Below are 72,089 nucleotides of genomic sequence, written 5' to 3'. Positions count from 1 at the left end.
GACCAGTCTGAATGGAGGTGCCCTGTTGTGTCCAGCATTAACCTTTTCATTAACAGATTATGGTGAGCTTGGGTAGAAGTCCCACGAGAGGGACAATGGGAGGTACTCAGAGAACTCAGGGCAGCACGTATTTACCAACTGTTCCAGGCATAACCAGTACTTGATCAACCAGGTCGTCCATAACGGAGTGTGCAAGTGAATATCAGCCATGCATCCAGACACCATCATCTTTAGGGCGGAGCAAGAGAAGAGGGAGGTCAACTGAGAAACTGAGCATGTTCTCAATGGGGATATTGAAATTATTGAGTTGGGTCAAGATTTAAATCAGTTTCTCCTCCTACTAACCAATGGAGAGCCAGATTGATTATGGACAAACCAGAGAAGTTACATTTTATCGATACATAAAATATTACAATGTGAGTTGAATTTACCACCCATCTGTTTCCCTTTTGTTGGCTTCACTCTCAGACAGCTGTTAGCAATCCTGAAGGTCAAAGCATGCCTTTCACAGTAGCAACAGCAAAAACCCCAGGTCAGGTTCTTATTGGCCCAGCTTTACTCATATACCCATCTCTGAACCAATCCTTGATAGGCTAAGCCTGGGTCACATGATTATTTCTAATTTCACAAACTGAGAGTGAAGAGGTGTATGCCTTCCCAAAGGAAAATAGGGCTGCTGTTAGTAGAAAATGGGGTACCAATTGTTGGTCAGGCAAGCACAACAGAGGCACATCACTGTTGCCTTTTGGAGTTTAACTTTCTAAATTCTCAGGGATGAGTGCAGTGTCTCCATAGCATAAAGTAACTTGGCACCTGAGCCCTTATCCATAAGTTGATCAGTATAGATAACTAACATTAAAAATCATAGGGCCGGCCAAGTGGCGTGTTGTCTAAGAGCTGGCTTGGGACGCCAGAGGGCCCGGGTTCAGATCCCACATGTGAGGGCCAGTGACACTGTGCCCTCTACAGCTAAGATGGTGAACAACAGCTCAACCTGGAGCTGGGCTACCGTGAGTCGCCAGCGACTGCACAGGCTGCAGCCCTTGCTGCAGTGGGTTGCCATAAGCTACCGTGCATAGCCAGCAGCCAGCGTGAGCAGCCAGCAGCTGCCGTGAGTGGCCGTCCAGAAGCCGGCGACTGATCTGCCTTGCCCAGGCAGATCAACTTGGGCTAGTGAAGCAACGTCCTCCACAACTAGACTGAAGAACAAAAGGACAGCAACTTGTCTGTTCCCCTTCCCCCAATTCCCCAGTGCTGTTCCCATCCCCCAATTCCCCAATAAAATCTTAAAAAAAAAAATCATAAATGAGGGCTGGCTGAGTGGCGCGTTGGTTAAGAGTTGGCTTGGGACACCAGCTCTGAGCAGCAGGACGTTGGTTCTGATCCCACATGCGGGCCAGTGATGCTGCGCCCTCTACAGCTAAGATGGTGAACAACAGCTCGACCTGGAGCTGGGTTGCCATGAGTCGCCGTTCACGGTGTAGGCTGCAGTGGGGCTGGCCGGCAGCAGGTGTGAGCTTTCATAAGCTGCCATGAGCCACCTGAGCGGCCGTCCAATGGTCAGTGAGCGACTGCCTCATCCGGGAAGAGTACAATAACACCAACATGGACCAGTGAAGCGACGTCCTCCACAATTAGACTGAAGAACAAAAAAAATCATAAATGAAAGCAGATTTTTTTCTCCTCTTAAATTTTCTTATCACACTGATTAATTTTTAATATTTGATTTGAGAAATAAAATCAACTAAATGTCCAGCCTGGTTTAAAGCCTAGTGCAATCTGTAAATATTTCTGTTTAGAAAATGCTCAGTCTCTCCTCTTGTGGATGTGAAGACTTTTTTCTTGTGGATGTTTTACTTTTTCTCTCTATGTTATTTCCTCTTCTTAAAGTAAATCACCCTCTCCTCAATCCAAGAGAAACTGGATAATCAGTTTTTGCCTGTGGAAAAAAAAAAAGCTTTTTGTAATAAATAAAAAGTTTATTTATTCCAGGAGAGAGTAAAAGCAGCATCAGCTTTTCTTCACAGACTTTTATTTTCAATATCATAGGATATTCCACATAATTATAAAAAAAAAGAAAGAAATCAGCCCTAAGTATACAGAGATAATCAAGGTCTAGGGAAAGGAAACATGATCATTAATTTTACTCTCAAAGTTATGCTGTGTCTTTTTGGAAATAGTATTATTCCATAAGGGATATCTTAAAATTTACAATATATAAAACTTAAATGTCAGAGTTGAAAAACTCTTTGGGAAAAAAAAAGTCATTTATCACAATATAAAGAGAAATCAACTCATCATGTCCTTTGAGTCACACAATTAACTCAGAAAGGGCTGGTTTTCTCTGTATGTGGAATCCAGGCATTCATTCATCAAATATTTATCACACCCTTTGTAGCTTTTCCATGCAGTGCTGGGCACCTGGGCTGTGGAGATGAGTAAGAGAGGCTCATGTCTGGGAAGGAAGGAGACAGGCCATGTAGCACAGAGGTCCCCTGAGATGTGCAGGCATGCTGAGGGCTTGCAGTTGGGAACAGTCCATTTTGCAGCGGGGTGGATGGTTCAAAGGCGAGCCAGAATGATAAGCTGCCTGAAGGCTTGGCATGTGTCACAGTGCCCAGAGCTGTGCTGGGGAAGTACTTGTAGACATTTTATTGCCCTGGCTAAGATGGAGGAGGTTTGGAAATCCTCTTTGGCAGCCCCGAGGCAGCTGGGCTCTGTGACAGTTGAGAAACGAGAACGCCTGGTTTTCCCAACATCTCAGTATGTGTGATCTGGCACTGCCTGCCAAGGCCGTGGGCATTCCAGTCATTCATTGAACAGATAGTTATTGAGCACCAACCATGAGCCAGACACTGTTCAGGCAAAGCAGACTAAACTCTCAGGGAGTGGATCAGTCTATCAAAATGGTAGTAAGTGCTATGGAGAAAAAGAAAGCAAAAATGCAAGGACAGGGAATGTGGAGTGGGAGTTATATGGTATAAAATAGGGTCTTTAAGAAATCCAGCCTGAAGTCTCAGTTCTCCCAGTTACCAGAGCACCCGAGAACCCCAGCTGGTTATGCGTTAGGAGCCTGCCTGCCAAAGAAAGTGGCGAGGCAACCAACCGCAGAATTCCTAGGAAGTAGCCAGCTCAGACCAAAACAGGCTGGTGTACCTGCCCCCTCCCCAGAGAGTTTTCTCATCTGCTGAAGGGAGCTGGTACAATCAGAGTCTGGGAGCTCAATCCTGGAGAGGAAATGGGGTGATTTATTCTGGAGGTGAGGGGAAGGTTTGTGTAGATGTAGGCAGGTCCCCTAGCAGCATTTGGGCGAGAAGGGCATCTAGCTCCCCAAGGAGAGCTTGGCAAGGCCAAGATAGAAGGTCAAGGCCCTGGCCAGAGGCCTGGGGCCAGGACAGGGTTCAGGCCGCCTCTGGAAATTGGAGTGTCAATCAGGAAGGGGGTAGATGCCAGGTCATTGGAATAGGTTAGGAGGGACAGCTGTGTTTGTGGGGGGCAGGGACACAGACCCCACTCCACTGGGTGCCATGCTACAGGTGGGGGCAGAATAAAAACTCTGGGTCAGGACCTTTAGGCTGGAGCAGAGGGTTGGTGTAAGGTGGCCAGGTTGCAGGGGTTTGGGGAACCAAATGTAGGAATTTATGTTTTTCTCAGATCTCCTAACACTGTCTAAGGTGGCTCTTGACTTTTTGCCATAGCTGAGACTCGCTTATTGTGTCATCTGTATAAGCACCATGGTGCTTTTAACCGTGAGCCATAACACTGAAATGAATTGTAGGTCTACTGGGGGGAGGGGGGCAGCTAGGGATTGTAAGCAAGGTGAAATGACAAGGAATCCCCAATTTTTTATGACTAAAGCATAATCCCCAACAGAAACAAAGCAGAAAATGAGGTCAGCCCCTGGGGATAAAAGTATATATATATGGTAAACAGTGACCGGCACAGTGTGCTCTCCTGTATGGACATCAGGGTCAGAACAACATGTCACGTTGCCACTTTGACCATGGGATTTGGATCAGAAAGAGCCTGGAATTTGGACTTCGCTCTGGATTTGGCTCTGATCTCTGCCACCTGTTGGCTTCGTGACCTTGGATACGTTTCTTGACCCTCCGAGCCTTCATTTTTTCATCTGTGTAGTGGGAGGGTGCAGACAGGATCCTGCTCCAGAATTCAGCCATGTCTGGTGAGCGAGTGGGAGAACCCCCCCGGGGGCCGGGAAGCCTGCCTCTCTAAGCCGAGCAGAGAGCCAAGCACAGTGAGCTCACCAAATGGCAAAGTGTCTCTGCCGGAGAAAGGAGCTGTTTTGAGCACACTGTGCTAACAGTGGCTAATCTCTCCTTGGCCCTCCTCCATGTTGGATCCATTCCTGAGCAGAGCTCTCACTCAAAGTTAACAGGGTTATTTGCTAAATACTCTGAAAGACACGTTAGTAGAGGGTCACTGTGATGGGATCCCTGTAAACGAATATGACAGGAGAGAAAGGCACCTTCTCCACAGGCAGCTTTGCCAGAGCCAGAGAGCAGAGCAGGGAGCGGGGCAGTGCTTGGGGCTGGGCAGTGATTTGGGTGAATATATGTAAGACAATCTATCCCGGGGGCCCCCAAAAAGTGCAGGGGAGGAGGAGCCGTTTTGCTGGGATTAATTTCTACATGAAAGATGGTGGTACCAAACTACCATTTGGATTATCTGTCTAGACATGGCTTCATTTGCCCCACACAACTGAGGGAACCTTGCACGCTTCCTGTGTGCTGGTAAGGTATACATGCTAAGAGGGATGTGAATGACTTTTTCCCCCTCAGGACTTCAGCGTTTACAAAATACTTTAATATGCATTTTAGTCACCTTGGTCTTCACAACTAACAAACTATGAAGGGTCCCTATTTACAGACGGGAAGATTGGGTTTCAAAGTAGTTAAGTAATTTCTCCATCCTATGCCAACCAATAAGGGTACAGCTGGACTCAAACCTGTTCTCTTTCTTTTGGGGGGAAACTGAAACCACGCAGATGAAACAACAAGGGGGAAGTCCAGCAAATACTAAAGCCTGAGGTTCTGACTAGAAGAGGCCAGACCTTTGTGGTTGAACATCTGGCAGACATTATTAGATGGATCTAAGCAGAGGGTGGGGAGGCTGGGGACAGGGTATAGGAAAGGAGGACGGGCCCCCCGGGGGGGCCTTGCCTGTTCCCTGGAGCTGCCCAGGCTTGTCACATTTCCCAGAGACTATTCACAGACGTTTCAAAAGGAAACTGCAACTCAGTCACCCCACGACTCCGAAAGTCACAGCAGAGGCTTTGCGCCTTGGCTGTCTGTGTCATCAAAATCACCTCTCATGACTTAGGCGACCGCTGGTCTCAGGGCCTGTATCCCTTCATTTCTAATTCTCCTTAGAGACTGTCTTATTTATGACATTCTAAAAGTATGCAAAGCCTCACACTGAACTGTGCCAATATTACAACGTTAGTTAGCCGGAAATGATGATGCTCATTTCAAATTGCAGGGGGGAAAAAAACCAACCACTCTCTCAGAAGACACAGGAAAAGAAATGAGCTTCTATGGGCCAGAGTCTGTTGCGGCACCTTTCACATTCATGATCTCTTTTAACATACACCACAATGTAATATGGAAGATGATATCAGCTCCACTTTGGCAGCTGAGGAAACAGACGTTCAGGGAGGTAAAGTAACTTGGACACAGTCACACAGCTAATAAGTGGCTAACCTAGGATTTCAATCCAGGTCTGACTTCAGAGTATTTTTCAATATTCCACAATTTATAGCCTATGGAATTCAGGTGGAATTCAGAGAGGACCATTAAAACACAGTCTAATTGACAGTAAAATTCTTGATCCTAGTTTTTATTAATTCCAGTTTACAAGCCATGCAGTTTCCAAATTACTAGCTTCAGAGTTCTTAAATCATCTCAGTACTCAGGAGTCATGATTCCAACAATGAGAACTGGACATCGACTGAGATGTCACCAGCAGACATGGCGTGGAGCTGAGTGGTTCTCCGTAAGAACTTTCTCGTCTTTGATGGTGCCCGATCAAAAAGGGGGCCCACCGTCACCGGGTAGAGGATAAGGAAGAGATTCTCAAACTCTGTTTAATACAAGCACCAAAGTTTGACACATCCTAACTGCTTTACTTTCTTTGGCAACTCCAATTTTGACAAGAGAGCAAGAAAAACGTCTTCCCCCTGACAGGAACAATGTGTGACATGAAAGACCTCAGGTGCTGTGCTGGGTTTTGACAGTTCTTCAGAAGAAAGCACCTCTTGCCTGTTCCATTCCATCCCAGTCCAGGTGAGTCACTGCATTTTCAGCCAAGAAAGTATTTTAAGACACGAGAAATCTAAGCCAAAACAGACAGAGAAAGGTGAAGGATGGAGTATCGCTATTAGCTTTGATGGTGTCTTGTTGTCATGGTGCTGGAAAAGTCGTTTTCAGTTAGAGCCTCACTTGCCTGTGTTTTGCAGGGATTTTTTGACATGGGAGGCTGGTGACCACCCTGGGGCAAGCGTGGCACATGGGTGTGTGTGTGTGCAGTCACGTACACCCGCAGCAGACACCCACTCTGGAGGGCTCACATTGGTATTTGGGTTGTGGTTAAGACTGTAACTTATGTGGATGGCAAATCTGTTCCCTCTAGATCAGCTTGCGGGGGAGCCATCGTGACCCTGCCAGCCACCTCCTCCCGTGACATCACCGGAAGCATTGGAGCAGAGTCAGGGGCTGCCTGAACCACCTCAACCTCTGCTCCCTGCTTCAGCATTTGAAAATGCCACCACCGCCATTCCCTTAAACATGATTACAAGGCTCAGGTCTCACGCCATTCTCAGAGGCGGGGGAGCTTCGAGGTCTGCCAGGAGCTGGGGAGGGAGGCCCAGGGGAAAGACTGGAGCCCATTGTTCCAGGCTGCATTCCACAGCCTGGCATGGCCTGGCAGGATGGCCTCCCCTGCTGGCATCTGTACTGCAAAACTCTGCGTATATGCACGGAAGAGAGACGCTCCTCAGTACCAGGAGGCTAGCTCTGAGCAGGAGGGTAGGTTCTATCATCACCCTCCAGAGGAAACCGCCCTGCAGGAGCCATGGGGTGAACTGTGCTCCCCGCTCAGACTCCCCACGGGGCCACCTCCCTCTCCCCTGCTCCTCTTTCACTTGTCCTTACCTGGATGCCTGCGGTGGCTGTGGGGAGTGAGTTGAGGGTGGAGGGGGACTACTGTCCCGTCTGCCTTTTTCTGAATCACCTTAATTAAATTCAACCTTCAAGTAAATGTAAAAAACAAGCAAGTTCCGTACCTGGGCCCTGTAGTCCCCTCCCCTAGATTCTGACTCAGGGGCTTGGGCAGGCTTATTTTTATTGAAGTCCCAAGAGAATCCATTGCAGGCAATCCTGGACCACACTTTGGAAAACACTGGGGCAGAAATAAGCCACCAAATGGATGGGATACACCTGGTATGAGTGGTAACTCATCTAGTTTTAACATAGTGTTAGGGGCAAAATTATGTTCCAACCCCTAAATTCATATGTTGAAATCCTAACCACCAGCATCTCAGAATGTGATGGTATTTGGAGACAGGGCCTTTATAGATGTAATTAAGTTAAAATGAGGCATTAAAGGTGGGCCCTAATCCTATATGACTGGGGTCCTTATAAGAAGAGCAGATTAGGACACAGACCTGCACAGAAGGAAGACCCTGTGAGGACGCAGTGAGAAGACGGCCCGTCTGCAAGCCAAGGAGAGAGGCCACAGAAAGAAAACTGCCAGCACCTTGATCTGGGACTTCCAGCCCCAGAAGCATGAGAAAATAAATTTTGGTGTTTAAGCTACCCACTCTGCAGTACATTATTATCACAGCCCTAGCATATTAATAAAAATAGGAACCTGATTTCACTCGACAGTCATCTCAGAAGGTAGAGCCTGCTTCAATGTATTGTATAAACAAGGTTGGTTTATGGAGCAAAGGACATGAACCCCAGCCCTGGAAGCACAGGGGTGGCTCGGCCTACTCAGCGAGTACAGCTTCCCGTGTCAGACATTCCTGCACGCAAAGACCAGAACCTTCTGTCCCGGCTTATCACCTTGATGACTTTAGACAATGATTATTGTTATTATTTTATTTAGTAAATATATACATGGTGCTTACTATGCACCCGGTAGTATTTTGAGCTCTGTACAAATACTACCTCATTTTATCCTCATTACAGCCCTGTGATATGTACATGTACACTGCAGGTCCACAATCCCTTCTTAGGTCCAGCAGTGTTGGGCGTGTCAGCATTTGGGGATTTGGGAAAGGCAATACAGTGTATGCACTGTAAACTCATGACATCCTGCAGTATCTGCGACAGTGGTCTGTAATCAAACATACTAATATTTTTGTAGTGATATGTATATGTTGCATAAATAAAGACTATAAGTAACCTTTTGTCAACTAAAGACAAGTTTTTGTAACAAATGAATTTATTTCAGGTCAGGCTGTGCTGCCAAATGAGTTATAATTTTCAGTATGTGGGGTTTTAAGGTTTTGAAATTGTGGACCTGTATTACAAATGAAGAAACTGGAGTCACAGGGAGGTTAAACAACTTGCCCACATTCGTTAACTCATGGAAGGGGGTGCGGGCTACCCCAGGCAGCCTGGCTCTGGCATCCATGCCCTTCACATCCCCTGGCTCTGCCCCTCTGTACTGCCCACCTCGTGGGACCTGACTCCTTGGTAGAATGTGCATTATGCCAAGCTTGCAGCCCTGCTGTGAGGAACAGATACAATGTCAGCAGAGTTCTGTTATGGATTGAATTGTGTCTCCCCAAAATTCATATGTTGAAGTGCCCAATACCTCACAATATAACCATATATGGAAATAGTGTCATTACAGATACAATTAGTTAAATTAAGATGAGTTCATTAGGATGGGCCCTAATTCAATATGACTGGTGTCCTTATTTACAAAAGAGATTTGGATACAGAGGGAGACATGTATGCAGGGAGAACGCGACAGAAAGATGAAGGCAGAGATCAGGGTGCTGTTTCTACCAGCCAAGGAACACTCAAGATTGCCAGCAAAGCACCAGAAAGTAGGACAGTCATGGAACTGTTTTTCTCGTCTAGCCTTCAGAAGGAACTAACCCTGACAACACCTTTATCTCCAACTTCTAGCCCCCAGAACTGTGAGACAAATTTCTGTTGTTCAAGCCACCAAGTTCATGGCACCCTGTTACAGCCACCCTAACAAACTAATACCAGTTCCTTCCACAAGTGCCGCAGTGGAAGACTCAGAGGGGTAGCAAATCATCACCATCTTTATCATGGAGGCATCAGGCTCTTCACGGAAAAAGAAAGTCAGTGAATTAGATGATTTCTAAGCCTCTGCCAATTTCCAGGTCTAATTTTTCTGTGTTTATAATATGAGGGTAATTCAACTCCACTTCTCACTTGCACCAATGGTCTGGCTCTTCAAACGTATCTTTGCTGTTCTAAAGATGAGCTAATGCAAAGGTGGTCTTAATCAACAAAACAAAATAAAGCCAGTAACTTCTTTTCCTGTGTTGTGGGTTACATCCCTGTACAATAAAACTGAAACCATGTGGGCCTTAATTTGCCTACTGATGTTTCTGTTTGTATCACGACTTCACTCAGCCGTGGGTTTTTCTGAATCCCTTTCACTTAGGTCTTTAGGTTTGCTGAGTTTAACCCACAGTCTGTGTTGGGGCTACAAAATCTGCAGAGAAAAGCAGAAATCTAAGTTAGAGGTTGTGTGCTGTGAGTTAAAGAGTGTATTCTGGAACCTTATTTACGCCTGGAAAGCCTGGGTTCTTTATGTGAAAATGTGTCCCCTCGCATTCATTTCACTGAGTAATAAAAGCTGCTTTAAGAGAGTCTAAAACACCATCGACTATGTTTTATGTTTATAGAACAAGGCACTGTTAGGCCGGTGTAGGGAAAGAGGTAAAATGCTAAAATGTTTTCCTCAGGCTTTAGTCATGAACTCCCACCCACCCCACCTACCCCCGCCATCGTCAAGCAGGTTTGGACCTTTAGGCCTCTGGCTTTAAGATTCTACTCATCAATTCAGAAAATGATTTGCTGTAGATGGGGTGTGGCCTCTAAGTCCCCAGCTGTGGAAACAGGAACTTAATGGCTGTATTTATTCAAAGAAAGAGCTTCAGGTTTCCCTCCAACATCCATTTGCACCTGCTGTTCTCGAGGCTGCCTCTTCAATGCCGTCAGCCCCTAGCCTTTGTGCAGGAGGCTGCCCTCAGCTGCTCTTCTGGAAGCACTGCCTCACCAAGCCAAGGGGCCTCTCTCATCTCCCTGCAGCCCAGGCCGGGCCCCAGGGTCAAGGGTGGCTTTAACATTTGCTTCAGGCTTTTTACCTTTGCTCCTGGTTATCCTCCCACCAATTTTAGGAGAAGTATGACTTTTCCTATCATAGATGCAGCCTGGTGGAATTCTGTTGGGGTACAAAAACGATGGCAGGGTAGGGGGTGTCAATTTGGGGATCTCGTGGTTGGTGATTTCTATCCAGCGTCACCATGGGAAGTTTAATTAAGCATGAGTAAGTGCCTAACAGGTGAAACTGTTCAGGAATTGAAATCACATCTCTCATTTTTGAATTCTCGGGGCCTAGCCCAGAGCTTGGCAAATAGTATGTGTTCAATAAAATTATTTGTTGAACGAATGAATCTTGGTTTTCTTTCTTCTTCAGAAAGGTGTCTGATATGTAAATCCAAGAATTATGGCCACAAACAAGGTTGGAAAATCCTTCTGCTTCGTAATAGCTCTGATAAGTCATGTCCAACAAAAAAGTTCAGAGGCCAGAAGGCAAAGGATAGGGGTTCAGGTCTGGCTCAGCCTCTGCCCAAGACACCCCAGGATCCTCAGCCCCACTGCATGTCAGCGTCTTCTACTGCAACACGGAGGTCATAATATCAGCTCCGCCTGCCTCACTGGATGGGAATGAGAACATGGCAGCAAGAGAATGAATGTGAAAGGTCTCTGAAAATTTCAAAGATCCTGCTGAAGGGATCGTTTTTATCATTTTTATTATTACAGATATTTGTAGAATTGAGCTGTTCATCATTATGTTTGACTTCCTCTATCTCTTTTCTTCTACAGGCTCACTTTCCAGGACCAAAGCCAGGTTTACCTCCTACCCTCGCTAAAAAAATATCCATCCTGGTAGACCTGCCAAGCGCCGGCCGCCTTGGAGCTCAATAGTCTGCTTGGTCTGCAAACATTTCCGCATCATGGGTGGTGAGTGACAAGTTAAGTCACAGGAGGCTGACTGGAAAATAGTTGCTCCCCGAAGCCACTGAGAAAGGAAACAGTAGGACTTCTCCCCAGAGGACTGTGTTCCTCTAGAGCAGCGGTTCTCAACCTTCCTAATGCCGTGACCCCTTAATACAGTTCCTCATGTTGTGGTGACCCCCAACCATAAAATTATTTTCGCTACTGTTATGAATCGTAATGTAAATACCTTTTTGTTTTCCGATGGTCTTAGGCGACCCCTGTGAAAGGGTCGTCGACCTCCAAAGGGGTCGCGACCCACAGGTTGAGAACCGCTGCTAGGGCATCCTTGAGTCATCCATAGAGCTCTCAGTCCCCATTCTGTCTAGAACAGGTACAGGGAGGAGACAACTTGTGGAGAGCAGCCAACCACTGGCCAGCAGAGCCTGCTGACTTCCAGGCCAGTGCTCCCTCCACTTCCCAGACCTCTCAATAGCTTGAGGCCGTGGTAGGTGGTGCTTTGCCTCCTCTTGTTTCTGTTGCTAAGGTAACCGGGTGAGCAGAAACAGAAAACAGTGCATGTGGTCTTGCTGCCTCCACCCACATGGCCAGACAACCCCCATCTCAGCCAGAAAGCTGATCGATTTGGGCTGAGCATGTGTTTTGGGGTTGGGGCCCCCCTGAGGAGAAATGCCTGAGCTGTGTGGCAGTCGATATTCTTTGAACAATCTTCCTGGGCAGATAAGATGTTGAAGCCAGGTTTGGATGGAGGACAGAGGACAAGAGATTGAAATTACTTGAGTGTGCCAGTTGTCAGTATGTGACAAGGCTGAAATTGTCCAAGGCCTGGATTCTAGCTGCCTTGTTTACTCAGGGCATCTATAGAATGAGAGGGCTGGGGGTGCGTGGGGGGCCTCTAACCCTCACCTCTGCAATCTGTGCGTCTAGCTTTCCCGCTTCCTTCCAAGATGAGCACTTCTAAGCTTTCAGGCAAGGATCTTTCTTAAGGAGCAACATGATACCGTGGGAATGAGGGCAAGGTCCTCTGATAACCAGGTTTACAGGCCGAAGAGAGGGGAGGTAGAGGAAAGGAGAGGCGTGCTGGGCAGACCATCCCACGGGCTTCACTGCCAGCTCTCCCTCCAACTTCTAAGACACACTCAACCATGACCTTCTCCAACGATGGCAGAAAATAACATTTTCTTCCTCTCTACTCTCCCAGTATTTTCATCTGTACCTCCCTTGTGCATGTAGAACCAGTGTACCATGTATTCACCTTTTGAATAACTTTTATTACACAAATACTAATATATGCCCGTTGAAGGGAAACTTAGAAACACAAACACCCACAAAGAAGAAAATGAAAACCACTCTTCAATCTGCCACCTGGAGATAATCACTGTTGGCATTTGGGGGTGTTATCACTGTCTAGGTTCATGTCTTTTGTCACCGCCCACATTCAGCTCTTCAAACACCAAGTGCGAATCTCACCTCCTCTGTGTGTACACCCACAGCCACCACAAAGCTCCCCATTGCACCAGAACTCCGTTCCTGCATTTTCAATAAGTAGGTGAATACACAAAGGCATAAACACGTGGATAAATAGACAGAGAGGAGGAAGAAAAAAAGCCTCCTACCCAAAACTTGCCCCAACAGAGGAGCCATGAAGAAAAGAGAAAGCTTCAGCCTGCAGAAGGCACGTGCAGGCAGCATACCTCCGCCTCCCTGCACAGCCCTCTCGGCTCCCATCAGAGCAGAATCAATGCCAGGGAGTGAATGGGGCACAGGGAACGGGCCAGACCTGGACAATGACCATTCGTGGAGAGACAGAGACCGAAGCCGGATCCCTGCCGTGTGACTTGGAAATGTCGGTCATGGCTTAAGGGAAAAGAGGATGCATGGAAACAGCCGAGTCAAGGTCACCACATGTGTGCAGTATTTTAGGCCCAGCAAGCAATCTGGCAAATTCAAAGCCTCTTGTAAATGGGTTCCAAGAAATCTGATTTTAGCAGCGCCGTTGACACAGGAGCGCGTCCCCATGACTTGCCCCTCACTGGGTTGAAGATTATCATTGATTTATCTGGAGCAGAAACAGCAGGACTCCACATCACGTCTTGGAAGGCAGCCGGGGCAAAGGCAGAGAATTAACAGATCTTTATTATTAATTCCAATACCACAACTCCCCATGGGTCCTGCAGCAAATCACGGGCTCTCTTAACAGGAGTTTAAGTGGAGCTAATGCTCTTTTTTTTTAATGGGGTATGGCCTCATTCTTAACTATAAAGACAACATCAAAATCACAAGTATTCATTAATCACATGCACGTCCAGAACATGCTAGGTGCTACAGGAGATGCAAAATAAGTAGAGCAATCCTTCTAATTCATTCATTAGAACATCAGACATTTATTGAGGCGCTTTTTTTGTGCCAAACACTGTGCAAAGCACTGGGTTTTATAGCACATTACAGTTATTATACCATTTTAAAAGTGAAGAGATGAGCCTCAGGGAGGCTATACAACTTACCCAAATTGCCCACAGCCACACAGTTTGTAAGTGGGTTGGGATTACAATGAAGGGGAAAAACCTGACAGTTGATTATTTTTACTATCATTTTAGTGCCATTTAAGTAACCTTAGAAATACTCAGCCAGCATTTGTGTGAGCCTCCCTCTCACTAACCCAGAACAAGCCACAGTTCATGCCAGGGGAATAGGAAGGAGATTTGCACTTATTTACTCTCCCATCAGTGAGCTTCTGGGGGGAGGCTGGTATGTGCAAAATCAAATGTCAGCTGTCCCCCACTCCATGCTTACTGGCGGGGGTCTTTTGATGCCTGACCTCCGCCTGATGCCCAGAGGTGGTCCTGGAGCAGGGGCCGATCACAGACCCACAATAGAGGAGAGGAAATTTTGTTCCTTGGCAGTGTTTTCCTTCTGACCTCAGTGTTTTTTCCCACTCAACCTCATAGCAGTATTTGGGTGCGGAGGGAAAGGAGCCAGGACTCTGGAGTCCTACAGACCAGGTTCAAGCCCCCGCCCAACCCCTTGCAAGTTGTGTGAGCTTGGGCAAGCCTCTCCGAGGCTTCATTCCCCCCACCACACACACACACACACACACACACACACACACACACACACACACACACACACACACACACTAAACAGAGGCAATACCTACCCTGCAGAGAGGTTCCACTGGTTAATGGGAGTACGGTGAGGCTCCCTCAATAGTAGCCATTTATTATTATCCAAACTAAATTCCTCCCAAGCTGCGGAGTCGTGATTTTTAAACCATGAACTAACACGTATTTATTCAAAACCTATTTTTAAGCAGGAAAATTGAGGGAAACCTTTTCCACCCTCTCCGGGCGTGAGGGACTTAGGCAGGGAGTAAATAGAACCCATGGCATTGTGCAACTCTCCAACAGCTCAAGCATCCAAGATACAGGAAGGAAGAGATAAAATGCTCCTGGATGTCTGCAGCTTTGGAGATAAAGGCCGTGAGTGTGGGCAGATGGAGGCCCCGAGGACACCCCTGGCCGAGACCCCAAGGCCACATCACAGGTCCCCTTCCATGCCCTGTTCCTTTCTCCCCTTTCTTCTGCATTTGCTTTTTACTCGGGCAGGTATTTGCCTTCCAGAGAGCCAACAAGGACCCAGAGCATCCTCAGGTTATCTGTCCCTGGACCTGGCCACCTCCTCACCAGACTCTGACCTCACCTTGGCGTCAGTCTTATCAGGTGTGGACAGAATCATCTTCCTGCTCTGGGAGCTCCGAGCCCAGGATTCTCCCCACACCAGGGTGGAGGAGGGCCAGGCACCTCTGGGACTGAGCAGGGCAGCCACCTGCCAAATCTGGAGTGACCACAGGGGCCTGCAAGTGCAGCCATGAGGCCCAGAATTGGGGAGGAAGCAGGAGGTGTACGTCAGTGTTTTAACAAGGAACAGAGCAGATGCTGAGCTCTGCCAAGCAGGAGAGAGAGAGAGGAGGGTGCCAGAGAAAGACAGTAAATTCCCAGCTTGGGTCCTCCAGGGGACACAGCAAAGGGCAGCAGGCCACCATGGGGATTCCGTCTTCTCCGGGAACGGGTCTCCTCCCAGGGAGCAGGGAGACCTAGCTAAGCACAGTTAGATCTTTTGAGAAGTGGGTCTCAGGACGACTGAAAGAAGCAGTGAAGGAGCTGGCTGGAAGCTGGGAGGTGGGCATGGGCCCTTTGTTCCTGGGTACCTGACACCGTGCCAGCTGCTCCCTGTCAACCCCTCCCTATTCCACAGTGGGCAAAGACACTGCATTTTCACTGCTGCTTGGGTCTGTTTAGGTTGTCAGCCAAAGTATTCCTTGGGGTTAATGGCCTGGGGGTGAGGCAGGGCTGTAGTATTTAATGAGAATTCACTCCACACAAGCCCCTTTGTCCTGCTGATCCAGCCACTTGTTGGATGGCAAGAACCCTTGCCTTCACTGGCCTTGTTCGCGTCTGTTAATAAATGATAACTCATCTGAGCTGTCCCAGAATCCCAGATGTGCAGTTCCCAAAAGCTTCACACGTCAGTGTTTTCACATTCTAGGGCTTGGAAGGGAAGCAGGGGGTAGACCACCCCAGCCCGTGGAATCTGTGTAGCACTGGGCTCTTCCTGAGGTGGTGAGGGCCAGGCCAGGTGGGCTCAGGCTGCGGCTGGAGGCTTCACCCTTGGCAGCAAGAGAGACAAGTAGGGACACTGTGGGCATATGCCACTGGACAGCTGTGGCCCAGAGGAAAAGTGGCGCCCGAGGAACAGAAAGCCTTTCCTTCCCTATAGGTTACAGTCCACATGCGGCCCCACTGCATTCATGCCCTGTAAGCCACAGCTAGGGTTCATGCTGCAGACATATGCACGTATGTGCAAGCTGTTCACTGCAGCGTTGCTGGGAATAGCAGAAGCCTGGAGATAGTCAAAATGCCTTCAATAAAGGCCTGATTAAATAATGTATGGTCTGTGCCTGCAATGGCACACAATAAAGGAAGGCCCACATGCACTGGTAGGGAGTGATCTCCAACGTACGTTGTTACATCAAACAAATACAACGGGGTTCAGAACTGTGTGTTAACATTTGTTTTAAAAAGGGGGGGGAGGAGTGAGGAAGGGAGGAGAATGTATTTATGCATTAACTGTCCTGGGAAGGATTCACAAGCTGGTAATATTGTATTCCCCTGGGAAGGAGTGTACCCAGTGGGTGTGGGGGCTAGGAAGGTATCAGTTGACTGGTGCTGTATACCAGCCCAGCCCAAACTTAGTGGCTTCAGACAACCACCATTTTATCCAGCTCACATTTCCATGAGTTGGCTGGATTGGCGAGGGCTTCTACACATGGTAATGTCAGAGTGCCCAGAAGCAAAAGAGCAAGCCCAGTGCACACATACTTTCAGGCCTTTACTTGCCCGATGCTTGCTAACGTCCCTTCGGCCAAAGCAATTCACACTATCAAGTCCAAATCCAAGCTGGAGAAACACACTCCGTTTCTTAATGGGAGGAGCTACAAATTACAGCGCCCGTTGGTTTTAATCTACCATACAGTGGGGCAGGAGCAGGGAGGGAGAGACTTTTCTCTTTTTAGGCTTTTGTACTTTTTAAATCCAAGTCATATCAATATTACCTATTCAAAAAGAATTCAAATATTAAAAATTAAATTACATCTCCTGAGATTAGCTTCAAAATCATGCAGTGTTGAAGGAGATAGTGGGGGGTTGAGGAAAGAGAGAAGGGGAGATATAGGTGAAACAAGATTGGCCCTGAGCTGATAACTGCTGGAGCTGGGTGATAAATGCATGAGACTCATAATACTCTTCTGCTGTGTGGATGTTAAAATTTCCTGCAACAGAAATATTTTTTAAATAATAAGAAGGACTAATACCAAAAGCTCACTCTGATGGAGGCTTACTTACATGGTAAGTGCATTGCCTTTGTCATCTCCTTTGATCTTCCCAACTACCCTAGGGTGGGGAGGGGACCGTTTTGGCCCTGACCGCAGCCTTATTGAGGATGCTGATACCAGAGGACCAGCTGCAAGTGGGGCCACAGGGCAGCCCCAAGCAGAAATGCTGGGCCTTGGGGAATTGTTGGAGAACAGGGGGAAAAGGAGCTTTCGGAAGCTGTCTCCACAGTGCAAGCTGGACCAGTGGCTGAAAAACCCAAGGATTGGGATGGTGCTGGTGGTGGCTGGGGAGGTGTAAAATGCCTGGCTGTTTCACAAACACACACAAAGCTTCTGAGGGTACGGAACAGGAAGGAAACCTTTCGAAGGATTCCAGACAAAAAATACAGAGCACGTGGGAACATCTGAAGGAAAATAACTCAGTGAGAAAGGTACATTTCCTTGCCTCTTCACTCATCACTCAGGATGGCCATGTGTGTGCACAGGCTGTGTGCCCAGGGTTCCTCAAGCCACCCACATGACCTGGACCTGGCTCTGAAGGCTCTGACCTGGAGCAGCTCTGAGAATGCTAAGCACCGGTGCCAGCTCTTCTGTGGGCACACAGGGAAATCTGTCACTATCTCTGCCCAGGCAGATAGGGTCCCTAGCTAGCCCTGGGAACTTTCTCCTCTGTTCCAAATGTCTACTAAGAGCTTTACCAGAGGCCACGCCCTCTGAGGCCACACTCACTCCCTTTCGTGTGCATGCCTGTGAGTACCTGTGTGCGCACCTGTGGACACTCCTCCTGGGTGATGAATTCTGTAAAAGGGAAAAACACTTGTATTGCCAGCCTGAGGATCAAGAAACAAACCACTGCAAGCATTGTAGTATATTCTTAAAAAGAACCGTTGTTCTCTAGTAATACATTCTTAAATGTCTACAGATGAAGTAACATGATGCTTTGGGTTTGCTTCAAAATAATCTGGAGTTGACAAAAGGTGCAGATTAAACAAGGCTGGTCACGAATTGATGAAGCTGGGTGATGTTTACATAAAGGTTCTGTGTATTCCTGTTCTCTCCTTCTCTCTCTCTCATACTTAAAATTTCCATGATAAAAATTTTAAAACAATCACCAGGGAGCCCTGACTTCACCTGAACCCAGTGACTCTGAGGTGTGAGGTAAAAGCTGAGGGGCGGGGTGAAAATGTGTCCTTGGTATATACGGTAACTTGGTAATTAAGATCTGAGGATCTAATGGATTAAATATGTAAATAAGGTATATTTTAAAATGAGTTTTCATGAGCTTATTTTCTCTGTGTAACTGAGAGCTCCCTACAAGGGTTAGGTTTTTTCATGTCTGTATCCCTTTTGCTTAGCACAATGCCTGGCACACAGTTGGTGCACATAAGTGTTTGCTGAGCAAATGAATGCTTGAATGTTATATCCTACACAAAGCCTTAGAGAGCACCACCATAGCACAGGTGCCCAAACTGCTTCATAGCGAATTGAAATCAATACTACCAACTCCTTTTTTTTTTGTAGCTGCTTCCAAACAATAAATTGTTCAAATTCTAAAATGTCAGAATTGAGAGGGACGTAGAGACCACTCTGTACAAACTTCTCATGTTATAGATGAGGAAACCAAGGTGTAGAGAAGGAAGTGACCTTTTTAAAGCCACGCAGCTGGTAAGGACAGAACCTAAGCTAGAATAAGGCTCCGGAGCCCAGCCTGGCCTCTTTTTGTTACACCATCCAGCTCCACAGCTGTGAATTCAACACATTCCTGTGGTTCTGTTTTCATAGGTAAAGAAAGAGAACTTCAAAGAGGTGACTATCATTTTCCCATGGTCTTGGGTCATTGTGACTCCATAGCTCTCTCCAGAACAGTGATTTCCACATTAGGTTATCTCCCTTATTTCAAGAAAACTTAAAATTCAAAAACCTTAATTTTTAAAACAAATAGAAAAGTGATTATTCTCATTAGAAAGGGCTTTAGCGCACTTTTTTTAACAATTCCATCTGCATCCAACTTGTTAGGAATGAAGTGACTGAATCAAGTCAGGCACAGCCCCAGCCTCAGCCCCAGCATCCTGTCATTTCAAGTGTCACAAGGGTGCTTTCAACATTCCCAAGCCAAAAACTAAACAAATCAATCAAAGATAACACACCAAGAGTAGAAATAAATGGGGGGGGGGGACGGGGAGGAACAACCTTAAGCAATTGTAACATTAAATACATATGTTGATTTTTGAAAGGTTTTTAAATTAAAATGTTAGGATAATTGTGCCTTATAGTTTAATGTTGTTGGCACTCAGAGCAGCATAACTCTAGTGGTCTTTTGTGTCATTCATGTTCTGGGCTTTCCCATGTAAATGTAGTTTGCAGCTTTGTCCAGTGCCTCTTTCAAGAATCTTGTGACACTTCCATCCCCCTACCTAAGAGGGGTGGCTGGATTTCTTTGCTGTTAAGAGGATTACTGAGACATTACGTTCCCTTTATATAACCCAGAAAACTCTGAGAATAACAGAAAAGAGCAAACAAGAGACGTCAAGGAGAGAGGTTACAAGTAAGGGCTGCACTTCAGAGAAGCCCTCTAAGCAAGGATTGGTCAAAGAATGTTCTTTACCAACACTGATAAAGCTGGGGCTCAGGAAGCAGTGTTCTGGGCACCAATACATAGGCAAGCAGAGAGGTTAGTTTACATCCATCCATCAAGGGTTAAGCTTTAAGCCCAACAACTTGGGTGAGTCAGGGCCAGAGCCCTGTGAAGAAAGGAGACACCTTATCTCTAATCAGCCCTGCCTCAAAATAGCTCTCTCTTCCCTTTGGGGAGACTCGTCATAATTGCACAGCTCAGCACAGCAGCATGGAGGTGTCCCAGCCCCACTTAGGAAGTCTGTGAATATGCTTTATTCGTCTCTTGCACAAAGTTAGATCTCTCTGAGTGAGGCAATGAATAATTCAGCAACCCTCATGATGGCTTGCATAGAGCATCAGGATGTTCCAGTCAAGAAGAACCTTCCAATTTCACCTGGATCCACCCGTCATTTTACAGATGGATAAACTGAGACTTGGGGAGACGAAATGATGTGTGCCAGAACACACAGGGAGTCCATGGCTGCGCTGAGGCCTAAAGCCCTGGGGTAGAACAGCCATTCTTTTTCTCTTGGCAATGCTGCTGTACTCATCTGAAAAATGAATGAAACACTCATGCCCCTGGTCAATTTTCCTTCCGTTGTTAAGGAAATCATTTTCAATGCTCCCAGAGTTCCTGGATCAACACTTTCACAGGCCGCTTTTGTTAAACCCTTTCATTCTGAGACTCTCAAACTTCCTCTACTATCTTCATAATCCAGACAGATTTATTTTTGAGGTTTCATATATAGGCAGCCACTGTGTTGTTGTTTTTTTTCCCTGACTGCCAAAAAGAATGTTACAAATTGGTAATTGAGGTACTCGGGGAGCTGCTTAGAATGGGGTCAGATGAAAATGTCCACCAGTCTCAGCTGCTCGCCCTTGTCAAGGCAAGGGTTGTGACACAGCTCAGGACTCACCCTCCCAGTGTGGCCATCTGTGAGATGGCACAGCTCAAACATTCTTGTTGCCACACTTCCTACACAGCCATTTGCATACTGTGCACCCTTTGTGTATCCTCTCCACAGTGTGGGCTCTGTGGAGAGCTGTATGAGGCACACGAGGTCTGCACAGAGGTGGGGGCAAGACGGGGCTTGCAAAGACTGCTGGAAACCGGGCAAATCAATGGGGATGTAGAACATTGACAAAGGGCTAGCTAGAATGTGCTGTTAGGAAAAGGCCTGGCTCCAACCAGCTTAAAACCACTTTGTTTCAGGTTATTTCTGAATGACACAGGACTTTGTGTCAGAGACTGATGAGAAATAAAATGCTAAGAGGCAGGAAATTGAATTTCAACCCCTTTTTCTTTTTTCTCCATGATTGTCATCTGTTAAATATTCTCATTTATTTCTTGCATGAGTCACTTGGGCTGGACTTATCACAGCTCTTAGGTAGAACTTGAGGTCCCTAGTAGTTCTTCCTGGGATTTTTCTCTTCTAGCCAGACTCCAAGCTACTCCCCACAAAGGCCCAGAGCTTTGTAATTCCCACCAGCTTCCTACCATCGTGCTGGGCACACAGCAGGTGCTTAGTAAATATTTAATAACTATGTCCTACTGGTCAGCATCACAGTTCAAGACTCTCTGTACTAAAGCCAGATCAAGGCTGGAAGACCCTCATTTTATTCATGAGAAAGCAAAAGAGCAAAGAAAAATGGTCATCTAAGGTTTACTCACAGTGAATGACAGACAGAACTAGGCCTCAATCCCAGGTCTTTTGAAATTAAATCCAGCCCTATCTACCTATTTATCCATCCATCTAGAATAGAGACAGAAAATATTATGCTAAAGGCCTTCAGGCTAAAGTTAATGAAAAGTGAAGTAGTATTAGTCAGCTCATTGCTTGAGGGGTCTTACTTAGAATTTTCATGTCAATTTTTTTAAAGGACATTTTAACTGACATATCCTTAGCTTATTATACGACTTACATAAACATTCTCATATGTTATGTAATTATAAAAGTATAACTGTTTTTCTAGCAGGAGTTCAATCATAACTAATTTTTTTATCGGAATAAAAATGGTTTCCAATTTTTAGCTGAAGAACTAAAAGTAAGATGCAAATTAATGCCTAGAAAATGAGATAAATCTCTCTCTATGAGGTAAGGCCTTACTGATCTAACTAATATTGATTCAACGTGGTGTTTGAACTTCTCAGTGACATACATATTCATGTTGAAAGATTATCCTACCACAGGAACGTCAACAAGCATTCACTGAGTGCCTACTGGGTGCACAGCATGGTTCTGACCAGCATAGTTTTGCCATTAACTAGCTATGGGATGTTAGGAACCTGCTCAAGGAACCAACATTTCTGAATGCCCATCATGTGCCAGGAACCTTGAAATACACTTTACATATGTAATTTCATTTAATCTTCATGACAATCTTATGATAAACAAATGAGGACTCTGAGGAGGAGCAGGGTCATTAATCTACTCAAAATCACACAGCTAATAAATGACAAAGCTGCAATTTGACCCATATATTAGTGATTCTAAAGCCCAAACTTTTCCTGCTATACCAGAACTTCTTGATCCTAGGTCATATTAGTATCCCCTAAGGAACTTTTGTACAACATGGATACCTGGGTCCCACCTCTGACACATCAGAATATCTTAGGGGTAGAAACTAGATTTTTAAAAATCTTCCCAGATGATTATCATATGCAACCAGGGTTAAGAACCACTGTTCTAGATGTACTGTGCTTCAGTTTCTTTAACTATAAAATGAGGAGTTTACATGGATATCTCTAAGATCCTTTCTACTTCTGTAGTGAACAGAACAGTGATGACCATTGTGTGGAGCCAGTGTCTGCTTGAGAAGTCCCAGTTTGCACTTGGAGTAAGCAGTTGTCACCCAAGCTACCAGATACTCTCCCAACTTTCTACTTAAGTATGGGCAATAAGTGAAGCTGGTTAAATATCCAGGCATGAGGCTCTAAAGTATATAATTATTTCTTATATTTATGAAAATTTACACACACACACACACACACACACGAGGTCGGACAACTAAGTTTGTGAACTCATCCTCAAAAAAGTGCTACATAACTCATTGCTGAATATCACTATGGTCACTTTTGAAGTACTCCCTTTGGGAAGTTATGCACTGACACCAGCACCTAGCCCACCCCTCAAAGCAATTCTAGAACTCTTTTCTGGAATGGCCATCAGAGCTGTCGTCGTGTTACTGTTGATGTCCTGAATGTCATCAAAATGTCTTCCTTTCAATATTTCTTTTATCTTTGAGTAAAGAAATAAGTCATTGGGGGCCAGAGCAGGTGAGTAGAGAGGGTGTTCCAATACAGTTATTTGTTTACTGGCTAAAAACTCCCTCACAGACAGTGCCATGTGCGCTGGTACATTGTCGTGATGCAAGAGCCATGAATTGTTGGCAAAAAGTTCAGGTCGTTCTTGCCTATCTTTTCACACAGCCTTTTCAGCATTTCCAAATAGTCAACTTGGTTAATTGTTTGTCCAGTTGGTACTAATTCATAATGAATAATCCCTCTGCTATCAAAAAAGGTTAGCAACATCGGTTAGACTCTTGATTTGGACTGACAGAACTTTTTGGTCATGGAGAATTGGCTGACTTCCATTGTGCACTTACTTTGATGCTTTGTTTCAGGGTTGTATTGGTACACCCATGTTTCATCACCAGTGATAACACAGCCCAAAACATCGTCTTGCTTCTCCAAAAGGTCTTGGCAAACTTTGACTCTTCTTTGCTTTTGCTCATCGGTGAGTTCCCTCGGGACCATGTTTGCACACACCTTTCTCATGCTAAGATTTTCAGTTAACATCTTCCTGTTTCTCTATCAATGTTTACTTCGTCTGCTATGCTTCTCACAGTCAACTGATGATTTTGCTCCACAATTCAATGAATTTCTGCAATGTTTTCATCAGTTCTGCTCGTTACTGGCCACCCTGACCTCTCTTCATCAGTGACACCTTCTCTCCCCCTCAGAATCCATTTGCACACTGCCGTTTTCTTCATGGCATTATCCCCATAAACTTGGACTAATATATCCCTGATTTCACTTCCATTCTTGTCAAGTTTAACAAGAAATTTAATGTTGGTTTGTTGCTCTAATTCAAGCTCAGACATTCTCATGATGACACACATAAACACTCAACAACAATAATGAATGCCACTCAGCAAGACACCAGCACACGTCGACACGAACACAGCTGTGAGACACTGATATAAGGTTATGAAACCTTACCAAGTTGTTTGTACAGTGCTGCCAATGTAAGCACACGGTGGCAACTTTACAAACGTAATTGTCAGACCTCATATATATATTATTCAGAACAAGACCCTAAAGCTCTAGAAGATTCCCCATGCCATCTTTCTCTCTGTCATCTTTTCAGGTATCAATCACAGTTAGTTGGTGAAATCCCTTTTGCTCCAAATTATTTTAGTGCTACTCTCTATATCATCCTATCAAAAAGTCTTTTGAAAAATGTTTATAACCTTTGACCCAGAATTCCTCTTATGGAAATCTATTCTAAGGAAGTAAACAGAAAGCAGAAAAAGCTTTATGAAAAAAGAAGTTCATGGGCCGGCCGAGTGGCTCAGTTGGTTAAGAGCTTGCTCAAGGGTTTGAGCTCTGAGCAACAGCGGTTCGAGTCCAGCCCGAGCTGAGTTGCCGCTGAGCTGCCAACAGGTGGCAGGATGGCTCAGCTAAAAAATAAATAAATAAATAAAAAAGAAGTTCATGGCAGTATTATATATTATAGTGGAAAATTGGAAACCACTCATATGTCTAATAGGGGAATGAGTTAGTAAAATCTGGTATAGTCTATTAGAGTGGAGAGAAATGGCCATTGCAAATGATACTTACATACAGACTTTTAAATGATGTGGAAAAATACTAACACTTATACTATAACGCTGAAGAAAAATGTAGGGTACTAAATTACATAGAGTTCATCTATGAGTTAAATTACATAGAGATGAGTGATCTCAACTAGGTACTTTTATACACAGGAAAAAACAATACTATTATGCGAGGTTTAAAATACCTGAAATTGTTTTCACCATCAACCCAATTCTAAATGTTTGAAGAACAGAGTACAAAAGTGGTTCTGAAGCAGGCCCTGTCCAGAGAAATTTTATATCTGGCCTTGGGCCTCTAGGCCTGAATAGACATGGAACTTACAAACAGCAGACTAGAAACATGAAACCACAGGTCAAGTGATTCTTTTAGGTGTGGGAAGCAACGATACATTTAAAATTAGAGTCAATATGAGGAAAGAGAAAGTAAGAAAACCCAATGGCCAAAATCAACTCCACTTTAGGAAGGTGTCAAGAAGGAACTGGGATTCAGACGTGAGTTACTTTATGACAACCAAGGTTGCCTTTTCAAAGCATTTTCATGTTTGCTGCCTCACAGGGCCCTCATAGCCTTCAGATGTGGGGGGAAAGCTTCGTGTTGGTATCAGGCCCATTTCACAGAAGCGGAATGAGCTTCAGGAAGGTGGTGCGACTGGCTTGGTGTGAAGGTTGCAGCTGAGCGTGGCCAAGGCCCAAAGCCCCCTTCTCTCCTGCCACTGCAGGTGCAAGACCGAAGGCCGCAGCTTTGGAGGAGGCGGTGCATCTGCCAGCTGGGTGTGTTCGGACTTATGAGAACCCCCACGAAACAAAACGTAAGCATCCGTCCAGAAATCTGCAACCCGGGAACCAGCTCGGGCATGCGTTCGGCAGCCTGAGGCCGCAGCACGTCTGGCAGGTTCTCTCAAGGTCACATTCCCTCATCCGTGGTCCACTGGACCGGCCCTGCACCCTCCGTGGGAGCCCACCCTCCGGCCCGGGTCCTGGGGAGCCTCCCTGCCACGTTGCCAGCGCGAGGCTCCCCCATGGGGACCTCAGGCGCTGGCGTTGCTGAAAGAGCTTGAGGGCCTCGCGTCCCCCTGCAGCCCCGACGGTTGCTGGCGGGCCTTAGGCCTTAGTCTGGCCTAGGCCCGTGGGCCCCGTGCGGCTGTGCTCAGGTGTTCGGTATTCCTTGACTTATAATTTGAACCTTGCACTTTTGCAAACAACAGTGTTGCCTCAGCAATCTGAGCAGCATCAGGAAGATTGCAAGTGGTGGGCGCCCAGCTGGGGGGGGTGGGGTGGGGGTGAGAGGCCAGCATTAGGGACGCCAGGAGGTCCTGGAGTCCCCCGGGTTTGCCAGTGGCTTGCGCCAAACCCCGGGTTCTACCCTGGACTCTGAAGTTTCCTAAAGCTGCCTTGGGCCATGTTTTAAAATGAGGGGTGTCCTGGGCCACAATTCAGTGACTCACTAGTAAATTTTGATCATCTGAAAGCCCTCTTTACCCTTAAGAGACTAATATATGTAGTGATGATATTGATGATAATAAATTTAGGAAGACTATGGTGATTCTTCCATTCTTCTGTCTCACACGCGCCTCTCAAATTCAAAACAGGTCCCCTTTTTGCTATTGTTAACTTCAGAAACCAAAGCAAGCTATTCCAGCTTTTGTTCAAAATAGAACTTAATCCACAATTGAGGTTTTGTTTTTCTAGATTTGAAAATCTCTGGAATTTGCACAAATGCCTTTTACCTCAACACCTTTTGTCCAAATAGCATAAAATGGTATTTCTCTTTCCTTCTCCAGACTGCATTTCAGATATCCTGCATACACAGCAAATTGTTCACCATTAAACATACTCTTATTAGGGGGCTATTAAATGGTGCTTTCAACTAATGTTTATCTTTGCATTTAAAAGAGGGTTAGACGTTGCCAAAACAATCAGCAATGGTAATATACAAGGTACTTTGCAAGTCTCTAAACTTTTCCTTCTCTGGAGTTCACAGTGTTCCCTTCTGGATTAGATTACTCGGGTACTCAATAGAGATGTTTTCTCAGCTCATTTAATATTATGCCCCTGAACTTTTATCTCATATCATTTTAAGAAATGGTCAGGGGAAGAACAACTTAAATTTTCTGTAAAACTGCCATAGACATTCATTATGTCACTTAATATAAAAAAACCTTGCAAATATTTTCCATTTATATTTCAGTGCTAGCATAAAATTTGACTTTATTATTATTATTATTATTATTATTAACTAATGAAAGCCACAGAATGCACTGTACAGTTCTTTTTGCCTTCACTGCCGGGAGTCTCAGCTTCATTTTCTGTTCAGTTTCAAGAATTCCTCCTAGCCTAGGTTTTCTGGACTAGTTCCCATTCTATATCTTCCCCTTTTCCCCAACCCCACCAGATTTTTCTTTCTCTGATTTATTTATCCCATCTTTGTTTAAGGTACCTATATCCTCTTTTATGATATAGAGTATCACTTTCCAGAAGTGGTTGGATATGAAAATGAGTTATTCTAGATTCCCTCAAAATGTTCTTTCAATCTGCCTTAAACAGCACAGTCGTGTTCAGTTTCGGCCTCTGCTTGGGTGACATTCACTTGCAAGACTCCCCAAGGCCTACCCAGAATTGTGTGCTGGGCTCTGTCCCTCTCTCTCCCCTCAAGAAAGCATTTCTAGTCTAATGTGTTGCTGTGGTGAGTGAGTCACTCACAAGCTTCAATACTTTTGTTATTAGTAACAACTGACTCGCAACACATCTGGCAGCTGTGGGTGCCCCACCCAGTGCCCAGACCTTGGGTGCAGTGCAGCTGCTCTGAGATATGCTGGGACACCACAGTTTGTGAATTATTCCTTATTTTCCCTCAAGGAGTAGCACAGATTTCCCTAATTTCAAGTGTGGGGAGTGCTCCACGCATCGTTCAACAAAGCCTGACATCTGTGCTTCCTTCCGTACAACAGGAAAACTTTCTCATTTCCCCAGAGTGTCCACGGTGTCTGCCAATTGTGAGGAAAGTAGCATTTGCAAAGTCACTCCAGTAGCAACTGGGGAAAATGCTTGGATTCAGAGGACCCTTAGAGGAAAGGCTGATGGAGATGGGGAAGGGAGTGAACATTTCCTGAACCTTAGCTATGTGCCAGGCACCGGACCGAGTACTTGCCTACTGTTTTTAGCCTTCCCAGCAAGCCTCTGAAGTAGACACACTTATTATACCCCTCTTCCAAATGAGAAAACAGGCTCAGCGGGGCTGAAGGGCTTGCTCAAGTTATATCACTATTTAGTGGTGAATTCTGGATTCTAACCCAGTTTCCTAAATGGCGGGGCTCATTCCATGTTCACTGTAAATACTGCACACAGATAGCAAACCTGTTAATACACTCCCATGGACTGAGCACACAGGGCTATGTTGTGCAGGTACTCTGAGACCAGAGGGCCTGAGTTCAAATCCCAGCTCTGTCACTAGGTGCATGACCTTCAACAAATTACTTAACCTCACCGGGTCCCTGTTTCATACAACGATAAAATGGGGATCGTTGTAAGGAGCGAATCAGTCCATCCTGGCACAATCTCAGCATTCAACGTGTTCGTGTTAACTATCATTCTCTGTTATACCCCAGTAGGGTATAAAATTGCAGGATGGAAAATGTTGCTTTTTTTATTGCAGGATAGAAAATGTTGCTTTTTTTGCCCAAACGATGGTGTTTTTATGTCTGCCTATCACTTAGAAATCATTCATTTGGAATGGTAGACTTGATAGTGGGTTCATCTTTGGAACCACCCAGGGAGTTTTATAAACTACTGATGCCTGTGTCCCACCCCTAGAGAGTCTGATTCCATTGGTCTGGGGAGTAGCCTGGTATGGGGGGAAGGGAGTTCTTAGTGGTTCTCAAAGTGTGCTTGCTGAACTGCAGCTCAGTATAACCTCGGAGCTTGGACCTACGAAATCAGATACTTAGGGAATAAAACTCAGCAAAGCAAGTCCTCTGGGTGAGCTGATGTCCACGAATGCCTGAGAACCATTGCCGTAAGGGAAGGTAGTGCCCTGAGAGACCGCCTCATCCTAAATCCAAGGCCCAGAGACAGATTGACCTGGAGGGCTTATCTGAATATTCATTTACACTGAACAGTGAACCATGGCTATGCTAGTCTCCCTAGAGCATAATATGCTGTGATTCCATCAGCCCATCCTCTCCAGCCCCAGGTAAGTCAAGTCTCATCAGAAGGCTTTTTGTTAAATGTTGAAAGACATCAGGCTTTGATGGCCTAATTTGTATATTTCATGATGGAGATCATAATACCATCAACCAAAAACATTAAATTCCTCAGAGCCTGTATTATCCAGATCCCTTGGCTGCTGGCCTCACCTGCCTCTCTTCTCTCAGAGCTGCCCTGCCACAGGCCTGCAGACACTGAGACTGCCTTTCCCCTCCTGGGCGCCATGAAAGAAGTACAGCCATCTTTGCCTTGGTTCCTCTCCTCTCTGCTCCCACCATTCTGCTCCCTTTCCCAAAATTGCCACAGTCTTACTCTGGGGTTGATACACTTCAGGAAGTCTGAGTTGGATCTTGCAAGCCATCGAGCAGCTCTATCCCCCCTAGCGACTTCGTAACTCTGCTCGGACCCCTGATGCGACACTCTGACACTCTCAGAGGCATGGATACCTATTTCCCTCGTTTTCTGATAGAGCAACTCCCCAGAGCGCTCACACTCTTCAGCACCTGTGTCTTGTCCCTGCTCCTTCAGCCACCATTAGTCTCTTTTGAAAATAAGCAATGTTCGTGTTAAGCATTTGCCTTCAATGTTTCTCCAAATCCTGTGGAGCCCGTGATCAGATGTTTCTCCAATGTCATATAGCTTTCGTCATCTGATTAAAGAGAAATACCATTGTAACTTCCAGCGAAACAGATGCTAGCTGTGTGTTTTTGGTGTTGTAACTTCTCACAGGAAAAGAGCTCATGTTTTCCTCATGTAACCATCCACTGGGAAACATACAGTAAAACTTTATAATGTTTTTTCTTAACAATGCACTTACTTCTAGATAACTTTGCCTCAGCTTTTAAGCCAGTGAACAAGCAACAGAGTCATCAATTCAAGAGCAAAAGAATGACAGCAGGGAATGCCCAAGTAGGGAAGAAAGCCGAAGAGAGAAGGATAGAGTGAACTAGTGGGGAGGGAGAGGGGAGGAGGCAGAAGGATAGGCAGATCCAGGGGTTCCCAAATCTAGGCTGAGGAGAAGCTACTCAGGCAAGTATTAAACTTGGTCTTCAGAGGCCGGCTGAGTGGCTCAGTTGGTTAAGAGCTCGCTCAAGAGTTTGAGCTCTGAGCAACAGCGGTTCGATTCCCGGCCCCAGCTGAGCAGCCGCTGAACTGCCAACAGGTAGCAGGATGGCTCAGCTAAAAAACAAACAAACAAACAAAAAACAGAACTTAAACTTGGCCTTCACAATTAAGGAGAAAAGGGAAACATGACAAACTCCATTATTCTGTAGCAGGATGATACGGGGGGTGGGGGTGGGTTTCTACTGCTATAGAATTTCAGCTGATACCTCAAAGCTAAGAACTAGGGCTATGATGGGGCCACCACACATTCTAAGGATGAGAGCTAGACCATCCACACAGAACTTGCTAAGCAGTGACCCATAAAACCCAGTCCAGGGACCCTGAGTTCCATCACCTGCCACAGGATGTAAAGAGGAGGTGGGGACGTTGGTGAATAGGATGAGAGTGGTGGAACTTATTTGAGGAGAGTAGCGGGTAAGCTGAGGACCTGAATCTTCACCTCAGGCCAAGTGGAGGGAGCTTCCAGAGAACCACTCGGAGCCTGGGATCTCCCAGGAGGGGCCTGACATCTTGCCTCCTGGCCGTGATTAAGTTAAGGATCTTGAGGTTACAAGATTATTCTGGATCATCTGGGTGAGTCCAGTACCGTCAGAAGGGTCCTTATAAGTGAATGGGGAGGCAGGGGAGGCAGAGACAACGAGAGGTTGGTAGACGCTGTGCTGCTGGCTTTGAACCTCAGGAAGGGGCTTCGATCCACGGAGTCCAGGTGGCCTGAAGAGGCTGGAAAAGTAAGGAAACGGATTTCTGGTTAAAGCAGAGCTGTGGAAATTGGCCCCATGCCATCACAGGACTGAGGCAATGTGGGGAATGTTTTCTTAGGAGGGCTTGACCTGTGTGCCCAGGAATTTAGGGAAACACTAAGGCTGGAGTCTGACTGTAATTATGTCTGTAATGTAATCTGTAATGCTTCAAATAGGCACAGTGATGCTGTGTGTGTTTGTTGAGCTACACCCTTACCTACACTCCAAAGGTAGCTACCACAAGATATATAGTTATCTTTTATCTTTGAACAAGACCAGAGACTTTGATAATTAGCATAATGAACACTTAAAATGGGTGTATTTTGTAAAATTAATAGTAAAAGTTATGTGGATTGACCAAATATTTGAGACTCTTCTCACACTTGCATGAACGGAGCACACATAGATCCACTACCCTTAGTGGCACCAGAAGCTTGATCCCTAAATGGCCCTGTTGCTAGCAATTGGTCCCAAGAAATCTGGTTGTCTGATGCTAATCCTACAGTTTATTAGAATCTTACCTTTATGATATCATGATGTGTCCCTTAAATGAATCTTTTGTGCAAAAACAAAGAGCATTCACGATAACCTAAAGCAGAGTTGTGAAGGACTAATCAACCCTCACCTACTTCTACATATTGGTGACTACTGTTACCTCCCACAAACAATCCAATGGCCGAAGTGGCCTAGGAAAGTTCAAGGTACATAACACTGAAACTTACCAGGAAGAATCCAAAGGTGAAACTGTGGCTACAGCTGCCTGGGATAGGGAAGAGGAGAGGTTGGGTAAGGGCCGTGTGCTTTGCAGTGCTGGGCAAAGCCCAGAGGTGTGTGCCCTATGGGTCAGATGGAGGCTATGGAAGGTATCACTGTAAAAGAGATGCCTAACCCCTCCTCCAAGGAGATGTTCCTCACAGAAGGTTGGATTTTTGACGGGTGTACTGTTTGTTGGTGAAGGAACTGAGGGAAAAGCTATTAGGAGGCAGCCAGTGGTTGGGACACTTTGCTACAGTGCTGTGTAATTGGAGGTCTCCACAATACTGCACGAGTAAAGATCTATCCCTGGGCCATCTGACACACTCCGAGTCAGCCCCATGTGCCGGTTCCCTCCCCACCTTGAAGGAGCCAGAACCCACAAAGTGAGTGGAGGAGGAGTGGAAGGATCGGGTGGGAAACGCATCAAGAAGTTGACTACCTTTGTCCCCAGCACACCCTCTACACTTCTGCAGGGTTCAGAGTCTTGTTTGGGCCCAAACTAGGGTGGGGTAAGTGTTATATTAGATGAGAGATTAAAGCTTTGCTGTCAGACTAGATTGGACTTTCCATACCTCCAAATGAGCTGTTTTACTAACTTCTGAAAGTGACCAGAAAAGCTTTAGATATGCCCAGCATTTCACCCAGGAAAGTGGAAGAATAAATGAACAGAGGGGCTTAAGAGGGTGGTGACCAGAGAACAATTAAGTTTATTTTTTATATCCAACTGAGTCCAACTTAATCAAGTATCAAAGCTTTCATTACTGAATGAAAGGGACTTGGTATATTTACTGTAATTTTCCGAATTATTTATTTTTATATCTCATTAAGTAGAAATCAAGGGGTGACAAATCAGTTTCTGAGCATATTCTTTAAAACCACAAACAAATAGCAGTGAGATGGAGAAGTCAGGCGATATGAATTAGTTACCTATTGCTGCTGTAACAAATTAACACAAAGTTAGTGGCTTAAAATGACACAAATTTATTATCTTACAGCTCTGGAGGGCCGAACTTTGAAATGCATTTCACTGGGCAAAAATCAAGGTGTAAGCGGGCCATATTTCTCCTGTAGGCTCTGGGGAGAAACCTGTTTCCTTCTTTTCCAGCTTCTAGAGGCCACTTGGACTCCTTGTGTTGATGCCCCTTCCCCGGGTTCAAAACCAGCCGCACAGCCTCTTCCAGCCTCTCTCTGACTCTGCCTCTGCTGCCTCCCCATTTCACTCATAAGGACCCTTCTGACGGTACTGGACTCACCCAGGAGATCCAGAATAATCTTGTAACCTTAAGATCCTTAATCACATTTGCAGAGTCCTTTTTGCCATGTGAAGTGATATATTCACAGGTTCTGGGAATTAGGGGATGGACATCTTGAGGGGGCGTGTCATTATTCTGCCAACCATAGGACAGGCTCAGGTGCAGGAGCTGGGCCCTTACCGGTTAGCCATGGCCTGGAGGAAACAGGCTCTGCACAGTCTTGGGGAAAATACATAATCGACCCAGACCTGTTTCTTCATCTGTGGAATTATAGAATTACTATAGCTGTTCTCTAAAGTGCCTTCCAAACCTAAACCCTATGCTCCTTTTCTCTTTGGCAAAATAAACATTTGAAGAAAATCTGGCTGCTGAACCCAAGAAACCAAAAGAAAGCCTGGGCCCAGGAAGCTCTGCCAGGGCATACTGGGGGAGCCCCGGAAGAAGGCGAGCAGCCCTCCGCTTTCCCAAAGGCAGAGGAGGCTCGCGGAAGGCACAGGTGGGAAGTGCTGTCTGAGAGGCCTCTCCAGGAGAGGACAACGTGTTGTCCTATTCCTTTCTGCTGAATCACCATGGAAGGTCTTGGGCGATGGTGCCACTCAGCAATGGCTGCTTACTCAGCATACCGGAGTGGTCCAGGGAAGCCGCAGTGGGGTGCTCCTCTTAGTCGACACACAGACTCAGTCTAATCTTTTTGGAGCCACAGACTCTTAGAACAGCAGGTCTTAGAACACCAGAGATGGAAGAGACCTCAGAAACCATGTCACAGATATTCTTCCCATCAAACTTCTCATCATGTGATCTTGAGCTGGTTGTGTTTTATTTTTCCAGCTAGTCTGATAAATCACATTGTTTTGGTGACCTATTTCCCTCTCTGGTCTGGCCTTCAAATTAAGGTTCACTTATGCACCCTCAGCCCCATGAGCCTCAGCGAGACCCCTCAGGACCCCCCTAGGTCACCTTTACCTTCCATTTTCAAGGCGGTGTCATCTACCAGCAAGAGCTCTGGGCCATAAATTTAGACCTCCGAACAGCTGGGGACGTTCAGCACATCATACCATCCCTTTGGGCCACATTGGGGATTGACCCTATTTCCTCCAAAGTCCCTTCCAGTGCCCGTATGAGGGGATCAGAGTAAATCATCTTAAAAGTCCTCTTCAGTTCGGGAAGTCAATCAGCCTCTGTGACAGAGCTCCTGAATATATTGGTCTGTCTGGGGAAAGCCGTGGCTCCCCTCCAAATGCAAGCCTTCCTTGAATTCGCCTTTTCCTGCGGCTTGCAACGGCCATGTTTGTCCTCTTCCCAGAAAGGTAAACGGTACTGAAGCCACAGCCTCAGGGAGGCCAGGCATTCTGCAGAGAGCTCCTTTCCTTTCCTGAGCAGGTTTCTCAGTCCCTCTCCTCCTGGTCTAGACTAGACTGTCACCTCTACTCACCAATCCCCTGAGGGGTCGTGGTGGGATTGTGGAGATCCAGAAACTGAACTGTGACTCTCATTCTTTATCCATGTGACAGGCCAGATGATCCTTCAGCTGGGCCTGCCTAACCAGACCGGCACTGGGTCACTGTGTGAATGAGTGCGGAGAGGTTCCTGCCTGTCTGGTGACTCTGAGGACAGGTACTGCTGATCAGTGGGTGGATGTGTCACCTCTGTACCTAGAGCATCCAGAGCACCCAGGACCCCCCTCCCCCAGGGCCTCTGTGGAATGCCCTGACCCCTGCCTCACCAAGGACGACTCCTTCCCAGAACCTTCCTGGCTCTTTGGAACCACAAAGGTGCTCTCTGAAAGAGAACAAACCACCCCAGGGTTGCTCCATGTCAGAGTCCGTCGGCATCTCGTGTTTTCTCTATAAAAACGAACAATCTTTTTCTGCTCATCCAGCAAGGACAAGCCTCCTTTTATTGCTCACATGGGTTTATGCCCACCCTTGGGACTACAGGAGGAAACTGAACGGCTTATCTGTGTGTGAACCAGCTACCCATACCGTCCAGGGCCCAGTGCAGACTTGTCCTCTTTGAGAGGGTCTCCCTTCTCCCTGGGAGGAGAGAGAGGCCTATTGATCATGCCGTGGGCGGGCGAGCACTTCTCCAGGCAGCAGGCAGGGTGTTCCCCCAGGGAGGCAGAAAAGCCGCCTCCAAAATCGAGCATCTCATGCTCTGTGTTCTGCTTTGTTTCTGCTCTTTCCTACTTCGCTGTACCTCCTTGGCCAGGCGCTCCGCGCAGGGAGAGCACTTACTTCTTCCATACCCTTTGCACAGTGTGCCCTTTGTGTGCCTTTGATGTCGCTGTTCAGTTCTCCAGGGAGGGGACGAGCGTCTCTCCCACCTACAGGCTCACTCCCGCGGTCACGCAGAGGAAGTGAACGAAGGCATGACTGTCCCCAGGGAGAGGGAGACTGGGGGTGGGTCGGCCTGGAACGTCCTGGCAGAGGTGCACCGCAGGGCTGAGCCGCCCCCATTGTCAAGTGTAGGTCTAGACGCCAGGTCCTGACCCTGTCTGCTCGGAGGCCCCAGCCGAGCTGAGGCTCTGAGGGAGAAGTATGGCAGGAGGAGCCAGAACGTCCTGGTCTGCCCGCCTCTGCCGCTGTGTGACCTACACGACACTGTACCTCCCAGGGCGAGCCGCTGTGCTCAGAGTGGAGCAACAACTGCCGCCCCGCCTGCCTTTTTGCCGGGGCTGATGTTGTGAGCAACAAACAACACTCTCTGAGGAGACGATATGAGAAGTACAAGCCCTTTGTGAGTCAGCGAGGGAGTCGTTACCCTGTCTTTCCCCACGGTGTACCCGTCACCCCGCCACCCCCATTCCCAGGAGCATCTAGTGAGGTCGTGCCGCCCCCTAGCGGCCAAACCTCTGCCTAGAATTCATTTCTTTTAAATTTCACTTCTATTACAACCATAAAAATTAATAATGATGACTGTGTAATAATAAACGCAGCCTGCATTATATCCATTTTTATACCAGTGCAGTCATCAAATATAATTAACTTTTTTTTTTAATGGAGGAAGTGGCACACAAAGGGAGAAATGCATGGTGCAGCCATGGACCCAACCTGGGAGGCATGTCCCAACAGGGCCTTCCCCAGCCTGCAACGTGGCTGCTGGCTGCCCCTCTAAGCCTGCAGGGAGCCTGCCTAGGGCCTGATGGTGGCCACTTGCCAAGGGTTCCCCCAAAAGGCCCGTATTTCCCCCAAGATGATAGGATAAAGGAACAGGTGAGAAACCAAAGCACTTGGCTGCTCTTCTTCAGCCTTTAAAACCTTTTAAAATCCCCCAAAGGTTTACAAAATGCCTTGATGAATAGCTATCTTTCTCTTTGCTGTAACTGAAACAGCACTAGTTGTCCTGGAGAGAAATTAGTGTTTCTGCATATTAAAAATAACAAGCGACCATTAACTGCTGTGCTCCCTTCTTTATGAGAGACCCCCTCACATGTGTTCTCAGACTGCTCACCACAGTCCTGTGGTGGCAACGACCCTATTTTCAGATGAGGAATTTGGGGTCCAAGAAGTCACATGCTGTTGAGGGGGGGGGGACCAATAGCTTGAACCCAGGTATTCTAGCTTCAAATCCCTCCCCTTCTCCCAGAGTGCTTGGAGTTGAATTACCCTGGCTCTGCAGATGGAGAATGCAGAATGTGAACCATCTGCGTGGTGAAAAGGAAAACACTGAGAAAAAAAAAATTAACAAGCCTTTTCCCTCCATACCTGTGGAATAATCTATCAATCGTCATCCTCTAGTCATGATGAATAATCGACTGGAAACTAATGCTCTTTGATCTGGCTAACCACTTTCCTTTTCCCTTCTCATCTGACCAGAGTCAACATTCCAGATAGCTCTTTTCCCAGGCCTCAGAGGAACTTCCTTTTAGACTCAGCTTCCTGGCATTGGGCCTGGGGTGTAAGGTCGACAGAGGCTTGCTTCCATGCCCCCCACCAGCCCCATGCCCTAGCTTTCCTCCTAAGCAGGCAGCATGAAGGACATCTGGAGACCCACTGCAGAGCTGAGAAGAAGTTTGTCGACTTGGTGTCTAGTATAGCCTTGCTTGGAGGAGACCAGTGAGCACAACAGTGAAAAGCTGGGAGGGTTTGACAGTGGAGGGGCAGGTGGAGAACTATGTCACAGAGGCCTCGGGGACCGAGGAAGGCAGTTGACCACCCACCACAGGTGCTGCTAGTTTCAGGACTGGGTTCCCCGAGAAGGGCCTCTGACACCCCCAGAGCAATGAAGTGATAATGCAGACTTGCTTCTTTACCCATGTGAGACCGGAACATTTGAGCATGTGAGCAGAAAGCTTTCTCCCAGATCTTGCATCTCGGATGGGACAAAGTGACATTACACAGTCCAGAGAAACTCACATTTCGTCAACATCTCCTGTGTGCCAGCCCCTGGCGTGTTTGCATATGTCCTCTCATTTAACATATAGGACACAACACCCTGTGAGGTTGGGCTTATTTGCCCTCTTTTACATATAAGAAAATTGAGGTTCAGAGAGGTGGAGCGATTTGACTAAGATCACACAGCTAATTAGGAAAGTATCAGTTCGAGGTATGGTGTAAGCTCAGGAAAACGCTGCACCGTTGAGACTATAGTTTGCCTGACACCCCCTGGACACTTTTCTGCTTTCGGGCTGAAAAAAGTCCCTCTTGTGAGGTGAGTGCATCTGACCTTCTGTTGATTGGAATTTACAAACTGAAGTGATGCATACATGTGCCTACACTCAGCGTTGGCCTTTGTCCCAGTTTCCTGTCCCCTTCCTCTACCACGTAGGAAGGCCAAGTCATGGCTGTGTCAATCCCTGTGGTCTCATTTGTCTGCCTGCCCTAGACATCTGGGCAGCGGTGGGGCAGCGGACCAAGATAAGAATGGAGAAAACATGGGCTTCAAGCCAGGCAGGCTTGGGTTTAAATTCCACCTCTGCCATATTTCCAGGAAAAGCAGCCCAGATTCTAGGATGGGGATGGGGACTCAGAGGTTACAGTCAGAATCACGCGGTCTCAGCCTGCTTCCGAGTAGTGGAAGGCACGTGCCAAGGCCAGAGCTCCACAGAACAGAGGGTCTCCCTGCCCAGACATGGGGAATGGGCTACTGCTGGGAGCTGGCAGCCCTCAGCCCCGGGGAACCCAATTTCAGAAGCCCAAGTAAGACTCAGGTGGCTTCTGTTCCCCCAATTCTCTCCCACACACAGGTGTAAAACTCACTTTTAAGGCTCTGGACATGTGCCAGATGTAACCATCCCCAGGAGAGGATGACACTTCATCACGTTAAAGAGAAACAATCGAATTAGGGGAGAGCGTCCGTGTGGAGCCCATCCAGGCTTTACACATGGTCTTGAGGCCTCTGTTTCCACATCTTTAACATATAATACATAAAATAACTCATTTAAATTCTCACAGTAGCCCCGTTCCCATTTTTCTGATGAGGTGGGCATGTAGGTCAATCACCTGCCCAAGGTGGGGTGTGAGTAGCAAAGCTGGACTTTGAACTCAGCAAACGGCAGTGTCCCAGCTCTTGACCTCTGCACTGTTCTGGTTCTTACGGGGATAATGAGGCCTTCCTCTTGGGTATGAGGGCAGGATTAAAGCTTGTGGCACAAAGCAAGCACTCAATTAACGCTCTTTTCCTCCCCTGGCCTTTTAGATTTGCGAGGAGAGGACCACAGCCTACCTCTCTCAGCCAAGGTCTGTCTCGTACATACAGGTGCTCAGCCAGTACCTGAAAGATGAATGAAAGGGCAGGTAGTGATAAGGTGGGTGGCCAGAGGGAGGGGAGGCACGTGTGTGACGTTGGGGTCAGAAGGCTGAAGCTGTGACAAACGCCCTGGTTCTCCTGAGGCCAGCCCTGCGTGCTCAGGTGCCACTACACTGACTTAGGGGCTTCAGCTCCTACCTGCCCGTTATGTCACAGTGTCAGCCTCAGAGCTCAGCTGCAGCCTGGGAGCCCCAGATGACAGGACAGCCTGGGGAGGAGAAGGCACCCCCCCCACACACCCATCTTCTGCTGAGAAAAGACTGAGGCTGCTCACTGCGGGTGGCAGTGTCGGGTGATGGGTGGAGGGTGGGGGACTGGGGTGCGGAAATAGGGCTGCTCGGTTCTAGGCTTTTTATAGCTCAGGCCCACACCCAAGCGGTGGCTGCCCCATCCCTGCTGTAGCCTGAGTCAACCACTGGCAAATGGCGTATGTTTCTGAGAACCCAGAAAGAGGTCTCTGTAGGGGCAGATGGAACCCAGCTCTCTGATGGACTGTCTCAAAGCCACCTCGGCACATTTCAGCCAGAACCCGCCTTCACCAACACAGGCTGTCAGGGCAATGGTTACAGAGGTGCATTCACTTCTGTTTATCAAGACTACACGGGCCAAGGTCAGGTGTACGCGGGCCAAAACAAGCAGACCTTGACAGGGCAACATACCGAAGTATTGGTTTCACCATGTTCTCTCTAAATGTGCCTCAGCTCAGTTGATGCATCACGATTGGGATGGTCTGACATGACTAAAACGGACAGCCTCTCACTGCTCCAACTTGGTTTATAGGCACAGCCTGCATATCCGATGCAAGGTGAGATGAGGCCAATTTTTCCCCCCACAAAGTGGAGTCACTGAGTCCCTCTCTTGCTTGGATGTTTTGGGAGTGGTGGTTTAAAAATTCCACCCACTGCCTCAGTCTGCTCTGCTCCTTGTAAGTACAGTGACCACCCCAGACTCCACGAGAGATTAAGCCACTGTTCCCTGTTCCGTTTCATTCCACATGACCAGCCGAACTGGGCTTTTCTTGTTCAGGATCTGCAAAGGACAGTCAAGATCCTGCTAAAATCCCTGGCATGTCCAAAGGGTTCTTGAAATGACAAGTTTTTTGCACTGTCGACATTTTCATCATCAGTGAATATTTTATGAAGTGTCCACACCGAGGCTGCTTGTTAGTTCTGAACCCAGATAAGAGGGAAGGTTCTTTATTCTGTTTCGGGGTGGGGGGCGGGATTAGTCAGTAAATTGTGTTTCTTTTAACTTCTAAAAGCCTTCCTTTTCCTGGGGTGGGGGGGTGGGGGGTGGAATGTCATTTTTGTTTTTGCAAATAAAAGAGTAAAAGCTTTTGCTAATGCATATTATTTTTTCAGTTATCATTTGGGTTTGCAGACAGTGCTTGTTTTCTGAAACCCTGAAATTACCTTATTTCTTTGCACTAAAAATACTTAGTCAGAGTCAGTTGAACACTGGTTGAACTCATGACTTGTAGCAACTTGCGAATTCAACAGATGGTTTCATTTTTTCCGGCCCGCCCTCCCCCTTTTCATCCACTCCACCCAAGAACAAATCATTCAAATACTGTGCTGCTGGAGTGAGTCACAGATCTGTCATGGACCAAGTTCTCTACCATCCGCAGTCTTGCGCTGTCCCCTTGTGGTGAGGACAGCATGGACCAGCTGCCTCGCTCACGGTCCCTTCCCTCCATGAGAGCAGGGGCTGCTGGACTGATGTAAAGAAGCAAATGGCACGAAGAGCTTGTAAGGGCCTGAATGGCCCCAGGTCCGTGGGCACTAAATGCCATGTTCTGTACTCCCCAGGGTGAAGCGGCTCTAGGCTGTGGACTCGGCCTTTGCCTCCTGTTTGAGACACAGTGACACAGACTCCCTCAACAAGGAAAGTCACCCCCTGGGAACTGGATGCTTGGAAAGGAGCAGGAACTCTTTCAGGCCTTTGCAGAAACAGCCAGGGTAGGAGCTCCATTGGGGGGGCGGGGGGGGGGCGGGCTGTGTTTTAACCACCTGGCTATGCTCAGAGCCTGCCCCATTGCCTGACCCTTGGTAAATACACCTTAGATACCTGTGAACTGACTTCAATTAGTCTCTGTTATCAATAGTCATTTACTGAGCATTTAGTATTTTGGGTCTCTGATTAAGATGAGGGATGCAAAGAGTTTGTATAAAGGACAGTCTTGACTCTGATCGGAGTCTAGTTGGAGAATTGGGCCTGGCCTAAGAGATCACACTTGCCAGCCTAGAATGATTATGTTTTCATTGCTCACGGAATAACACAGGCACTAAAAGGCACCAAGTGTTTGGGGGAAAGAAGACACCCACTGACGACTCGAAAGCAGGGTTAGCTTGTCTGACTGGAAGAAATGGAGCTGTGCCTTTAAACAAGTAACAATAGTAAAATCAAGTACCTCCTACCCTGTGCCAGTGTCCTTTATGTGTGTGTATCACTAATTCTCACAACATTCATGCCAGGGAAGTGTTAGCATTGTCTACCCACAGATGAGGAAACTTGGGCTCAGAAGTGAAGCAATTCTGCCCAAGGCCACACAGCACTAAGGAGGAGGGCCAGGCTTCTAAGGCAGGTCAGTCTAATGCCAGAACCCATGCCCCTTCCACCACCTCCTGCCAAGGAGGAAAGGTCTCAGACTTTCTCAGGTACCATGAGGCTTAATTTGAAGCAGCTTCCAAAGCAAGCCACTGCTGCCTCTAGGAAGCAAGGGCCCAGCCAAGGAAAGCTGGTAGCCTCAGGTTCTCGGCACACAACACTGTACGGGGTGGCAGTGGAGCCTCGGGGTTGCTGAGAGCGATGCCAGGACGTGGCCAGCTTGCAAGCACAGCGGGTAGGCTGGGCGGAGGTGTGGCATTAGCATGGCTGCCGGACAGGCTCTCCACGGCACACGGCAGGCGAGTAGCATCCACTGCCAGGCTTCAGAAGACCTCTGATTTCAAATCTCATGATTTGGACGTTTTATAAAGAGGCCAGGGACCCCAGGATTGGACGTGGAAGGATTCGATTACAGTGGGACTCTAGCAAAGCCATACAGGTTGATACACAGTATAGGGGTTAAGTTGCTGGACTCCAGAACAAATGGTTTGGATTTGAATCCTGGCTCAACCACTTACTAGCTGTGTGCAAGTACCTCCTCATGGATTCCCTTCCTCCTACCACAGGGCTTTTGAAATATGTTAAATGAGTTAATATACGTGAAACAGGATGGCACCTGGAACCTAGTGCTTATTGTATCATGATGGTAAGTAGGAGTTGCTGTCTTGAATCTTCCGCCACCAGAATTTAACAAAGGCACGTACCTTTAGAGTTGCTATCAAAGATTCATGGCTGGATTAGGGACCTAAATGAGGCTTAAGTGGACATGTCTAAAGACACTAGTGGTCCTTTGGACACAGGGAAATCCTTACTGTGTTCAGAATAAGGCTTGCTGGTCAGCTGATAGATTTACTGCGAGATCTCCTATCACATGTAGCCGAACAGTGTCCTCTAGTGGCATAAGCACTTATTACTACCACATACTGCAAACTAAAAGGCTCTTCTTGTAAGGAAAGAACCGATTGTCTGTCGGAGTATGGGAGCTGATCATGCACGTGGAAGGTCGTCCTGGACCAAAAGGAAGTGGCAGCCCGAGGAGCCCTGTGCGCTGGCAGTGTAGTTACCGTGACCTTTAAAAGTCATGTCTTCCCCACTAAAGCCAGCCCCGCTGAGAAAGCCCAAGGGAATACACTTCTAGAGAACACACAAATGGTGTGAATCTTTTCGAAAGTCACACAAGTGAAGAAAAGCCTTAAAAAAAGTTCATCTCAAAGGACACAGGAACTAGCTTAAAGGGATTCCCATTGGCACCATCAGGGTCATTTAAGCAACAAAATAAATGACAACAATGGATTATAAACCACAAAGTGAGTCCATACTGATATACATAAACAAATGAATACACGAAGAAGGTTAAGCCCTTCTCCTTACAGTGAGTGGGGTTCCAACTAATAAACGTAGAAAGAATTCTAGAATTATAAATTGTTTTCAATAACTATTTCAGGCAAAAATCATCCATGGATCTAAAATTCATAGGCAGAATTATGATGAAAAACAATATCTGATCTTAAAGTATCTCCCCCATAAGAAACTTATCAATTACAATGTAAAAATAGCAACATTTAAATAGAGAACACTGGCAGATACCACCTTTGCCAAAGTTAAGAACAAAGTTAACACAATCAGTAATGGGACAAAGCGACGTCATGTGCCTCATATGACACACTGAGGACACACCTCACTCCTGTTGTGTTTCTACCAAAACCACAAAAGCTGAATCTAATCACGAGAAAATACTAGACAAACCCCAATTAAGGTACATTCTAGAAAATCATTGCTTTACACTGGAGAGCAGGATGAAAGAAACCTGTAGTAATGGATTGGAATTAGAGGTTTTGTATGAAAGGAATGAATGATACCCCAGTACAACGAGCGTACATAACGCCCGAACTTGGTCCCTCATGCAAAGAACACGCACATCTGAAGAGGAATGGCTTGTTCCAGAGTTGAAGCAGAGAAGGTACAATGTGAACTTGGATTAACTCCTTGTACAAGAAAGTAATATAATGCTCCCAAACTAATGGGGACATATTGGAAGGTCAAAGGAACTGGGTTACAGGAGCTTCTACTTGGCTTAATTAGGGATAATTTCAGTATCATAATGAATAATGATAAAAATGAATTACAACACTGAATTTTTAAAAAAATCTAAGTCCATAGATACAAATATTTTAAAAAGGAGGTGGAGAAGGGAAAGCTCTTCTTTATAGAAGAATGCCAACCCATAAATGTTTAAGCAAGTTAGAAACAGAAAAATCACCATTTTCCAACCAATATTTAAAAAACAAAACTTGATTCAGGCAAGACCATTCATGCATGGTAAAGCAACTGGTGAAAACTCTCAAGGAACAGGAAATTCACTGTCTTCATGTATAAACCCACAGAGTACAGATTAAAGATAACTTTATAAGGGAGAAATCTGTTGGGACACCTTAGTCAAATGTTCAAACTTAATGTTACTGACAAGGGGACAAACTGACATGTGCCCTCTTAGGGATACACTGAGAACAGGATATCATCTATGTAGTATGCCTACCAAAAATATTTAACATGAATCTAATCAAATTTTCTAAATTAGAAATTTTCTAGATTAATGCAGCCTATGAGATATTCAGCTAAATGCAATAGATGATAATCTTTGATTGGATCCTGGACCAAACAACCAATCCACAGTTATAAAGAACATCATCAGTGCAACAAACAGTGAAATTCAAATACAAACTGTGTTATGTAAATGTATCAATGTTAAATTTCCTGAGAGTCATGACAACTACATTGTTGTCATGTAGCTTTGGTGATACATAGTGAAGTAGTTAGGAGTAAAGTAACACAAATGGCTTGGAAAGAAAACAAAAAGAAAAATGTGTCCACATATATATACACAGAGATACAGAGAGAGTGTAGCAAAACATTAACTGTTAGTGAATCTTAGGTAATGATTACAAGGGTATTGGTTGTACTATTCTTGAGTTTCCTCAGGGGTTTGAAATTTATCAAACTATAATACTGGGGAAAATGAAACAAATTTTCCCAAAGCAAAAAACAAACAAAAATGTCAAGGTCATGAAACACAGACTGAGTAACTATTTCAGATGAAAGGAGATTAAAGTCAATGTGTGATTCTAGAATGAATCCTGGACCAGAAAAAGGGCATTAGTAGGAAAACTGGCAATATTTGAAAAAGGTCAGATTATACTTTCGGTCAATATGTTAATTTCCCAACCTTGGTAATTATATTGTGGATATGTAAGATAAATGTCTTTGTTTTTAGGGAGTATACACTGAAATACTTAATAGGCAACAGGCCATCATGACAACAACTTACTCTCAAACCTATCAGAAAATCCATTATATACACATACGTGATACGTGAGAGTGACAATGCAAGTATGGTAAAATGGTAACATTTGGGAAATCTGGGTGAAGAACATATAGGAATTCTTAGTACTAATTTTGCAACATTTTTATCTCTGAAATTATTTCAAAATGAGAAAGTTTTAAACAATGTTCATTTCAGTTTCTTTACACATTATTTTTACGTCACTGTGGTGAGTCGAATAATGTCCCTCCAAAATTCATGTCCATGTAGACCCTTAGAATGTGACCTTATCTGAACTCAGCTTCTTTGTAGATGGAATAAGTTGAGGTCACACTAGATTAGAGTAAGCTTTAAATCCAATGACTGGTGTCTTTAAGGAGAGACACACAGAGAAAAAGGCCACGTGAAGACGGAAGCAGAGAACGCAGTGACACAGCTACAAGCCAAGGAATGCCAAGGATTGCTGGAAGCCACCAGAAGCTCGCGAACAGTCAAGGGAGGATTCTTCCCTAGAACCTTCAGAGGGAGCATAGTCCTGCCAACACCTTGATTTCAGACTTCTAAATAAAGTTAAATCTGCAAGTTTGTGGCAATTCATTACAGTAAGCCCAGGAAATTAAGTCACCCACCTGCTTAAAACAACGGCTTTATGGTCTACAAAACATCTTAGTCTGGTATCCACAAGCCTCTGATGATGTTACATGATAGTACCCTTTACTGAACATTTACTACAAAGCCTAACACTGCACCAAGTGGATTATATATATCGTTTCCTTTAATCTTCATAACATTTGATACAGCAGGTTCAATGGCTAATGCTACAGATGGGAAACGGAAGCTTACAGTGATTAAGCAGTGTGTACAAGATTGGATAGCTAATAAGTAGAGCTAAGCACTGACTCCAGGCAGTCTCAATCCAAAGCTACACCGTCTCTGCTCCAGTATTAGCTCACTATTCCACACACGAGCTCCTCTGGCCGAAGCAAACAGGTCTAGTGTCTCCCAGTGCACACCCCAAGCTGCCCTGATCTACACCTCAAACCCTGCCTCGAGAGTACATTACCTCTTCCTTCTTGCCCTCTTAAATCCTTCCCATCCTGGGCCCCGGCCATATTCCCTATCCTATGAAAACTTCTCAGGCCCCTTAGGCCACATCGGTCCCTCTTCCTTCTCTCAACTGAGTACTCACTGTAATGCTCGGTTGGCCATAACACACACTCAAGGTTACTTTGAATGTTATTTGACTTTTAAAAATATTTGCTTCTAACTAAATAGCAAGTACCCCACAAACAAGTATTAATTATTTATTTACCACAAATCTAGACATTGAGACTTTCCTACCCTTATTTCTCTAGATAGACACCTATCACTACAGCCCTTATTGGGTTATACGCAATTAGACACCTAACATTTGCAGTTTCAATTTCCAAGTTGAAAGTCCATTTGCTGACTCTTCATATCAGTTGTGTGTGGTAAAATGTAGTCAGCTAGGCTGAGAGCCTGGCTAACCAATCTCAGCATGGCCTGTTGATTGATATCCATGTTGCCTGCTGTAATCGTCAAACGAATAAAACATGGTTGGTTTGATAAGGTCCAAAATAATACATTTTGAGCAGAAAATTAGTTTTGCAACTTAGGGTGAAATACTGAACCTCATGGTGGCTGAGATTTATGATGTGCCTTGTTTTTCGTACAAAGATCTGATATGTCACATGCTCTGTATAAAACCAGGAAAAATCCATTTGTGGAATCTTTCTACAAGTGGTCCAGCAATGCAAGGGTGGCTCGAGTGAGAAGCTCTAGTTAGAAAGGTTAACTGCGTTCTATGTACTGTGTTAGCTAGCGGAGAGGTGCTGGGTGCGGTAACAATCCGATTTCCTCCTGACCCAGGAGCCTATACCAACAATGCCACGTGAGGGGGTCCACGTAGGCCTTAGGTTATCTTCTGAGGTGTCAAGGGTCTATTGCAAGGGCCAGGAAGGTAATTTCAATGAGCAAAAGGAGCAGGATTCAAGGAAAATACCCGTCAGCACACTGATAAATGCAAATTGACAACTAGCTTCAAGGTTGCGATTTTAAGAGGAAGTAGGAGTTAAAACCCACTGGAGTTTACACACCCCAACCAGGGGGCTATTTAGTGTCAATTATTCCCTCCAGGGCTTGTAGATGTCATGTATTCTCACTTTTTAAAAGCTGGAAGTCTAGATTTTTATGTGACTATTTCCAATTTAAAAATGTTAGCAGCTAGTTCATGTAAACCAAATAATGCACAAACCAAACACATGTGCAAGCTTGGGTTTGGCCCATGGCCCATCAGTTTGCTCTTCTCGGACTGTTGTTTAAATATCTTCCCCCTTTGGACTGTGAGCTCCAGGAACACAGAGGACAGCAGTTGGATAAAGAACACATGTTCACACTTGAAAGATGAGGGCTTAAAAGTGTCAGAGAATTAGTGGTGTGAAATTCATTCCTCAGTATGTTTTATATACCCTAATACAGGACGAGCACTGCTGTAGGATCAGGGTTGGAGCATACAATAATGGGTACACTGCATTCCTGCTGTTCTCTCGAAGCTTATATTCTAATGAGTAAGAGAGTCAATAAAGCAAAATCACTTCAGATAGTGGTAAGGATTGTGAAAAAAATCAGTGCTTGCTACGGAACAGAACATGATGGAGGTGTCTAGAGAGGCTCATGTTAGATAGGGTGTGTAAACCTCCTCTGGAGAGGACTTTAGAGTGGGGAACCAGAATGATGAAGCCTATCACATAAGGGCTGGGAGGACAGCAAGTACCAAGGCTCAGGAAGAAGTGTGCACATTTCAGGAAGAGGTTGATGGAAGAGGCTGGCAAGGGTCGGCTCACACAGAGCCAGTCAGGGGTTTGTATTTCATGCAGTGAAATGGGAAACCAATGGAAGCTTTATGTATTAGAGCAATAAGTGATAAATGTTTTAAATAGATCACTAGCTACTGTTTGAAGAATTGTGGCAAAAGAGTACAGACAGAAATGCCACTACACATACTACTGAGGTGATAGCTGATGCAGGGGGGAGGAGTCTGATGACAAATAAAAGTAGACAGGGCAGGAATTTCTTCTGTACTCAGAACTGGGTTAGAATTATACTGAGCAGAGGTGGTAAAAGCAGAAGGGTCAAGAAGACACCTGGAATCAAAATGCCCAGTGTTTTCATGCTTTCATTATGAAAATCTTGTACTGTTCAGAAAAAGAGATCTAACCTCAGTGAAGGAAGTTGCATTCTGAAAACAGCTGTATTTTGAACTGTGTCCAAAGGAAACAAAGAATTCAAACTTTAAGTAGTTGGATGTTTCCTAATTGGAACTGTTTGGATCGTCCAGTAAAAACAGAATCCCTTTACAGTTGCCTAACACATATACTATATAAAATGCTGTAAGGGCCAGTTTGCAAAGACACTAAATGACTGGAATGCAGAGCAGACATGGAAGTCCGCTGCGTTCCTTTCATTCCAGAAATGGACAGAGTTCAAATGGTTACAAATGAAGTCAAGCTGTGACTTCCAGCCACACAAACAACTACTCTAGGGGACATAAGGGGTCATGGCCTACGAAGAATGTTGCTTCCCTTCCGATTTTCCCAGTGGAGTAAGTGCTGGTTTTCCTTATCAAACCCATGTACATGTGTCTCTCCAGCTAAACTAAGCTCCCAATATGCCTTAAAAATAAGGATTTTTAAAAACCCTCAATCTTTGTAATTTAATTAAAGCCCCTGGTGAGTTAAGAAATAGCTGTTAGGCAATGAATATTTATCAAATTACCTTGTTTTTGAAAACTTGCATGAAAGTAACTTGAAAATTTTAAATAAGACTTTTGATGTAGGTTGTGAGCATTAATAATGGGATTAATGCCTGATGGTAACAGTGACTCTATTTAGAACTATAAAGTAGAACTTAGAACTCCAGGAAAGAGGTACTCATTTTATGATCATTTTGTTTTAAAATGGAAAGGTGATTAAGAATTTCACTGGTTTTCCTGTAGGGTTAAGATATCAACTGTAAAGGACAAAAGTAACATTCCATAACATGTAAGGAATTGTATTAAGAATCGGGATCATTAGCACAAACACTAAACAACAGCAATTACCGTATTTCACCATGTATAAGATGCACCCTTTTTGGGGTCTAAAAACTGGATGCATTTTATACAGTGGTTGCAGATTTTTTTACTTGCATTTCCCACAAGTGATGAGTTGTATGGATTTTATGATGAATAAAAACTTGAGTTCAATAACTTTATGTAATACATTTTTTTCAAATTTCGGGCCCCCAAATTAAGGTGTGTCTTATGCATGGGGAAATACGGTATCCACGTTAAGCATTACAGCTGTAGCAGGCAACAAAGATTCGAACATTTAAACACAACTGGGGACATTCACACAAGGCTGTCAAAGCGCAAGGCTGTCAAAGCACAAGCACTAATGGGTAAAGAATCAGGAGCTCAGTAAAATACCTAGTGAATGAGGGAGCAATCCACTACCAGTTCTAGAATAACACATAACCTGGGTCCCCAGGTTTCTGAAATTCAGAGCAGTAAAAAGTTTTCAAACCTGAATCTGATCTACTTGAGATCTACAAGTATACAATACAGGGGACAGAAAGCTATGTTCAGTGACAGACACCATAGTTAAAATGAGCAAACTCAGAATATTGGAAAAATCCCTCAGGACAAACAGCCCAATTTCTTTAAATTACAAGGAAAGAAGATGGAGAATCTGTGACTAAAAATCAAAGCAATGTATATGGGCCTTATTTGAACAAACCAATTACAAAAACAAAACATTAAGAGATAGCAAGGGAAATCTGAATACTGATAGGATAGTAAAATATTACTTTTAACTTTTTAAACTATAATAAAAGTATTGCAGTTATGTTTAGAGCCCTTACCTTTCTTTTAGATTGAAATATTCAGGGATGAAATTATTTGTCTGAAATTTCCTTTCAGTAAGGGTGGGAGATAAGAGTGGTGAATTAGAGGTGGAAACACGGTTGACTGACCATGATATGATCAGTATTTTGAGTTGAGAAACAAGTACTCTACTATTCGAAATGTCCCATAAAAGTTTGAAAATTGGTTATTTTTCAAATATATATATATTTTTAAATTCAGGTAGAGCAGCCTGTTTGTAAACCTCTTGACAAGAACCTGGAAAACCAACAGCACGAGGTGGAAATTAGGACACGGAGACATCCTTGGCAAAGCCTCCTCTGCCGTACAAACCTCACCCCTCAAGCTGCTTAGCCCCTCACATCTTCATTCTGCCAAAGCACCCTCCCCCACAGCGCTTTCAGAACAAGGATAAGGTAGGTGAAAATGTAGACACCATTACGAATTCAAGATTCATCTGTTCAACAGGCCCTTGTTGACATCTGTCTTTACCCTCCTTCAATGCTTGTTATGTAAAGTTTACTATTTAGAGGCAGTTTAAGATCTCTAGAAATAGTTCAAGCTCAGCAGTATATAATCAAGTCCCATGTAGAACTCTTATTGAAGAGTTCTATTTACCCTCAAAGTTGCTCATTCGTGTTAAGACATGTTAGTTTTTATAGTTAGCAATGTAATGGATCTAAGTAGCATACCCGGCATTTTTACATCCAAACGAGTCGTCTCCTTCAGTGCAGTTGCTGTGCGAGGCTCTACTTGTTCCACCCCACTGCCTGCCACTGGCGAACCTGTGGAAACTTCGGTGTCCTCTTCAGAAGCCATTTATTATTTTTTTTAAACATCCTCAGTGGCAGTCAATCTTCACCTCTTTGTGGGTGTATTTGACTTTTTGAAACAGCAACAAATCATTTGGAGCCAATTCTAGTGGACAAGTAATCAAGGTGGGTGAAAAAAATTTTAAACTTTATGTAACTATAATTAAGTGGCCTTTTAATATATGGCCTTTTAAGATCTCTAAATTCACTTCTAAAACATTGGGAACATAACATACTTTGAAAGAGTCATTTAGATACACGACTTAAGGCTTGTTCAACAAAATTTCATTTTCTTTGTGGTCAGATTTTACCGGGGGCCTCACCTTATTACTGAATTCTCCTAGCCTAGATAAAAATCATCACTAAATATTTAAACTTTGAAGCTCAATAGTTGTGCCTGATTTGTGGTCAAGTTAAAAGTTTTGCTTTGTTCAAGAGGACAACTCACTTTAGAAAAAACTGACTTAAAATAAGCTTATGGTACCATGTATGTGCAAACCAGTTTCAACTTGATTTTAGTGCTAAATACAATATAACATTTAACATTACACTGCTGGGACACTCCTATTTGCTTTTCCCATACATACTGAAGATTTTACAATTAGCTCCAAATGCAGGTAAGACTTGTATTTCAATTACCTCAAATTAAAACTAATGGAGAAAAGAACAAGTTTGTCAGAAAATCAGTACAGCCATTTTACTATTAAAATTTTGCTCTTTTTAATAATTTATTTGAAGTAGTTTAGAAAAGCAAGATTTGTATTTTATTTCCTTGTAAAAATCTTTACACATGCAGACAAACCAGTGTTAAGAAAGTATTCACCATCATTTAAACAAATAACCACTTAAATAGAACAGTGTCTGCAATTTTATCTGTATAAAAATAAGATACATTTTTACAGAATTCACACTCCAGTTCTTATAGCGATAAACAATACACAACTATAGTAAGTACAATTGAACCTGACCATGGTTTTCAATTAGATACTGCTAGGGCATTTTAATGTGCATAAAAAATTTTAACATAGTTCTTTTCAACAGAAAATGTCCTCAGTGTTTCTAGAGACCTAGAGGGTTTTAAGAAATCAAATCCTAATCACTTGCTTTTAATGTTTTGATTATGAGTCCATACATCACACTGTAGGTAGGCAAAACCAGGAATTGATGCAGGCTCAAAAGAACAGTCAGCGCCTGTGCCTGCCATGTCCTGAGCGACTGCCACCATGGTGCTTGCCTTTATGGGACCTCTCAAAGGAGCGAGATCTTTCACGCCTGTCCCTATGATGTCCCCGTTCATGCCTGTGTTTCTTGGCAGCATCTGAGTGATCCCGAGACTTGCTCTGAGATCGAGAACGAGACTTTTTCCTTTTATGACCATGTCTATTTGAACTTTTTAAATCATCTCTGGTATGCTTGGCCTTAAGGTGAGGAGAACCATGATTATGATGTCTTCTTGGGCTTTCACTGTGACTGCGGGACCTGCTTCTTGATCTTGAGCTGTATGTTCCAGATCGACTCCGCCTATTATTATAACTTAGATAATAAAAATTTGAGGTTTAGATTCAGTTTCTACTGGGAAAAGGTCATTTTGGTGGTGCTCATAACAGGTTCAAAATGAAACTATCAGACCTGTATTGACAGGCCAGACAAGATTTTCATTAAATTTCTCCCCCCACCTCACTACCTCCCCTCCCTCCAGCCTATAATAGACGACTGTAGAACAAATGTACTATATGTCTATATTTCAAGGAGAACAGTAACAAGCAATTTTTACAGAATGTTCTAGATAGTTTTGGTTTTTATTGAGCACCTCCCATAAGCTCAAAAAAGCCATTGAAGAGCCACAGATAGCAATCTAATTAGAAAGCTAATTAGGAAGATTTTTTTACTATGGTCAACTTACTGGTTATTTATAAGTGGTTAATGAAATATTCATGTTTTCAAACTGTAATCAGAAAAGAAATAGTGTTTTCACGCTATACACAGGGTATTACATACCTTGATAGCACTTTAGCCAGCCCCTACACTTCTCAAAAAAACATGGGCATAAACAATATACAATGCCATTAAGATACATCACCACAAAACAAACAAAACCCCACATATACACAAAGCGTGTTTCCAAACTCATTTCTCATATCGACCTCACGTAAGCCTAAATCTATCCTAACTTTGATTAAGTCTGTGTTTAATCATTTTAAAACAGTAACTTTTAATTTTAAACACAGTTTTCCCTAAAAAAATATTTACTTACTGTCTTCTTGGAGTATGTGATCTAGAATGTGATCGTGTTCTTGACCTTGATCTACTTGCACTTCTGCTATTTCTACTTCTCTTGCTGTCTTTTCTTACACTTAAAAAAAAAAAATTTGTTTTAGTTACATACTTAGTGTGTTAGAAAGTAAACACAAAAGATTCCTCAGGTCCGTTTTCTAACTCAAGTATACTCACCCATTATAAGGGCTTTTGGAAGTCTGTTGTCTTTCCTCGGGTTCTTTCTTGACCGTTTTCACATTAACAGAGATAGGTGACTTCTCTTCAGCTTTTACTTCTCTTGGCGATGCTTAAAAAAAAAACACACACACACCATAAAGACATGCCAATCCTTGTACTTCACAAAGTACCAAAAAGTTGTTTCTAAATGGAACTCAAAAGGTGTCATGCTTTCAAGTATCAGTCTTTAGTTAGCTGATAAAACAGTTAACAGTTTTGCAACATCATTGTTTCTATGCAGCTGTTAAATGCTAAAGTTTTGTAATAATCACACACCTTCAGTGCCCAACTCATTTCAATTCTGAATAAATCTTACATGGTTTAGAGGCTGGAGAAAATCCACCAAGGGTTGAAAGGGCTGGGGTTCCATCAGGATTCAATCCCTTTGCTTTTAATTTGGCTTCTTGTAAGGCTACTTTTCTTTTCTCTACTTCTTTTTCCAGTAATTCGTAGTTTGGCTGTTGGGAGGAAAATGAAGTTAGTATCCCTCCTTCACAGTAGTGTGTCAGCACTGAGAAAGTGACAACACAAACATGAGTAAGCAGGATTACCTTTTTTCTGGTATAAAGCCTAAGTGTTTCTATGCAGATATCCTGGATCTCCTCTTCTGTTGTACCAAAAAGAAGAAACCAATGGGGACGAGTTGGCAATGGAATCTAAACCATAAAAACAGAATGGTTAAAATTTTCACTGGTTTTATTAGGAGGACTGACTTGTCCTACAGAACAAAACAAGCTGTGTATACCTACCTGAAGAGCTCTAGCTGCAAGGTAGATGCAAGCACATGCTATAGTCTCCGGTTGAAATCGAACAAATACATTGGTTCGAAGACTGTCATTCATATAGTTCCTGAAAAATATTTCAACCATAAGCTCTGTACATAAACAGTTCTAAAGCTTACATAAAATTGGAGACTCAATCTACTTTATTCTTTTTTCCTCTCGAATTTACATTCATATCCTCATATTCTAGCATATAACAATTCTTAACTCAAAAAATAAGAGATAAGAATGTAACACTAGAACAATTCTTCAGCTTTCCTATCTATGACCAAAGTCCTTTAAAATAATTCCTATTATTATTCCAAATAGAACTTAAAGTTTTTTTTTAAATGTATTTCTATGAAAAGTAATGCTCTGAAAGTCAATTCTAACATGACTAGTTTCAGAAATGATAAACCACTCCAACGATACTTCAAGCCATTTATTGACCATCTCTCCTTTATCCACAATAAAAAGCAGTGTCAACCAAGTTCTTTAAAAAACTCAAAGTACTGTGACAGGGGTAAAAAGGTAAGCACTCACCAAGTTATAGTAGAAAACTAAGCTACTTCAGAAAATCGAGGTAGCGAAGTGAAGAGCAATAAATATATATAACAGCCTTGTTTACATACCTTTTTTGTACTACAAATAAAAGCAATAAACTACTTTGGTGAATAAACTGCAGGACTTATTAGTAAACCCACCCCACAATATTCCTAAAGTATTGAAGAAATTTTACAAATTGTTAAAAAAGTTAACCTAAAAGACTGTTTCTTAAATCCTTACCCATAATAACTGCGAAAATCTGTTCTACAGAACATGTATTTTAAATGTCATGCATTTTATAAAAGTAACGAGACTTTTCTAATACTCATATTTACTGAGTCCAAAAGAAGCATGGCAGTCATTAAGTTCAGAACATAAAAATTATGTCACTTAAGTACTACACATCAAAAGTCTTGAGACAGTAGTTGTGGTGGGACCACAAACTCCTTGTTTTGCCTTTAAATAAGCCAGCACTCCACATCATACATCTGCATCTCTCAAGTGCAAGTTCTAAAGCACTTACTTACATTAACATCTCTTAAAAATGAAGTACTTCTTAATTCTAATGTTATTGCCTGCAATGGCGCAGCAGCTATAAATTCATCCAGAATGGGAATGGTGCCCATTTCAAGCTGCAAGTTGTAGTTTCCTTTGGTAGAATTCATGCTATACATAGAAATCTAGTCAAATTCCTAACAAAAAAATTATTTAATTCATAATGGTTGGACAACAAATCTATCAAAAATGAACTATTCATTGATAGTTACAGGTATACATTAAATACACAGGCATGTTGAATAGTTACTTCTATAAGCAAATATACAAATCCTTTTGACACCCCGACAGAACTAGAAGATGCTGCCAGATGGATATGGACCACTTCAGTGAATCTCGGATGAGAGCTTGCACTGGATTGGCTGGAGAGCAGGGCAGCCAATCAGGCCATCCTGAGGTCATGGGCTGAAGTGCAGAGGGCAGAGTTCTATGACTTACCATCATGGACTACCCTTTAATTAAAGAGTAGAAAAAAGAACAAAGTTAAATTGAGTTCTCCATTAAAAGTAATTAGTCAAGCCAAGAAAACAGGAAGCAGAAATAAGCTTTATTTACCTTTTGATTAAAAAACAAAAAAACAAAAAGCACCAAAAGAAACTCATCTCATTATTTTGGAAAGGGACAATGAACTTACTTTATTTCTGCTTCTGTTTTCCTGGCTAGGAAAAAAATGTAAAAAAAGCAACTTACCAGGCAGTTTGAACCAGGGTTTGATTACGTTCACATTCTAAGACTTGTAAATACATAACAATGATCTGAAGGACAAGGGAAAAAAACTCAATTTAGCATATTGCTGGTTCTTTCAGAGTTCAATGAAAATAAGTAACTGAAAATGTTAACTGCAAGTTTTAAATGGCATAGATAATACAAACCAATCTAAAATGTACCTGACTCAATGTGTGTTATTATGTTACTAGATTTCATGAAAATTATGCTTTAAAATGTTCCAAAATTGTAAAGGAAAAAAACTGAGTTAATTAAACCTAAAAAGCACCTAATTTTTCATGAACACCTTACTATGTGGTGGGCACTGTGTCCTGAAAACAAGTTAAAGCTGAGAGTATAGCATTTCATTTCCCAACGTGTAATTCTGCAAGTCCTCAAAATTCCAGCCTGTATGTTTTTTAAAGTTAAACAGTGAGTATGACACATATTATTAATATTCCAAGTGGGCATTATGGTAAGTAAACACTATATCTCTCTACAGTGAAGCTTATCACACTCAAATGTGATTAAAAACTACATATAAATAGCTTTACCTTGGTTCAGGTGAAATCTTTCTGGATTTATCATCATTCTCATTTTACAATTTTTAGAGATGTGTTATCTAAGAACAGAGATATCTGCCAAGGTCTTACAGCTAAAGGCAGAGACATGTTTCTATTGCAGGTATTGCAGGTAGTCCTGCCCTCAGAGCAACTGTTCTCATAACCATTTTGCTATTACTTATGATCACATGCAAACCAAGAGCTGGTGAAGAAGCCCATTAACACTGAATAACATTAACAGTGAGCAGCCACCATGCTTTGAATTTTACTGTGCAACAGGGTAGCATGCCAGGTACTTTTGCACACATGTATATTTTTCCTTGGAATTAGTTATTTCAGGCTCCATTTCTAGGTAGGGAAACTACATTAGCCACAGAGGCAAAAAGAATTTATCTCTGTCTACACACAATAGAGATTTGAACCCGTCTTTCTGATTCCCATTTTTTAAAATAAATTTCAATATCCAAAAAGATGTTTTTTGAAACCAAGGTTAACTCTTAAATATAAACATAAGATAAATTCACGTAAAAAAGATTTTAAGAAAAACCCTAATACTTACGAATGTAATTTCTGTACTCTACAACTCACCTTATGGGGATGCTTGACATGAACACAAAATCCCAACTCCTTTAGCACCCTCCTTTCTGCCTTGATAACTTGATTTTTGGTGTTAATGTAGTTCTGATCAAGGATCAGGGGGCTTGGAGTCCTATAGTTTGTAAGAAATAAAATCGAAACTGTTTTGCACATCCAAAAAATTTTATTTGTGGCATCTCCGTTTTTCCCTTCCAACCAACTATTGGCAACAGAAACCAGCTTTTTAAACTCCTGCAAACAAGTTAAAGCATTAATCTTGTGCTGTCCAAGTTATGCTAATTGAATATGTGCTTTCTATACTAAGTTCCTATAGAAACTGAACCCTGAAATGAAAAAAATTCACTATAATTCTCTTGGATTTACTGTTGTTTTTTTTTTCATATGGATTATATTTTGGGTATATATGTTAACTCACATTGATTTATTATACAAAGCCCATTAGGCTCCACAGACTCTTTCCAATGAAAAACTAATGTGCTCTTGAAAATATTTACTATAAAGGCCTTGTAAGATTACAGTGATTTTATTACTCTTTTCATAAAGTATCAACTCTTGGCAAATTTATGGCCAAAATTAAAATTAGGTAAAAATATGGTGGGTAGCTTATCTAGATTCCCCTAAAATGGGCTACTTATTTAAACAAACTGTTCTAAGAATCTCTGTTAAAGAAAATAATCTGAAAACTAAAGATTTAGAGCAACTGCCCCCCCCCAAAGAAAGAAAAAAACAACAAAAGATTCAAAACTCCAAAGTGATCAATAGCAACCATGCCTAAATTTGGTCTGAGTTGTAGTTACTAGGCAGTATCTTTAGCATGCGATGCAGAAGGGAAGACCATAATGAGGGAACCAGAACAACACTGTCTGCCAGACTAAATTTTGATAGCTTCCCAAGTTATAATACAGAAAGCTATATCAATCAGTGGGGTTCAATGCTTTAGAAATAGCACAATTAAAAGACTCTCATTTAAGTCTTGAAATTCAAATCTGGTTTCTTACTGAAGTTTGTTTCTTGTCAGGACTTGGACTTTCATTTAAAAGCCTATGAAATGTCCCGATGTCCTTCGTTTGATACATTTTTAGATCCAACCAACAAAAAATACACTTTTATTGAGATACTGATTATACGGTTATGTATATGGGTAGAACATTTAAATATTTTCCCCATATGCAATTCACTTTCTGCCAAAAGATTCAAGAGTTTCTGCCCTGGGCACAACACATCATCTATTTTTAAAAGACAGTCACATTCTGAATATTACCCCAACTCACAGCTCATTTTACATGCACACCAAATCCAAAAAAATGTAAGCTCATACTTCAAAAATCAAAAACCTATTTAAATACATTCACTTGAAGATTAGAAAACAATATGAAATAAGCTACATTAAGGACCCCTGTAGTAACATGTTAGGAGAGTAAAAATCACCTATCGTTTATTTTCCTTACTTTCTCACACTTAGTTACAAAAACTGGAATGCTTACTAGACTATTTCAAATTATTCAACGTTTTTTAAATCAAATTACATTAAACAAAAGTTCGCAAAGCTGACAAAATGGAGAATAGCTGTTATTTAAATTAACAATGCTGAAAACAATGCTGAAAATGGCCTTCAATCAATTCAGTTCCTATTACAGATATGAAAGGTGTTAAGGAATAAGGCCACCAATTGGGGAAAGGACTTATTTATAACATAATATCACAATTAATCCATTTTATCAGGACAATAGGTTACATGTTAATTGCTCTTTAGGGGAAAATAATCAATTTAATTCAAATGAGAGCAACAAACGTATATATGAAAACATATTTCAAAGGTCTTAAGGCTTATGATTTTTTAGATTTCATCACAACAGGAAATTTGGAAAGAAGTTAAATTCACCTCAGACTCTTTCTGATGACTCGTTATCTAACGGCCCTCCTTCAACCGGCATTAGGAGATAGGAATACCTTTGTGGTGTTACAGCTACACACCATTTTAACTCTTAACCCACTGCAATTCAGAGAATAAAACTGCACCATTAGAATCTGTATAAAATTTTATAAAAGCAGTTTTGTCTCATTTTCCCCCACTTATATTGAGCAAACTCATCTGAAACTCTTTAAAGTTTGCTTTAAGTGTTACATTCAAATTCTATTAAAATTCATTTTTCTGGCAATCAAACCAGCTACATTTCTTTGAATTATGGCTCTCTGGTGCCAAATCAGGCTTACTCCTTCATTAATTCTACTTATATGAATTGTTATTTTCCATCTATTCTGCCACAATCTTTACTTTCCCCTTTTTGGTGTCATAACATCGAATCACTTAAGGAAACGAAACCCCCATCGCTTACTATAATTCAACTATGCACTCAACTTCTTGCTTAGGCCTACTACTGCCTGTAGTTTTCAAAGTTAATTTCGTGAGTGTATAATCTAACACCTTCATTTCATTCAGAATTGGTTATTATCTCACAAACCAAGGAAGGCACAATAAACATGTAAGTTATAAACTATCTTATAAAGATTTTGTAGCAGTAGAAAAATGTGTCCCCATAATCAGCAAGAAAAGGTTCAATAAAACTGTCTAAGCAAAGGGTTTCTTTACTGATATCAACAAAGTACCAATTAACACTTTCTGTAGCAACAAGCACATTCAATTGAATTAAGGCTTGATAGAATTTCTTCCTCCCCAATCAGGTAAACTTTATTTTCCAATAAAAGTTTGAAGAGATGGCATTTCTAAATCTCTTAAAAAGAAACTATCTAGTCAGAGGAAAAAAAAAAAGTTCATCACCAACCAACCAAACATAACTCTACCTCCCTTGCTTTTGTCAGATTTTTAAAAGGAATTTATATGAAATTAACAATTTTCAAATTTTAATAGAAAATCTTGGGCTTTGGTCATTGGAAGTTTATTATCTGGTCTCTTAGATGAGCTATTTTTCCTTTAGCATGATTTAGCTGAAATACACCTTCAAGAAAAAGAAATTAGGATTAGGAGGTCCAAACACGGCTAAGTTTCGCTAGTGTAGTACAAGGACCGAGAACATTTGGAACTAGTTCAAGGAACTATACTAAAATGAGTAGTTTGCAAGGAGGCAGATTGCTGCTCAATATACAGAAGTTTGTAATGCCTACTTCAAAGGACCACTCTTTCTTTAGCGGTGTTTAAACAAACTGAAGGCCACCTTTAGGGCCACCAAAATAAAACTGCAGGAGGAAGCTGGACAAGATCACTTAAGACCTTTCCAATTCTCATCATGATCTACATACATAATGAAAATACCACACCACATACACCAATGAGAGTGGTACTAGTAGTCTTTGAAGATTTGTCTTTAGACAAGCCTTATAGTATGAATGTGGGCTCCTTAAGACTACAGAAAACCCTTAATTTGCTGGAAAAATGCTGCATATAAAAGCAAATTTTAATTTTGGAAACTATAAAAATGAAAGAACAATCTTCTTTTTAAATTCAGCCATTTATTCTGAGCTTAAAAGACAATATCAAACTACAAAAAAAATCAGAGGGGAAAAAAAGTCAAATAATGCATCTTGAGCACTGGTGCTTTCTAAAAGCTTGTCTGATGATTCTAATGTGTAGCCAGGACTGAAAAACAATGACCCAAAGGCTACAAAAATACCTTTGTAGTTTTCATTGTCACAGTACAATTTTAAACTATGCATAAATTACATTAAAATATCTGATAATACTTTACATAACTGATTAATACTTTACCTAACTAAAGTGTAATACTGAAATACTTTCTAATGACATTAATCTATGCAAAAAAATATTAAGCTATAGTTTTAATAACTTGGACAGCAAAGACAAAAGCTTGTAACAAGAAACAGGAGTTTTTCTAAATGGTTCACCAGTGGCCAACCTGTTAGTCCCCGATTCCAGTGACCTATTCTCAGAGCACTGGCTTCTCCTTGGGGATTTTCGATACTTCACTCACTGTTGCCATGACGACAGCTTCATCTCTATGTACCACTCCACATCACCCAGGCTTTGGTAAATGTAGCTGGTCGCTGTATAGTCGGTTGCAAGGGAAAAAAGAGTTGAAGTTAATAACATATACAAGTTACGTGTCTGAGTAAACTTGTAATATGCATAGAAACACTTTTACATCCTGCTTTTAAAAAAGAGGCTTCCATGCAATTAACAACTCCTTTTAAATTTCATGCTATAATCAGACTTCTAAGATTGAGACAAAATCAATCTCTGTAATAATGACCACACACACACACACACACACACACACACACAAAAATAACACGCACTGTTACATCAGACACAACAGTCAGGGGAGATGTTTTAAATCCCAAGGTTTTTATAGTTAAGACCTACTCTGACATCAAGAAAGAATGTCACAGAAAACTTTCAAAGTAGACAATCGTTAAGCGATAACAACAGTTGGCTCAATGGTTCAAAGAACCGTAACAGAAAGCTATTTCCTAAAGCACACACAGTATCTTTTGACTAAAGATAAAGAGCCTTTTTATTACTGTCATTTTGTTTTAAATACCCTGAAGAATCAGCTAAATATCTAAATACACATTTTAGCTTAGACCATACTAAATACCAAATTGAAATCTTCCCAATTTCCAGGAATTCCTCACCAAGAAGCTAAAAGACATTTTAAAATGAAATAAATTAGTCTATCCCTGGATATGGTTAGGGTGAGTGAGAAAAGATGGCAGAAAAAACAAAGTATGTAAGAAAACTATCTGGGCAGCAATGTTTCAGACTTTTTAACTACACTGATCGTTTTAAGGTTACTTTACTATTTGCTTGTCTCTGAATAGTTCTATTACTGCCACTGTACAGATTCAGCCAACAAGGACCACTCATGAAGAATACTAATTTGGCGCTAACCAACACCCAACCTCCCAAAACAACTTAAAATCCTTTTATAACTTCCTTTCAAACTCAGTCCAAGTTTGTCTAACATCATCACTATTTCCTAAGAAGTGAAAACAAGAACTAGTCTACACCAAATATCCTTCTGCAGCATGTACCAGAAGTCAACTGTAGACAAAAAGCTCTGCCAACTAAAATTTTTGGTACTGCCTCAACATGAACACGTAAGTCTACATGAAGTGTTACGATGTAGCCACATCACCTATAAGACACAATTTTGGTCTCTATTTTCTTACAAGATAGAATGGGCCTTATCTAAATACAACCCAATCAATTAAGAGTTATTTTTCTAATCCACTCACTGAGACTGTATCTGACCAAAACAAAATACCTGTTCAATCCCTTTGACTTCAAACTTCAAACTTTATCATCCTGCAGTCCTTTCAGATCCGGTATTATGCGATATATCGTAGTTGAATGTTGAGAGGTATTCTAACAAAAGCCAACCTCAATCGATAAAGAATTAACTGGGACTTCGAGTAGAAAAACAATCTACACAAAAGTTTGCCACAATATGAACTTGAACTGCAGTGTTTAAACTTTGAGCCTTCAGTCTTCCAGCAAGGGGAGGGGAAAAACAACTTACAGAATACACTCACACTTGAGCCAAACGTATTCCCTTTCTTGTTTAATCTTAAGCCACAGGACTGCTTCACAGCACTGTTAGGATTGTCCACAAATGTAACTGCCTCTACAAACTTTAGATAGCTGGTTAATTGTGGTTTTTTTCATATTAAGTATCAGTGTGCTCCTATGTGAATTTCAACACCTAAATAAGTTTTCCTTTGCATGGGTTTTAACTTGAGAGGAAAGAATGTTTTGATGATTGGTGCACAGTACAGTAGTTAGCAAGAGATGCTGTGTTCAACAATGCCAATCTTACCTTTTTCCTCTTAACTGGCGTAGGTGATGAAATACATTAATCACATCTCTTATTCTTCTAGGTGCTTCTTCAATTTTTGATGCAAGATTAATACAAGCCATGGCAACAATCTGAAAAAAACGATTCAGTAAAAACAGTTGTTAGATTATGGCACTCTCAAGTACAGTTTGGAAAAAGTGCCCCTTTCAAAATCTAATGAACTAATTGTGATGAAGAAACTTTCGGACACAATTGGGACAACCGTTGGCAAAATAAAATTACAATTGACATTTCCAGGCTATAAGCTATGCTGACACTATGATTTGTTTTTATTGCTTAATTCTTAATTTTGAATTCAGAGTCAAGCTCAGTCTCACAGGAGTTTTTTTGCATTTGATTGAAAATTCTAATTATTGATTAAAGAGAGCACCTGGGCCCAGGACCCATTTTCTAGTTTCTAACACACATTTCGAAGTCCCTACTTCCGGATGGGTAAGAACTAGCTAGGTACAAAGGCCTAAACTAACCACTCCCTTTCTGGAAAAGCTGGCAGCGGACTCTAACCCCCTACATTCCATTTCCGGATGAAGAAATCCTTTTCCATACGCCCCCGTTGTGCTTACCTCGAAACTGTGTTTGACGAAAGACTTGGAGTAGAAAAAACGATGAAACAACACCTGCCCCGTTGCCATCGCCACCTGCAGACGAGAGAGAAGAACGGAAGCGCAGGGTCAGGCGGGCCCGCACCAGGTGCCGCCGCCATTTTGTGCCGCCGCCGCTCGCTCCCGCTCCCCCTCCCCCCCGCTAACAGCAAGAAGCTTCGCCTCCCCGCCCACCGCACGCCCGGACTCGGGCTAGGAACCGCGGCTGGAAAGCCCGCACGGGCCATCCCCACCCTGCCAGAACACGGTGGTGTCGGGACACCGTGGAGGGAACGGCGGGGAGGAAAGCTGCGCCCGGTCGGCCCGGGGCCGAAGTACTGACCTGCGGTAGCCGGAGGAGAATGCCGGCGGCCTGGATGAGCTCGCAGCCCAGGATGCGCAAGTCCGTCTCGCTGGGCAGGTCAAGCCCGTCCTGCATGGACGGGGTGGGCGAGAGCCGTTCCTCCGGAATCAGCGAGTGGTCGATGGTGAGCGAAACTTCCGAATAGAGGCGGTCTCCGATCAGAATCCCTCCCGTCGTGGTCGTCGTCGTGGTCGTCGTCCCGGAGCTGGAACCGCCCGCGCTCGGGGCGGTCGATGAAGCGGCGGCGGTAGCGGTCGCTGTCGGGTGAGGCCCGGACGCCATCGTCTCAGCGAGCTGCACGCACGCCCAACGCAGCCGGAACCCGGAGCGAAACTAACCAGAGTCCTCGGCGCGACGGATATTCCCGTGACCGCCGGGTTCTGGGCCGCTTCACGCAGCGTGCGCTTCCGCTCTGACGTCACCGCGTCCGGCCGGCGCGCGCCAGCTAGTCCCTGCCGGCCTCGCCTCCGCCTGCCCGCGGCGCCTGTGCCCGCGCCTACCCGGCGCTGCGGGGGGTGCTGTCGGAAACCCTCGGGCGACCTGTCTGCTGGGGCCGCTCAGTGGCCAGAGGAGGCCGTCTTTGTAGCTAAAACGGGTCCAGGCTGCTTCGTTCGTGATACTTTTAGCCACAAGAATAAGGGAGATTTACAAAACACTTGATTCCCAAGTTCGAGTTGGCAGAATGTGCTATAACCCCTGCGCGATTTTAGCGAGTTCGTCTAGAACGTGCGTCCCTTTGCTGCTTCTATCTCTTGTCCTCTCCTGACTTCTCGCCTTTGCGCGGCGCCGGTTCTGCGTGTACAAAGGGGAGTGTGGGGCGACCCCTTGGGCGGGTGCAGATGGGAACCGACTGGCTGGCGGTTTAAAGTGACCTGCAAGGAACCTGGAGAGGAGCGCTTTGCAGTATTCTTAGACAACAGGAATGTGAGCCACGTCCAATGAAAGCTCGCGGATGGGCGTGTGATAACCAAAGGAGGGCGAAGACTTCTTCACGCCTGGGAGGGAGGCTGCTCTCACAGCCTCGCTAGCGAACCTCAGGCCCCGCCAGTGGCGGCGCCACAGCTTTCCGTCATCTGGAAAGTCCCTGGTTTCTGAAAATAGTTTCAGGATAAGAACCTTATCCTAACTCTGATTATGCCCCGAGAGTTTATGGATTCCTCCGTGGTTGCCGCAATTAGAACGGGAGAAGTCGCATTTCTGGGTTTTGGTTTTTTCCCCCTAATATTAGATAGTAATTCCCAAAGTTTTCTCAAATTAGAAGTAAAAACAGTGATGCTGAGCTAAACTACTAGCGTCTAGAGTTGGAGGAAAAAGTATTGATCTTGGTTTACTCCAACCATGCTTGTAGCCCACGCTTGAACTGAGACGTTGTCTAAGAAAGGGAAGCCCCATTACGTTTTTATTACAGAGCTCTGTTTTAAGGCTTACGGAAAGTGCATTGAAACCTGGGTCTGTAGAGCAAAGGGATTTTGAATACATTTCAATATTTGTCAGTGATGTCATTAAGACAAAACATATTCAAACACCTCATTTAAAAAAAAAGCATTAAATCAACCTTACTTAATGTAAAGAATGACATCAGTAGCTCTGAACCCTGGCTGCACACATTAGGATCTTCTGAGGAGCTTTTAAAACATAGACTGATGTCTGAGCCTTACCTAAAGAGGTTGATGGAATTGATTTGGGGTGGGCCACCCGGTGGCTTTGCCCACCCTCCAGTGATTCCAATGTTCAGTCAGGGTTGAGACGCATTACTCCAGGAAGAGTGTAATTCCGGTGCTGGTTAAAGCACTTGGCCCCTCTGCATGTCGCCTCCCTCACCTTTCTAGCTAGGCTGCTTCCAGGGAAACTTCCTTCTCCAATATTCAGGAGAGATGTAAAATACTATTCCAAACTTTGATATATTTAAAAACTAATTGATGATAGGCTATTTTCCTGGTTCTGATCATCTATGGTTGTGTAAGATAGTATCCTTGGAAGCTGGGTGAATGGTACACAGAAACACTGCTATTTTGGCAACTGCTTGTGAGTCTTCAATTATTTTAAAATAAAAAGTTAAAAAAAAAACAATCGTTAATCTGCTTCGTTGAAACTTTGAGCTTCAATGAAATCACCACTTAAATTTGTAATGACTTGAGTAATTTAACTTATTTTAAGACTTTTTAATGGGAGGTTTTCTCCTCTTTAGAGGGCTTTTTCACCATGCCTCTCCAATAAACTGACTTGGTGATGTCTTGATATATTTTATAATATATTTTTACCCTCCAGATCCACAATTAATCCAAAAAAGTTCACAAGCTTAAGAGGGAGAGGTTCTGGGAAGGGGAGGGGTTAGTTGCTCGACTCCTGATGTCTTTTTCCCAGTGGACCTCCCTGTTCCCTACCTCCTATGTCTGGTAATCATTTCCACAAGAGCAGAACCACCCAAATTATCCCACAACTTTGTGCCCATTTCCCACTCCCTTCTGACTGTACCCCCAAATTATATCCAATAGGTAGGACTATTTCATTGTTCCCCCTTTCAGCTTCAACCAAAGTGGTGGGGGAGGTGAGCCAATATTGTATTTGCTTAACATGAACTCATCAAACTGGGATGTTATTTTTAATTTTAATGAAAACAAACAAAAAAAACACCTATGACTTATCCAGAGGATAGAAAGCAGTGGGTCTAGTCTAGTGGCTATGTTCTACAAGGCCGTCTCAGTAGAGGGGTTAAAAAACAAAATTTATGACTGTTTTATCCTTTTCAGGGTCAAATTCCAGCAAACAATCATAACCTGGAAGAGTTGTATTGTTTCTAAGTTATTTTGAAGAAAGTTGTTTTTCCATGTACCTACTTCCAAACATCAACATTAAATGGGGAAAGACTAAGACATTCAGTTATAAAGGATCCAGAATTGGGAAGAGTAAAGCATACGTTTTAATTATATAAAAGCATTAGTAGAAATGAGTTCAGGCAAGTGAGACTGTTCCATTAGGAAGGTAAATGATTGAGTTGTCACTCTAAGAAAAAATGGAAATGGTAAGTCTGTAATATATTTTTTATATTCTTAACAGAGGTTCTGCTAGTAGGCCCTGAGTTCACCCAGGTCTAAAAGGAAATCAGTGATAACTAGAGAAAAGTTGTGTTTTTATTGTTTCAAGACCTTCAGGTTTCCGATAATGACTGAAGAGAAAAAGAGAATTATCAGTGGCCTTACCAGGACCACTGAAGAATCAGTCATATTCCTGATGCTTAAATCAGTTCTCATTCCATTAGTCTCTGCAGCCTCTCTGGGAGCATATTTTTCTTTATTATGTGAACTTTCAGTTTCTTTAATCCTAAACTCACAATTGGTGTAATTCCATTAATTCCTTCAACAAACAGCTATTCACCAGTAGACCACCAGAATTTAATAACAAAACACTGTCATTTCAGCTAAGGGCAAGTGAAGTGTAAGTTCCCACCTAAAAGGAGCTAATAAGATGAGAATGGTACACACAAGACAAATGCCAGGGTGACCAGTAAGTGCAAAAGGCAGGCAGAGAGGGTTAAGTCATGGTTAATGTCATCAGAGAGAATTTATAACCTTGAGAGATTGCTAAGCAGGTTTCTGTTTACAGCAGAAATCATAGAGTATCTGACTTGACACATTAACTACTCATGTAGTTACATAACTTTTTCAATTAGTCCTGTGGCAGTTGCTATGACATTCTGGTCTGGCTGCTCTCATCATTAGAAATAGTCATTCTGAAAATGATTTATATGCAATTAACACTTAGGCATATACTGCTTGGAAAATCTCATAATAGCACTGGCCTGGGCATTTTGCTACTGGTGCTGCTGAGAACTAGTTCTAAAACTTTAAAACAACCAGTTTTATCATTTCTTAAAATGAGGGAATCTGACTGGACCCTTTGTGGGTCTGAAATTCTTTGACTCTGGTCTTCCAGACATCTTGAACCTCAGACTCATCTTTGATTCTTATTTCTTCTTTATTGTATTTTAGTCCCTAAGCCTGTTGTTCCTTCCTTCATGGAAGGAATTGGCTCTCAAATCTGCCTGTTCTGTCTCTTCTACCATATCTGCTGTTATCTCATGTCTGTACCAGCACAGTAGCTTCCTAAATGGTATTCTTGCCTCCATTCTCTGCTATCTCCTTTATCTTAGGAAACCTATAAATCTTGAAATATCAGTTTCCTTACCCCACTGTCTCAAAAACTCTGGAGATAAAAGATAGAGATGAACCACCTTTTGGCAGTTGAGGCTTTCCACAATCTAAACTTACCTTGTCATTCATCTGATAATTGCGTCACCAACTCACCGTATTCCTCCACCATGCCTCTTCCTGAACCAAGACCAGCTGGACCTGTCTTCTCACTAACAAACATGCCATTTATCTTCCAGATTTCACACTTTCATTCTATTTCTCAAGCCTGCAGCATTTTACTCCTCTTTTTTGCTAATCAAATCCTACCAATTTTTCTGAGACCTACCTCTTGCCAGAAGCTTTCCCCGCATGATCTAGCTTTCACAAGTTTTCCCTTTCTTTGGACTCTCTCATAGTATTTATGAGCTTTAGTGTACGTTTCAACACGTTATTCCACACTATTATGTATTGTTACTTGATCACTTCATGGGCGTGTCTTGACTTTTTCAAAATAGTACCATTTTGTGTTTATTTTTGCATTCTTCTTAGAACCTGGTAGACACTGTGTATATGGTAGATACCTTATCAAAACTCGTGCACTGAATTGTACATTTTGCCCCCAATGCCTTGCATAGGCAATCTAGTCTTGCCTTTCCCTTTCTGTCCAGGAACCAGTTCCATCATCAGTCTGTCCTACCACCACAGCCCTTACAGGTCCTCACTTATCCTGTTCTCTCTGCAGCATTTTGTAGCAGATCAGCCATGTTTCCACTTCTGCTCCTGTTTCCTTCTTACAGTGGGCTAAGTAAAGAGTCCACGACTTCTGTTCTATAGAGTCATGGGCTGTAGAACAGGAGGCCTGTGGGAATTGCTATGACTGGGGCGTTGTAGTAGGGGAACAAGAGCTCACAAAAAGCAATACAGTGAAGTGGTTTGGTGTCTGAGTGTGAACGTAGGCTCTGGGACAGTTTTTGGAGGTGTGTCCAGAAATTGGGCCTATGTAACTAAGAGTTAAAACCAGTGTTAATTTAATAAACTAAGCTATAAAACTGACAGATCCACAGATTTGCTTTGGGAGCTAGCTTAAAGTTAATACCTATTCCAGTCTCTTGTTTTTTTATACAAGGACACTAAGGTCCAAAGAGGAGGCTGCAAATAGTAGCTACTGAATGTTTGTTGATTGCAAATAATCCAATTAAGCCAGTTCAAGGATGGTTTCATTTTTTTATGGTATTTAATGTTAGAAATTGACCAATCAATTTGAGAAGCTTTGTAATAGAGAACTATACAAAGTACAAAGTAAAAGCCCCATTCTTACCTGTCTGTATTCCCTAATCTTTCACCAAAATTATCTCATTACCTTCCCGAGGTAACAGCATGATGTCTATCATTCCAGATGTATACATAGCTCTATATACTATACACATACTGTTAATTTCATATAAAAGGTATAACAATATACATATTTAACCTGGTGTGAGATGATACTTTTATAAAATCCCATAAAGATGAATTACTACTGAAATGAAAATTTAAAATACATTGAACAGCAAGCCTGAATTGCTTATTATTAGGTTCCACAGACAAAAAGTTACTGTCAAATCGCCATAACAATTTCTAGACATTTACTCTCAATCTCTGTATACTTATCATTGAGGGCCCATAACAAACAGTTCAGAGTTTGGTACTACTTCATGGGCTAGTCTTTGAGTGGCATTATTCTTTGAATTTTTTTTTTTAAATAATGGGCATATATTACTTGTACAATTGCAATTAATTTTTTTTCCAATTCAGTCTGATAATAATAGAAATAGGTACAAGTTACAGAAATGGTCCCCAGGATGGGTCAATTTTATGGACAGGCAAGCAAACAAGGTGGCAGAATGGAGGAAATACATGATCTGGGTTTGAAAGGCTTCATAGGCATTTGTCAGAAGAATAAGTGTGGAAGAGCATTTTAGGTAGAGGAGAAGCAGGAGTCAGGGCAGGTAATGAGATTGCTGGATGTGGGGGGAAATATAGTGAACATCTGTTGTTTATAGCCTGCCCAGTAATCCAATCTCTTGTTTTGGTTTTTTTTTTTTAAGATTTTATTGGGGAATTGGGGGAGAGAACAGTGTTGGAGAATCAGGGAAGGGGAACAGACAAGTTGCTGTCCTTTTGTTCTTCAGTCTAGTTGTGGAGGATGTCGCTCCACTGGCCCATGTTGGTATCATCATTGCGCTCTTCCCGGCTGAGGCAGATCTGTTGCCTGCCATTGGAAGGCGGCTCACGGCAGCTCACACCAGCTGCTGGCCACTCATGGTAGCTTGTGGCAGCCCACTGCAGCCTATGCTGTTGCCAGCGACTCAGGGCAGCCCAGCTCCAGGTCAAGCTGCCGTTCACCACCTTAGCTGCAGAGGGTGCAGCATCACTGGGCCATGTGGGATCCAAACCAGCAGCCCTGCTGCCCAGAACTTGTGCTACCAAGCCAACTCTCAACCAACGAGCTACTTGGCCATCCCTCCCTTCTTTTTTCCCTTGGGAATCCACAACTTCTCCATTCTTGGTGTAGGTGGTTTGGGAGGGGTTGACCTCTTCCCCAGCTCAAGAACTAATCAGCATCTCCTATCCTCTTTAATTGCCTCCCAGCAATTGGTTTGGGATGGCAGTCAAGTCCAAGACTTCTGCTGGAACCCTGGCCAGGGGAAGGGACAGAGAGCTTATTCTTGCTGGGATTGCTGAGAGGAGGGTGTAAGCACAAAACTACAGACTGCCCTTTTTATACTGGAGAAGAGAACCAGTTTGGGAATGGAGCCAGCAGAGAAGAAAAGTGGAGACCAGAGACCAAAGATAGAAACCCCATCCAGTGCCCTCACTTATGGTCCTGCATGTAGCCATACCCTATATTCTATCCCTGGGATTTCCAGTTTCATGAACAAATAACTTTTAAAAAAATCTATTTACTCTTAAACCCACCTTAACTGAAAGACTTACACAAGGAATATTATGGTGTGACAGAAGTGTGTGTGTGTGTGTGTGTGTGTGTGTGTGTGTGTGTGTACATGCACGAGCGCACTAGGGGCTAATGAGGCCGCAGAGGTGGGCAGGGGCTGAAGGGCCCTCATTCCTGGAGCCTCGCAGGAGCTCTGGAAGTTGTAAAGCACTGATTACCTCAACAAGAAAATCAAGAGCTATAAATCAGAAATGCTAAAATTAAGAACATTAACTTCCTTAAGTTTTTCTAGTGGTTTCATTTTTGTTGTTCTTTGTTTCCCTCTGGTTGGAGCTAGGCAATTAAAAATAGAAAGGGCCTAGCAAGTTACTGAAAATGACATTTAAAAAAATGATTCCATTTTCCTTTTAAGGATTAAAAGTTAATTTAATTTTGAACAATGAAATAGCTGACCCTGTTTAATATTGTTTTCTATTTCCAATAAAAATTTAATACATACAAGCAGACTTTCAGTGAAGAAACTTTTAGGAATAATAAGAATCAGCTTTCCTGAAACTCCCTACACATTTAATTAGTTTTCTCAGCAGGAACAGGAAGTAACTCTGGGAATCTGAGGAACACATTAGCCGTTTTGAACATTATAAAGCAAAAATAAATGAGCCTTGCATCACATTCCCTGCATAGAGTTGTTGTGTCTGTTTAATCTAGAACAATTCCCTAGGGTTTTTGTGTTTTATGGTATTTTTCATGATTTCCAGCCAATTGTTTTGCAGCATGTCCTGCCATTTAGAGTTGTCTGATTTTGTCATTATGATTAGCTTCAGGTTAAACACTTTTCCAGGAATACTTCATGGATGATGTTGCATGCTTCTCTGTGCTTCACATCAGGGGACACACAAGGACCAATTATTGTCCAACTTTTGGTTAATTTTGATCATTTGGTTGCTATTGTCTGCCAGATCTATTCATTGTAAAGGCACCCTTTACACCTTTGTAATTAATAAGTAATCTGTGGGGATGATTCTTTGACAATAAATAGCATTCTTAACAGATTTTATGCACATTGTTTCAAAGAAGAAAAATGGTTCATAATGAAATTTTGTAGAGTTGGAAGGAATTCTTTCAACCACCACCTAGTGAGTGCTCTGCAAACTATATAATTGCTGGGATTAAGAGCAAAGTGGTGAAGGCTGACCAGCAAACAGAGTACATCAAATGCTAAAACAAAGGACAAACTACAATAGGAGAATTGGGGAGAGTGGCAAAGACCACATCAAATGAGAGAAAAGGGAAATTTAGAGATAAAAAATGACTTGACCAAGATCTCAGATTGGCAGGAGTGAGATTAGAACTCCGCTTTTTCTGATGCCCAGTACAGTATTCCTTCCACGACAGTATCCAAAGGTTGTATGGCAGTGCTGGTTCTCCACGACAGGTGTAACATTTGTTATTAGTGAAAATAATTAATGAGATCTTACTATGTAACTAAAAGAACAAGCGTTCTCTTGTTCTTTAGAGGAAATTTTATTTGATTGAAATTATGTACACTGTGACATTAAAGTCACTTGGAGACCTCGTCTGGTTTTGCCTCAGGGAAAGATTTCCTCACAGTGACAATGACACAAGCATGCACACTTCATAACCGGATATTACTCATCTGCCACACCTTAAAACTATCACAGAATAAGATCATTCTATTCACAAACCTGGAAACATTTCAGAGGTATCTAACGCCTATGCCCTGAGATTGGCTATTTATAGCTGATACATAATTCCTATATAGTGTACACAGTGTTTTCATATGTATCACTGGAGTCTCAACAACAATCTAGTTACTCCTTAAAGTGAAAGAGAGATCATCAGTGTGAGATGTCGGCTGGATTACTAATTGTCTTGTCTTTATATTTAAGAATATCTATTGTATACCTTTTTCAGAATAGAAAT

General features: G+C 43.3%; 1 protein-coding gene and 1 long non-coding RNA gene across 4 annotated transcripts; both read right to left on the bottom strand.

Annotated features, from left to right (window-relative positions):
* Positions 1–30,001: 30,001 nt before the first annotated feature.
* On the bottom strand, positions 30,002–50,577 carry LOC109373499 (uncharacterized). The gene is made up of 3 exons (XR_002122237.1): positions 49,962–50,577; positions 38,339–38,386; positions 30,002–30,645 (listed from the first exon to the last, which is right to left on the bottom strand). It is a non-coding gene; the product is annotated as an uncharacterized LOC109373499 (long non-coding RNA).
* Positions 50,578–50,595: 18 nt separating this feature from the next.
* CCNL1 (cyclin L1) lies at positions 50,596–65,104 on the bottom strand. Of its 3 annotated transcripts, XM_019627301.1 has the most exons (11): positions 63,060–65,104; positions 62,699–62,773; positions 62,097–62,206; positions 56,293–56,413; positions 55,127–55,191; positions 53,324–53,423; positions 53,126–53,230; positions 52,891–53,032; positions 52,533–52,644; positions 52,336–52,434; positions 50,596–51,614 (listed from the first exon to the last, which is right to left on the bottom strand). In XM_019627301.1, exons 1-11 carry the CDS (start codon positions 63,360–63,362, stop codon positions 51,266–51,268), a joined length of 1,581 nt encoding a protein of 526 aa, XP_019482846.1. In that variant the 5' UTR covers positions 63,363–65,104; the 3' UTR covers positions 50,596–51,265. The 3 variants fall into 3 exon arrangements, with proteins under 3 accessions (XP_019482846.1, XP_019482863.1, XP_019482853.1); XM_019627318.1 differs by lacking the exons at positions 50,596–51,614; positions 52,336–52,434; positions 52,533–52,644; positions 52,891–53,032; positions 53,126–53,230 and adding an exon at positions 54,875–54,888 and having other exon boundaries at positions 53,330–53,423; XM_019627308.1 differs by lacking the exons at positions 50,596–51,614; positions 52,336–52,434; positions 52,533–52,644; ... (1 more) ...; positions 53,126–53,230; positions 53,324–53,423 and adding an exon at positions 53,763–54,888.
* Between the last annotated feature and the right edge of the window lie 6,985 nt (positions 65,105–72,089).

The sequence above is a fragment of the Hipposideros armiger genome, unplaced genomic scaffold (genome assembly GCF_001890085.2).
Source record: "Hipposideros armiger isolate ML-2016 unplaced genomic scaffold, ASM189008v1 scaffold_16, whole genome shotgun sequence".
Lineage (NCBI taxonomy): Eukaryota > Metazoa > Chordata > Mammalia > Chiroptera > Hipposideridae > Hipposideros > Hipposideros armiger.
Note: the sequence above shows the minus strand (reverse complement) of the source record. Positions and strands in the feature narration are given on the sequence as shown.

Coding starts and splice junctions, on each gene's coding strand:
- CCNL1 (XM_019627301.1), bottom strand. CDS start 63,362: ATGGCGTCCGGGCCTCACCCGACAGCGACCGCTACCGCCGCCGCTTCA. Junction 56,414..62,096: donor CGCCAGTTAAGAGGAAAAAG/GTAAGATTGGCA, acceptor TACAAACTATAG/GACTCCAAGCCCCCTGATCC. Junction 53,424..55,126: donor ACCCTGGTTCAAACTGCCTG/GTAAGTTGCTTT, acceptor AATATTTTTCAG/GAACTATATGAATGACAGTC.